Raw genomic sequence first — 72,089 nt, 5'->3', positions numbered from 1 at the left:
GAAGCAAACATTCAATGTCATAGGCCGTTTTGAGTTTTCGGTGTAAAGCGATGAAACTTGGTTAATTTTAGGACCTAGCAAATGTCAGTTGAACCCACCACAAATTATATCGATGGGTCTCCCGTTTGACTATGGAAGCAGAACAATCGAAAACCAGCAGTCGATATATTTTTACGTTACGTATTTAATTTATATATGTGAAACACTCTGCTTATTGGTTCTTTACATTGGGATACACGGGTGTAGGAAGCTATACGAAATACAAAGATGATATTTTCCGTCATATCGACAACCAGTAAATTTTGGATGTGCCAATGATTTGAGTAGTACCCATGGATAATATCGCTGTTACATAATAAATGCATGTATTGTTTACGAAAGCAATAATTTGTGATGTAACAAAATATTTTTGCATCATGATTTCGTACATTGTGCAGGATTTTAGCAATAGAATTCGGAAATTTGCATTTTAGATTCATGCTATCTAATTTCATTGACATATTATGTAGAGTACGTTACTAAGTATTAAATGCAAGCTGTAATTAAAAATAAACGTACAAAATAAACTAGCAAATAGGTGCGAAACTAGTGCCAGAAGTATGGACTAGTTAAAGTGTTGAAATTGAAACGTGCGTCAACTTCAATAGTGATTTTCCAGTACCTTGGGAAGGTTGAAAACTTATTATTTTCGTAATGAAAGGGTGCAAAACAAGTTGAGAACTTCTGATTATAAAATTATGGCGAGTTATAAAGTCTAGTCTTAATTTGACGGGCTCAGCAAGTCGTAGGTTTAATTTAATTTAACCCTCCGTCATCCGCGTCCTCATTGCAGCACAAATGTCCCGCGAGCGGCACTCAGTGCCGCCTCATCAAAACCAAGGTTATTTACGTGAATTATTGATGCAAATCGAGGTATAATTACACTATCACTTACTGGAAATCAGGCGAAATACACATGAACGAAAACATGTCAATTTTGGATAATTTTATCAGCTATTAAAAGAAAAGTAAAAAAAAATGAAAGTCTCTCATAGAATTACAAGCTTAGACTCTTGAAGCAAATGCACCAAAATATTATTCTAAAAGTAATTAAAACTTTACCATATAATAAAGGCACTAAAAAATTAACTCACCATTCACAAAACTATCAAAGCAAGAAATGTTCTACGTATTTTTTTTAAAAAATCAACGTATTTTTCAAAACTTTTCAAGGTAACTTTCAAGTCTAATTGGAATCGTACAACTTATATAGGTGCAGAAAGGAACTATTTGTTCCAAAACTCTGTCAAAATCTTACTCACTCGCAGAAAAAACAATCAAATGTAGAAAACAAAACTCGAAGAAACTTACAAAATATATTTAAAATGTTCAAATCTCAAATTGTTTCTTGTACTCTTACGAGACGCAAGAAAGGACATACTGACTCAAATATAAAAAAACCGAATGCTGTCACTTTTCAATATCATTATTTTGACAACTTCAACATTTTGTATGGGTACTACAATGGTTTCTGCATTCAAATAATTTGCATTCCGAACAACGTATCGTGGTTTAATTCTTCTTATTTCCCCCAAATTCATGGCTGGCGTTCTGTGATTTAAGATAGAAACGTTCCCGCGCGCGGTACTGAGTGCCGCCAAAGGGAGACCGGTCACTTCAGAGGCTTGTAAGCAACTGAAAGAACGACAGAAGAAAGGCGCCAACGCCTCTATGTTTTCGGGGGAATAGTGAAGATAAGTTACATAGTTATTGCGCTTGTAAGGAAAATATATTTTTTAAAAAAGGCGGGTTAAATATAAAGTACTTGAAATGATGGTTATGTGTATACACACTTCATTTCTATTTCAACCTCAAGTTTCAAAATTTCATGTGCACCAGCACAAGAAAATATTAGATTAGCATTCGGCACAAGTCTGTCGCACAAAGCTTGTAACGTTCAATATTTTGCAAATAAATCCTACAATGTACGGTGTTTCTTTGTTTGCACCATTCTCGAGGCTGTACGAACATGTCAACACAGTTTAAATGACACGCACGTGCTCAACAACCGCACATAACGTGCCACCTAAGTAAAAAACCACAACAATGTAAACAGTGATACTTACAGAAATACCTTTGGCATATGTCGATCCTTTTCTTCAGCATTTAGCACATGGCAAAGAAGAGTTAAAGAAACAAAACACATGGCTGTATTTTGATAGCCCAAACAGAGAATTCTTCTGTTAAACTGACAATGTGACGCACGTTGATTCGGTTTTGATTTGAAAAGGAAGGACAGATTTTTCACATATATATACGGTTTAGCACCAAGCAGTATCATTCCAAAACCTGGCTACTGTTCTTTCTGGTAAAACTTGGAGTCGACACAACATGGGGTACAAGATCATCGTAACAGCCTTGTGCATTGCCTTGGTATGTAATACTTAATCGTTATTACTAATTTTGTTTATGGTGGATAAGTAATTCCATAATTTTCGTAGCTGAAAATTGAGTATGCAATTTTGAGCAACTTTCAGTGAAGTGCTTAATCTTTAAACAGCCAATGGGTCATATATGACCCATAGAAAGTATAGGCGAAAACAGCCAATGGGTCATATATGACCCATGCTGCCGATTACAACATTCACGTGATTTTAGGACATTCATACTTGTATGTGAGGTTGTAAACGCTGACAGATGTTGATATGAGACTTTGAAATATCATGTGGAAGAAACCCCCCCTTCCCCCTTTCTCTAATATGCAAATTAGCTATTTTTAGCCAAAATGCAGGATTGTACATACTGCGTCATATTTCAGCCTGTATGAGAACTAGGTACTTGAAACAAGTTTCACTTTGTTGTAAAACGTATCCTATACTCTTTGAAAAGAATGCAAAAGTTTGCGCCCTTTTTCCAAAATAACGGGAAGAAGAGGGGGCGAACGCCAGAATTTTTTCATTGAAATTTGAGGACCAGGCTCCTCCCAACCCCGTTTTACTCACTTGGGCTTTCTGAATTGTACACGGTCGAGTGCTCCGATGTTTTTGCTTTCAAACAAAAGTTTTCCGAAGTAGATTGCTCAAATAGTCTCAGAGATATGACGTTTTTCTGAAATAAGTGTGAACATTTAAAAATCACGCGCAAAGGCCGCCGCGAGAGAGGGGTGACTTTCGAAAACCGGCTCGGTTGTTTAACACTCCGCAATACTTGTTCAAAGTTCTTGTACTGAAGCTAAAAGTTCGACTTAATTTGATTATTTTCATTTGATTTATTTTATTTTACTTCGCGTTTTGTGCTTCTTGGCTAATTTGCGAAGATGGGGATGAGTGATGAAATGATGAAATTGATGAATGGAGTGGGATTCGAACCCGGGACCCATGGCGTCGCAGTTGGACTTACATGTAGGAGAAATATATCAATATAGATTCCAAACTAGTATTTTATACGAGTATTAAGAGAAAATGAACTCAAGTTCTCCAAAAATATCAGAACAAAACATTTAGTAATTTCAAGTATAGTTTTGAAGATAAATATTCTTGAAGTTGAATATTTTAATAATTTAGTGCAGATGAATAATGAAAAAGTGTAGTTTCAGAACAATGAAATAAAAAATAGAGAAATTTATTGCTCAAAGTAGTTATTTTTAACAAGTTAAATTTCCAAATCCAGTAAAAAAACAAAAGAACATCATTGCTGTATCACTCACAACGTAATCTATTGTTATATCTGGAAAGGGAATTTCAATTTATTGTCATAGGTGGAAGTAGAGTATGAAAATGTGGGCGCTTATTGGAAATCATTTAGATAGAAAGTAGAACATGCAGACACATAACTAATACATACGTTGTTATATGTACACATGCATATAAGTGGCATATAAGGATACGTGCACATGTAATTTATGGATACTACGTAGAGAAATATTTGAGAAACCATAAATAAGCATCAGTGCATTTTCATAGTATAACATATTTTTAGTAGAAACAACAACCAAAGAATTTGTAAAAACATCGATCTGGTCAATGGAATAATTGCTTTAAATGAAAGATCATGAAATTCCCTGAGTTACAGAGCTACTTCCCACACTTGAAAGTACGTGATATAATGTTTTTAAAAGCTGTAACATGAATTTTTAAAAATTGATTAATCCGCCTGAAGGAAACAGTACTTTGGGTACATCTATTTAATACTATTACAATAATAAATAGTTCTTCGGTATATGTCAATTCTTCATGTTCACATTGAATTATCTTTGTATTTTGTTTTATTATTTAACACCGATTTACTAGCTATGCTGGAAAAGAATTGTAATTTGTTCTATAATGACTAAATTAGAGAGTAACCGCATATTCTTGCCGGGACTTGAAACTAAAACTTTCAATTGATTGATTGATTGATTTGTTGTTTTAAGTCCACTTTATGCACAGTAAGGCTAATCGGGACTGGACATACAGTTTAAAGTGGGATCCGAACCACTTGTACCTCCACCGGGTATCGAACCCAGGATCCCTTGATTACAAGGCGACTTTCAATCAAATGCCCAACCCCATTTATCAGTTGAAACGAAAACACACTAAAATCCTTGTGTTAATAATTTGATTAATTTTAATTAATAAATAATTCACACAAATACAAGGAATTTAGAATGCTAGTTGATTGAAGATTAATTTTTCTTGAAATTAAAGAGGTTTCCTACCAATCAAAACGTTAAGACATGTTCTGCTTGAAAATAGACATATTTTTACAGAGAATCTAATAAACATGTAGAAAGAAAACAATGGTTGTGTCATTGGGTTCTTATATTTTAGCATTAGTTAAAGTTCATAATATAGTTTGGATATATGAATTTTAACTTTTCTCAGTGCAGATAAACAGGGTAATTCAAAATGATTCATCCGATTATAAATTACTGCAGTGTTTGTGTTTACAGTGATTGCATGATCACAGAATAAAAAGAAAACAGTCAAGAAGTTTACCACCCGCATGATCATGGGAATGTGTTATGTGTATGTAATAGCTGCATATTTATAAACACAAAAAATGCAGTCCCGGAACTGGACAAATCATTTTCAATTACTCTGTGTTTCATTTTTAGGAATTTATAATATTTGTTGGCTGACATGGTAATTTTTCCTGCCGTTTTCGAAAACACTATACTCTGAAATTCACTTAATGTCTTGACTGTCTATGAGTAAAAACAATCATTCCGTTTGGCATTGAATAAGTGTCGAGTAAAAGTAGTAACTTAACGAACATTTTATTTATTGATTAATTTGGTTTATTTTACTTCGCTTTTCTGCCACTTCTGGCTAATTGAAATGACGAGGATGAGTGATGATATGAGGAAGTCGATGAAGGGAGACTCACAAAGAACACTCATGCCCACCCCGGGATTCGAACCTGACACCACTGGGGTTGTAGCAAGCTGTGATAACCATCACGCCCCGGAGGTCGGCGAGAAAATTTTAGAAATGAGTTCATCTCTTTCAAGGAGTGGATTCTTCGAATGAGTTTAATGTAAAATATTATCTCAATGCCATGGATTCTAGTTATGATATTGTCTATAATATCTTGTCGTACTCTTGTTTCTATACATGTATTAATATATCTTTACAGGCGACCTGTGGAAATGCCAGGGTCCTGACAAACAATGAAGATCTCCGAGATGCAAGAGCGTTCGGAGGATTTCTTTCTGGAATCTCTTCTGGAATTAATTCAGCACTCAACGCCGGAACGTCAATGGCCCAAAACGGAATGCAAATTGGTCAAAACGCAGCGCAAACTGCCCAAAATGTAGCTCAGAACGCTGTAAGCAATATTCAAAACGCAGCGCAAACTGCCCAAAGCACAGCTCAGAGCGCTGCAAGCAATTTACAAAGCAGCATTTCCAACGTGTTTGATCCAAGCAAAATTACCGATGCCATCGGCCAAGTGGCAGATGCAGGCCAGCAAATTAGCCAAACCATCCAGAACATGACCCAGCAGATCCAGCAATCCGTGTCGAACTCGGTCACCCAAATGATAAACACCGCTGTCCAAAATCGCCCAGATTTGAGCGGCATCTTCCAAAACTTCACTCAGAATATGCCGAACTTAACTTTGAGCCAAATTACCGATGGGCTCACCAACATCAGCAACAGTTTCAATCTAACAGCGCAAGATCTACCTGGTCTTAATAATCTTCAGAACATTACAAATTCTATCCAGAACATGACTCAAAACAGAACTGCGAGAGCGTTCCCCATTTTCTCTGGATTTCTATCTGGAATCTCTTCTGGAATTAATTCAGCACTCAGCGCAGGAACGTCAATGGCCCAAAACGCAATGCAACTTGGCCAAAACGTAGCGCAAACTGCCCAAAACACGGCTCAGAACCTTGCAAGCAATTTTCAAAACGCAGCGCAAACTGCCCAAAACGCGACTCAGAACCTTGTAAGCAATTTTCAAGCCGCAGCGCAAAATGCCCAAAACATAGCTCAGAACGCTACAAGCAATTTTCAAAACAGCATTTCCAACGCGGTTGATCCAAGCAAAATTACCGATGCCTTCAATCAAATGGTAAATGCAGGCCAGCAAATTGGCCAAACCATCCAGAACATGAGCCAGCAGTTCCAGCAATCCGTGTCGAACTCGGTCACCCAAATGATAAACACCGCTGTCCAAAATCGACCAGATTTGAGCGGCATCTTCCAAAACTTAACTCAGAATATGCCGAACTTAACTTTGAGTCAAATTACCGATGGGCTCACCAACATCAGCAACAGTTTCAATCTAACAGCGCAAGATCTACCTGACCTTAGTAATCTTCAGAACGTTACAAATTCTATCCAGAACATGACTCAAAACAGAACTGCGAGAGCGTTCGGATTGCCCAGTTTCTCTGGCATTTCTTCTGGGATCTCTTCAGCTATCAGCAACGGAATATCAACTGCCCAAAACTCAGCTCAGAACATGGCCAGCAACGTCCAAGGCAGCATAGCAAATGGTGCAAGTAATATTGCAGGTAATATTCCAAACGTACCGAGCGCGGATATTATGGTCAATTCCGGTATAAGCCAAATTACCGATGGCATCACCAGAATGATACAAGCAGCCCAGAACATAGCCCAATCCTTCCAGAACGTTGCTCAGCAGATTCAGCAAACCGTGGCCAACATGGTTAGCCAAATGTTGAACAATGCTATGCAAAATCGCCCAGATATAAGTGGCATGCTTCAGAGCATTTCTCAAAATGCGCAAAACAATTTCAACTTGAATCAAATTAGCAACCAGCTCTCCAACCTGCGCGACCAGTCCAATCTGACCGAGCAAGATATACCTGGTCTTGGTGCCGTTCAGAACTTCATCCAGAATCTCCCCAATTTGGATGCTATCCAGAACATGACTCAGAACATCCCTGGTCTTTCTCAGTTTCAGAACATAGCTCAGAACATTTCTAGCGTTCAGGATCTTCAGAACTTGTCTCAGAACATCCCCGGCATCGACGCCTTCCAGAACTTCACCCAAGGCTTGCAAGACAGGTTCAATGTATCCCAGATCGGTGAGCAGATTTCCGACTTGGGGCAACAGTTCAACCTATCCAACATTGCAAATCAATTCAACACCAGCCAAATCACCGAAGGCATCTCGAATTTGCAAAACCAGTTCACCTCGGCCGTGCAAAATGTTCAAAATAGGTTCAGTGCGGCTGCTCAGAGGATAATGGCAGCAGGACAACAAGCGATGCAACAATTTCAATCTGCGCTTTCTCAATCGATGCAAGGGTTTGCAAACATCTTCACACCTTGGATGCAATTACCTGGTAATATTATCAGTTCAGTTGGCATTCAGTCATCTTAAAAAGTTGTCTCTGAATGAAGAAAAATACATCATGTGTACTTCTTTTTCCATGTTTAAATGTTAATAAAGTGCTTGCAGAAGATAAATTTGTTAACATTTCTATTACTATGTATTTTCTTTGTAATTACGCACTTGATACAATATTTGATTTTTATGTATTATTATTATTAATGATAATAATAAGTGTCTAATCTATCTCAATTCTCATTATTTATTTATGCTTTGCACTTCTACAGAGGATTGAACCTCCAATTACAGAAGGCGTACACTGTGTTTGATTAATACAATAGAAATTACATCGAAATATACAAACTCATATTCATTCATTCACGTACAATACATATAACATACAACATACGTAACACATGAGATATATATATATACACACTTATCTACATACATTTAGGCAAGAGGTTTATACGTAATTCACAAGTATTGGACACTGTAAATGGTAACATTTATATTAAACAATCTATATTCTATCAGAGTTTCGTTTTTTATGACATTTTAGTACTGCATATTTTTAAACACATATTACAAACTTCACTACCACTTTCATGGATGAAAGTGAATTTAATGAGATACAGTGGCGTGTTAACCATCTCGTGAGGGAACTAACATTTTGTTCGTAGTGATCTTTTGCATCTTCTAAGAGAACCTATCGCTGAGGAAATGAAATGCGACAAATTTCGGGACTTACCTATAAGATGATTATATTAATTGAACTGCAGACAGATATAAAGAACGCTGCACTGTAACGGTCATCTTCTTTGAAGGGATCCTGTTTTTCAAACCAAAATAACTTTATGTGGATAATTCTTACATAGATCATAAGAAAATCTTCAATGCAATAGTTGTAAACACTGTAGCTAGCAAAACTCTTGATTTAATAGTAATTGTTAACTTTTCTGTTTGTAAAAGAGTGGCACATGCCTTATAATTATAAAGAGGTCTACGAAAAACTGAAATTGTTCATATTTTGCAATTTTTAGCACATACGAATATACATTTAATGAATAAAAGTGTTGGAGCTGTGTTTACTATGTAGTAATCGAGATATGCACTATGGGCACTAATCCGAACATTAACATATTCCAAGATTAGGCCTATAGTTTTTTAACGGACTGTCAATAATTTATATAATAATATAATATATTATAAATTAATCAGATTTCATTACATAAAATTTTGTTTCTTACGTTAGTGGTTTTCTAAAGACCCAAATAGATATAATTACTTTTTAATTATCTCGTCAGTATTGGAAGTGGGGGAAATATGACCACATTAAGGAAAAATTGCTAATAATTAAGAGATTTATTGAAATAGAAATAAGTTTCATATTGCAAAATGAGGACCAGTCTTTGCATTGCATCTGGTATTACACGTGAGTAAAATTCTCTTTCTGTAAAGGGACAAGAAATGCACAAAGAAAAGTATGCAAAACCCATATTACCCCCATTGATAGGGGTAATATGAGCACACTGGTAGGGAATGTGGGCGTGTATGTTTAATGGATACATTTAAGGACATATACATGTAAAAATTAGTCACAGGTCAGCACTGAATGAATGCATATCATAACACTGGGGAACAAAAAAAGGATTTTATTTTGCGGCATAAAGTTTAATAACAGTTTCAGCACACAAAACAGCTGTGATTGCCAATTCTATGATTGGTTCAATTGAATTGACTCCAGTTATAAAAATAAACACACCATGGAAAATGTAGGAGGTAAAATTACTCTACGCTTTTCTCGGTAATATCAAAATTTGATAATGGGCCGAAATTCCCATTAAGAAACTTATTTATTTATTTGTAAATTGTTGCGAGGCAACTTATGAAGCATTGCTAGGCAATATATCGGACACTCAACAAAGCTTAAGGAAGAATACCAAAACATAAAGATGGTTTTAGAAAAAATATTGAATATGCTGAACATAAGTGTTTCGTGTGTGTGGATTTGAAGATGGTGAATTTTTTACTAGGACAGCAAAGTGGGTACACAAAGTATCCCTGTATCCTATGTTTGTGGGATAGTCGTGCTAGAGAAAAGCATTGGACGATAAAAGTTTGGCCCCCAAGGGAAAATATTAGTGGAAAAAGCTAATATCATTCATGAACCGCTGATAGATAGGGACAAAATCATCCTTCTGCCACTGCATATTATACTTGGGTTGATAAAACAGTTTGTCAAGGCCTTACATACAAGTGGTGATTGTTTCAAATATATATGCCACACTTTTCCAGGACTAAGTATTGAAAAATTGAAGGCAGGAATCTTTGACGGACCACCACAAATTCGTACACTTAGAAATGATGCCAATTTTACAACTTACATGTCTTACATCGAATCTGAGGCCTGGCTGAGCTTTGTGTCCGTCGTCAAAAACTTTTTGGGGAATCACAGAGCAGAAAAGTACCCCGATATAGTTGGAAATATGTTGAAATATTTTGAGAAATTGGGAGCTAATATGAGTTTGAAGATACATTTTCTACATAGCTTCATAGCTGAGAACCTTGGTGATTTTAGTGAAGAACGGGGAGAAATGTTCCATCAGGATATAAGGATAATGGAAGAAAGGTACCAGGGACGGTGGGATCGCCACATGATGGCCGACCACTGTTGGAGCTTACAGAGGGATTGTCCTAAAAAGCAATACAGCAGGAAATCGCATAGAAAACATTTCACATAGTTTGTTACTTCATTGTGTACATATTTTCTTAATTATTATGATCGTAGGCCTATATAAATTTATTTTTATAATAACGATTGTAATCACAAAAAGAAATATTAAATTGTTGTTGGAAGTTCATTTATATGTATGTCTTATGTTTCCGCCATTTTGGTTTAGTTGCATTTATTTTATAAATTAGAGCCAATTCAGGAAATATATTATTATATCATTATTCAGAAGCATGAAATTACCCTAAATTAGCTCTCAAACACTGTGCCGCAATTTCACTGTTCCCCAGTGTAATCAATGGCCTGCGCATGGGGAGAGAGGGGTCAATTGCCCCATCCATAATACTATCACTTAGAAATTGAGTGTAGAGAAATCTTATTACCGTTATTAAACAATAGTATTTTCAGGACGACGAAAGTTCCCACAAACTACCGCGGGTTTCATCAAGGCTTTTTGCCCCCTTAATCAGAGGGTCTCAAGGGGGCCCATGATCATGAACATGTCCTGAAGTCCTCCAATTTCCTCATCCTCCTTACAAGTAGGGCAGATGAAATGTAATTCTTCCTGTATACCAACACAATGTTTATGATACCGCAAGGAACAAAGGTGACAACAAATCCACTCTTCACCACGACACCAACGTTTGCATAGCGCACTGACTGTGTCGTTAGATACATCCGTTAATGAAACACGATGTGAGTAATACACTTCCTTTTTGGCAAGTTATGAGGTTTGAAAACGATTACATGGGATAGAAGCTTATCTTTCTGAAGTGCTCATATTACACCGAATTGCAAACTTTTATGTAAGTTGGTACTACAGTGTGAGGAGAAACATTGCTCTAGCTTTGGTGTTACTACATACACAGATCATTATCTCATTCTGCTCAGATCTTAACTTCTAGTAGTCAAAAATAACATCAGCTGTATTTTTAGCACAATTTCTAGAAGTACTGTCAAAAATGTACCGGGAATTTGTAATTTAAAAGGCCCACGCAAATGATTTTTTAAAAATATTTTTTTCGTAAGTTGGTAGCTCTGTACTTAATTACTATGCCAAACATGAGCGCGATCTGTCAACCAGTTTGTTTACAGCAGCAGGTTGTATCAGTCCACTTCAGTAGTGCATCACAATTCTTACAATGAACGAAATTATTGAACAAAAGTTTGCCTTAAATTTTGTGTTGCGAACGAAATTTCATGTGCTGACTCGCTAAAATGTTAGAAAAGACTTATGGTGAATCAGTTTTATCAGAAACACGGGCTTAAGAGTGGTACAAAGCGTTCAAGGAGGGCCGAGAGATCGTCGAAGACATGACTCGTTCTAGACGACCTTCGACCTCTTCAACCTATGAAATCATCTAGAAAGTGAAGGAAATTGTGCTCGTCATTCCAGCTTAAGAGAGATAGCTATGACCTTAACATCTCTCACAAGTCTGTTCGTTCGATTTTGGTGGATATTTTGGGCATTAGACGCTTCGCCGCAAGGCTTGTTCCAAAAGAGCTGAATTTTCTTCAAAAACAGTACCGTGAGCAGGACTCTTTAGACATGCTGGATCGCGCCAATTCTAATCCCACATTCATGGAACGCATCATAACTGGTGATAAAACATGGGTCTACGAGTTTGACATGCACACAAGTCAACAGTCATCAGAATGGAGGACAAAAGACGAGCTGAAACCGAAAAAACCACGTCAAAGTCGCTCAAAAGTCAAGGTGATGCTCATTGTTTTCTTCGATTTTCGTGGTTTGGTGCATCATGAATTCATTCCAGAGGGACAGACGGTCAATAAAGAATACTATTTGGCCGTATTGAAGCGTTTGCGTGAGAAAATCCGTCAGAAACGGCCAGATTTGTGGAAGATCAATTCGTGAATTTTACACGACGATAATACGCCATCGCATAGAGCGACAGTTGTGACCGAATTTAAGGCCAAAAACACAATAAATAACATCGAACAACACCGTATTCACCAGATCTGGCCCCGTGTGACTTCTTTATGTTTCCAAAACTAAAATTGCCGCTCCGGGGTACCCGTTTTGACTCGATTGAAGCCATGAAGCAAAATTCGTAGAAGGAACTGAAGGCCATACCGGAAAGCTCCTATAAAAAGTGTTTCCAAGACTGGAAAAAACGCTGGCATATGTGTGTTGCATCAAATGGGGCCTACTATGAAGGCGACAAAATAAATAGTGATGAATAAATGAAAATTGTGCGTTTTATTTAACAATTCCCGGTACTTTTTTAACAGAATATACTTCTCTTTCAACCTTGAACGCTTATTCTCGCTAATTTTTTTTTCACCTCACACAGCATATGCTGTGACGCAATAACCATAAGTGTATCCATATTCCCCAAGTGCCCATTTTCTTCCTAGTTCCCCTATACTGCCAACAAAATATATTTTTTCATTCATTTGGAGTCATAGACAGACAGATGGGCCAAATGAAATAATTTATAAATTAATGGCATAGATAATATTAAAAATTCTTCATCTTTTATTTATTAATATTTCCCATGCAATTGACACGAGAAACTCAGCCCTCTTTTCATCCACGTCTCCCGCTAAAAATGAAACATCCTACGTACACACACGCTGAAAAATCTCTCTTGTAACATAAACAAGAATGAAAAACATTTTAAAACTTACTAGTGGTGTAAATAGGATGATAGGTATGTTTATTTTGTACATAATATGTGCACCTTTTCATGAGTACATTACCTTAAGACATGTAAAAATCTTCTTTATATCCAAGCTGGTTTACCTGTAATGTAGTTCTAAAAATTAAAAATTAAATCTCGACCGTACCTTTGGCGGACACTAGTGAAGCAGTTTTTGAAATTTCCATATTTTCGAAAAACCTCTGTGAAATTCCAAAATTTAAAAATTACATGTGCTTAGAATTCCTTCTAGAGCAGTAGTGTTCAACCTTTTTTTCAGTCCGGGACCCACCTTGAAGGATATTGCACTTCATGGGACCCATAATCATTAGGCGCCGGCAGAATTACTTGTAGGGGTATGAACCCAGTTTATTTCATCGTAGTTTTGTTAACATCGAGTACTTTAAGAAGCCCCCTTTTATGATTGCGCAAACAAATTACGCATACTTCATTCTAGAAAAATGCCTCCCCTATGACGTAGTTGTAGCGACGTCGCCTTGTAATCAAGGGATCCCGGGTTCGATACCCGGTGGAGGCACATAGTGGATCAGATCCCACTTTAAACTGTAGGTCTAGTCCCGATTAACCTTTCTGTGCATAAAGTGGACTTAAAACAAGAATCCAATACAAATCAATCAATTCATTCTAGAAAAGTAAATGTGTAATTTGAAGGACTAACTTATTCTAGACTACTATGCAATGGTAGAACGAGATTAAAATAAATGTAGGGTTTAGACTACGTACAACACGGGTAAAATTCAATTGTTAAAACAATATTACTTAGTAATGTAATAGGTTTTTAAGACACAGTAAATACATTTTGGAACCAGACTTCTCGACCCACCAAACGCCTTATCAGGACCCAGCAGTGGGTTGCGCCCCATATGTTGAGAAACGATGTTTTAGAGCCATTTGCGAGAATCTTCGCTTGCTTTGCTTTTTCAATTGTCTAGATATTCAAATGGTTTAGTAGACATAACATAGCCACGAAACTATTTCGAATATCTAGACAACAGCGAAAGCATACCACACATGAAACTTTACAGAATTTGAAATATCAGCGATTTTTCCAAAAAAGAGGAAATTTCGAAAATTACTTCTCTGGCGTTCGTCAAAAGTCCAGCTGAGTCATAATAGTCCAGGGACATATGTCAATATTTCTATAGACCGTGGGTTTTTGAATGAAGGGAATATATGACTACCGGTAATACGTTGCTAGTGTGGTACACAATAAAGTACTACCAGGTGTTTTGCCCGCAATTGTGCCAGAAGGTCTGCGTGACGTCATAAATCCAAGATGACTACCGCCTCATGCACTAACTAAGAAAATTCATCATAACTCATTTAATAATGTTTTTTTAACTTTCTTTATACATACATATTTTGTTTAGAATTGAAGAAGGAACAAAATTGATGCTTACACTTGTTTCATATTTCGAACTGTTATGGATATATATCTAGTGAAACTATTTCGTGCCCTTTTTTGCAAGGATGCTATTCATATTTTACACTTTACTTGACATTCTGGCATATAAAGGGGGAAAAGTACTGCCTTTGTTTTTTGATGCCTACTATTGTGGCGTATTCCTGTGTGACATCATACATCCAAGATGGCTGCCTCTGCAGACATTAACAAACAAAAACGACCATATCTTCTTAACTCCTTTAGGAGTAATTTTTACCATTTGTAAGTTTATTGGTTTTTTTCACGAAGGGACGACATGTGTATAGAGGATGCTTTCATTTGGAGGCATACAATCATGTATTACAATGTGTCAGAAACCATAGGCTACATGACGTACCAATCAAAGATGGCCACCTTGGAGGTTCTGCAAATGATATACAGTCCATGTCCTGATTTAGAGTTCGTTTATCAGAGTTTTCCAGAGGCATTTTCTGTTAATAATTAGAAATTGAAAAATATTATTATAATTTTTATAACTACAGTAGTGTCCAAAAGTTAAGCATAGCTAAGATATGAGATTTTTTTTATTAATAAAGTGACAGAACTGCTTAAAACATAGTGAAAATTAATCAAAACGTTATATGGTATACAATAGAGTAGAATGCAAAGACACACATGCAAAAAATAAGAAAATAGACGATATTTCCTTGACGAAAAAAGATGCTTGTATGGGGTGAAGTTATCACTAACAACTACAACCGTTCAACAACGTAGTGGTTCAAGGTGGTTCAAGAGTTCTACGAAGCAGCTGGTTCCATTTCCCATGAAGAGGAGTGCGGAGCTCTGGAAATGTATTTGGTGGATGATCGCTAGCAATTTCGTTTCCTTAAGACACTACAGGATTTATGTCTGGGGACCTTGGTGGCCAGTCCATGACGTAAATTTATTCAACTTCAAGAAAGTCATCCACCAATTTGGTTCAATGCTCATATGTATTATAATCTTCTCATCCTTGAAGTTGAAGTCTGAGCCGACTGCGCCTCTGAAAAGTCACACATGTTGTTGGAGTACTTCGTTTCTGTGCCTCTGGGCAGTAGGAGTACCTCCAGCAGAGACGTGCAGCACTGTACGTCCATTGAGCATGATGTCTTTACATACGAGCATTCCATCTCGACCAAACTGATCCTTTCCACGATATTCCTTGGATTAAATCGTGATCGAGGTTCTCTCCAGATGAATCTGTGACGGGAATCATTTTGCAAACTGAATCTGAACTGATCTGTGGAAGAACACCTTCCTCAGTTCGTTCAGGGTCCAATTTCGTTTATGGTGACTCCACTGTAAGCGGGCCCTTCTGTGCACTGGATGAAGCGGGACACACATAGAGACCAGCTGTCCTGAGTTTCCGGTACACAGTTTGGCGAGATAAACTCTAACCCCTGAGGTGGCTGCAAGCTTTGAGGACAGTTGTCTTGTAGGCATCGTCTAGTTTCAGTGTAAAATACTATATTATAAACCCGAGAAAGTATGAGCCCCCCTCAGGCAGATTTGGCTACACTTAAAACTAGCTCAAGATATGCATATGAGCTTATTGCTCAAGTGTGGTACTCTGTCTAACCCAAGACTTTTGTAAAAATGCCCTCGGGAATTTCCCGTGAAAGTATGACCCCCCCTCAGATTGATTTGCCTACACTTACAAAAGCTGCATCTGCCAGATTGTTGTCCATAAGCTTGTTAAAAATATGCCCCTCTTGATATTGTTTTGGCTACACTTAAAACTAAGCCAAGATGCTCATAAGAGCTTATTGCCTCTAGTGTAATACTTGACAGTCAGTTCAGAGTATTAATATGTTAACCCGAATATTTTAATTGAACACCAGGCTCAACTTGCATATCTAGTACTAAGACAATGTAATATGCAGAGGCCTTCTAGAATTGCTCTGTGACTCTCTCATTTTTTACATCATAAATATATGATTTTTCACCTATAAGAATAACACTACATATGGTGTCATCAGGGAGTGTATCATGGAATTGACATATAATTTTAATGTTTGTCCTGTCATTAACCACAACTTGTTTCCTTTTTGAGGTGTTGATGACAAACATGGGTCTCTGTGCTTTGAATTCATCTGGTGTGTAATACATGTCTGTATTCCCGGTTGTAACCCTTTTGTATGCTGTAAATGCCTCATATAATTTAAGAAAATCATCCTTGGACATGTTTAAATTATAATTTTCTCTAGGAAACACCTCATTTCTGCAATTTTTAAGACATATGTTCTTGATGTTGCAGTTATCAAATGTACTTGAATTTTTTTCCTGATTATTGTGTCTTCCAGTTTCAAACAGTACCACCACAAAATCTGGCATGTCATATTGTATACTGGAGAATGAATTTGTAGCATCAAATTCATAATAGCTACCAGTGGCAGGCTTCTGCACACATTGATATGTATAAAACTGTAAAGGCACCTGTGGATTTTTTAGGATATCTGCTTTGTATTTAAGAGCATAACTGGCCTCATATTCAACAACCGGGATTCTTAGCTCCATAGTCTGAATAATGCATTTGCCTTCATCAGGTAGGGTATTAAGCAGTGCTTCCCCTTTAGAGTTTAATGAACTGTACCTCATCAAAGCATTATTATCATTGGCAGCTCTTCTAAATGTTATTCTTAAACCACCCTTCCACATAATATCTTTGTAATCTGAGAAGAATCCTGGCAACAGGCGCATGGGGAACAGCACTGTGTGGCTTTTAGATATAATTTTATCACCAGCCTCAAATCCACCTATTTTGTAGTATGATGCCTCGGTTTTGGATAATTTTAGTGTGGCTAAAGCTGTAGAGGTAATGCCAGGGTAATCTACTCTGTTTATAACAACACCATGTTTTCTGATCTCAATTTCAGAGAACAGATGTGGCACAAAATTATCTACCAATCTTATATTTGAATTTGCAGGATAATCTGTACCATCGAACTTTACAACATCAAACTTGATATATAGATCTGCTCTGTGGGGGTGTATAAAGCCATCTCCTACATCAAGATCAACCTCAATCTCTGTGTTGGGTTGATTTAAATTTGCAAAGGTCCTCCTGTTTGGGGGGAATGATTGTAGCTCATAACTCTCAATATTTTCCATTTTTCTTCTTGTATGTATTTTTATTTAAATATTAATTTCTATGATTGCAGTTGTTGTGGCTCCAGCAAATCAACTAATTCTTCTTTTTCATTAGTGACCATCAACTCAACGTAATCTATTCTATTATGGCACACAGGAAAATATAATGTTGTTGATGGAGCGTAGATGATCGGTTCCATAAATTCAGAGTTAGGTTTGAATGTTGCAATAATGCCAGTTTGTTTGTGAGTGCCTATGCCATTTGATTTGGTGATCATACCCTCGGCCACATTACAGTGAATATTTAGAGTCTCTATGGCTAAGAATTTAGGTATATTAATAGCAGTGTGTTTAATGGCTGGTTCAAGTTTTGTGTTGTTCTCAAAGCCTAACAGCTCTCCTATAGTACCCAGATCCACTGTTTCTGTAGCAGACACAATCTCTACTCTGTGAGTGACAGAATTTTAAGTTAACACTATACCTCTGGGTAACTGAGCATTTATAGTAGATAGATTATATTGACCTGGAGTGATAACAATTTTTTGATCACCAACTGCAATTGTGTTGTTGTGATGTGTAATATTGGGTATCAAGTACATGCCATAAAATGCTCTGAGAGCTATTGTTTTGGGATACACTATATCATCATGTAATCTAAGTTTCAATATTGAATTTTGGCTGTTGAGATGGAATACTCCCATGATGTTTCAGATACCACAAGGCCTTTGAAAATCTTCAATTGATGGTTTATTTATTTGAGACAGATATCTAAGAACAGATAAACACAGATGTCCACAATTAACATCTTTGAAATTTTGAACACGGCATTATTGTAATAAAGATTAGTTGATTTTAGATATTTTACTAAATTTTCAGGTGGAACACCTCCAAATGAATCAAAAACAAATGCCTCATCTTTTAAATATATAAGATAAGAGATCCAGTGAGTACCCTGATTTTTGTACTTATCCAAATTAATTATGCCACACTCTTTGTTGAGTGGTTGTTCTGGTAAAGAATCAGACATGTACACACCTCTAAAATTTTTGATGCCCAGTGGTTTGATTAAAGCTTCAATATCTTGGTTTGTAAGCGGCTCTTGTTTTTTTAAAACTTATTCATGGCTCTCTTAACACCTTTGCCTTGTTTCTCCATGGCCAGATTATGGCGCTTCAATTCATCTAATTCTGCCTTATTCTTCTTGGCATCTATTACTGTTTTTGCTATAGCAGCTGATCCCCCAGCCAAGCTCCCCACAGCCCCCAAAGCTGCTAAGATGGCCGGGATACTAAATATGAAGCCCCCTACATGTGATTTTTTCTAGATTGCTGTATTTTTTTAATTGAGGGGTACTAAGTAATAATTTCATACCATGGCCCTTGGCAAGACAAGAATTTTTTTTCTTGCGCTGCTTTTTGGTTAGAAGGCTATCAATAGTTTTAAGAGATATAAGACGTGCATAAGGTATCTGATACATAACACCCTTGGCCTTCATCCTAGGTTTACTATATATATATATTCTGGGATTACATAGTTTAATTAAGTGGCTTAAATTTATTTAATTTATCACAACGCCCACCCCAGTTTTTGTTTGGTGTTCATAGCTATGGTGGTCCCCAATGCTGCTGCTATTCTCTCACTTAAAGAAGCATCTTTGCTTACAAATCTACCAAATGCAGCCTCTTCTAATTTCTTGTCTGCAACATGTCGCCTATCAAGATCAGAATGTGTGTTGTACGCTATGTCATGGTCTCTACAAGCAGCATCTAGAGGATTAACACCAGGGTCACCTCTGTTTAATCTATGGTCCAATTTTGTACCGGGACCACAATACTGATAGCCTGGTATGTGTAGTTCAAATGGCAGCTTGTTTATGATGTCATTAACCAGCCCCCGACCCTCAGAGATATTCCAATATTTAGGTGGTAGAGTATTAATAATTTTTATAAGATATCCAATCCCCTTAGTGTCATTCACTATAAAATTAGACAATTTGGTGCTTATCATGTCCATAATTCCAACCTTTTCATTGTAAAAATTATGGTTGCCAGCATTTTCCTCCCCAGCTATCACCAGCAACCTATCTACAAGTTTCCTGACATCATCAACCCACACAAATTCTTTAGGCAGGGTGTTGTAATGTTTGATTCCACTACCTGTCTTGATCTGTGACCATATGGGCTTGATTAAGTTGTTGTATTTTGCTCCACTGCTAGACTTGACTCTTTTTTGTGTGGGATCATTGTTCTGGTATAGAGCATCTGATTTTATTAATATTTCTTTGTAATACTCATAATCTTGATCTGTATAGCTGCCAGGCCTTTTCCTAGTCATCAGTTCCCACAATCCAGGTGTTCCAGGATATTTAACAAAACCACCTCTTTCTCCAAGATGAGATTCAGAATATACAATTAGATCATCTCCCATAAATGTTACTCTAAAATTGCCAATTCTATGTATGATGCTACCATCACGCTCTGTGTCAGCATATAAGCCAAAGACCTCATCTTTGTTGTCTTTAGGTCTGCTTAAATATTTTTGAGCAAGAAGACCCAATTCAATAGGATCCTGACTAGCCTCAATTCTTCGAGGAGGAACAGGACTAGGTGCATGAATACTAGAAAGTGGGGTGATTGGATAACCTGATTTGGAAACAAAGGACATGTGATTTTGAATTGATCATCAGATAATTGACTGGCCAGTGTAGCCAGGCTAGCCGACAGAATTCTGTAGGAATCAAGAAATCTTAAGTGAATGGAAACACCATTAACTTTAATTATCTTGCTAATAGCAATATATTTCTCATCATTTTCTGCTAAAATATTTAAATTCTGCTTGTCAAACCCCTCATAATTAATCAAATGATGAAAATCATAATTAGATGCACCATGGCAAAATATTGGGATAAATTTTGGTCTCTGGATCTTAATATTACAGCTATTACACAGGGCCATTTTGAATTTACCATCTGTATGAGAATGGTGATGCACCTTGATATTTGTATCTGAAAATTCAGAATCACATACCGGGCATTTTTCTGCATTGTTGAAATCTTCAATCTGATCCTCTGTTAAAGGCATCATGGGTTTTGATTTTAATAAGACATTAGATGCTATGTCATGGTACTCATTTTCTATTCTATGTGCAAATTCTTTGATGGCATCTGGTCCCATGTATAAATATTCTTCACTAACAACACCATCCTGTACAACAACATAATAAAAACTAGAAGGCTCATGTAACTGGTATGATGTAATTGAAGATTCATCAGGATCTGGGCTGCATAATGCAAGGGGTTTGAGGTTTGATTCAAAATCACAGATTATATATGCTGGGTGTTCCAACAAGGCTTCAAATTTTTTGAATTTGGCATTTTCATTTGGCTTAGGCATCACCATATGAACAGGTTTATGATTACCACAGTATTTTAAATGTTCAATTAACTTGTTTTTAGCAATTTCTGCATTTTGTTCCCGAACCCCATTTATTATTTTTTGACCATCAAATACAGTCAAACATCTTCTGCACAACTTGAATATTGTATTGGATTTGCCTTGTTGTTTTCTGACTAAAGCTTCAAGACTGTGTATCAGAGTGTAATGGTGTGTGCCATCCTCTTCAATTAAGAGCACATCAATCGGGACAGCAGAATCATCATCAAGTGTACTGATTCTGAGAGATGCTATCAAGCAATTGTCAAGGCCAGTAGAACAAATAAATACATTAATAGATAATTGTTTACCATTGATATCCCTGGCCTTTTTTTCAAATTTATCAATATTCTGAACAGACATTGGATATTCTAAGCCCTCCATAGCATCATCAAAATTGTGTTCATATTGTTTATAATAAGTTTTTCTCTCAGGATGCCTTAAAACTGGATACAAAGCAGCTAAAATACACCACAAAAAGCATTTCTCATCATTATTTTCTATGTTAACCACGGCTCTTTTGTTTTTAATATTGGCAGGTAATGGCAGATATGTAGAACCTTGTAATGGGCTGAATTCAGAAATATTAACATAGAGCTTGTGTGGAGTTCCGCATAGGCTCCATCCTGGTTCTTTTGCAGCAAATTCAGAGTGTTTAATATTCAATTGATCTATCAAACTGCTTATTATTTTGTCTGAATTTGTATTTGAATATATAGCTACAGTTTCTGTTGTGTGGGGCTGTGTAAATTTTGTGCCATTTGGTTTCTTATATTGTGTAAACAATTTGAGGGACAGCTTATAAGAGCCATTTTGTGCATTTACAGTACTGTGCAAATTAATGCGGACAAAGAGAAAAATATACATTTTTTTTAGTTTTTACACTCTTTATGTGAGATAATCGAATAAATATGTAACAGATTTATACTAGTAGTATCAGCTAACTTTTTGATGCGTACTTGAGAATGTTTACAACAATTGCAAAGTTTGAAGCATTGTTGTTGGTGTTTCATTGTTGTCGTTGTGCAATGCCAATATTATTAACCAACAGACTTCTGTGAGAGCTTGGCTGTAGTAAACACGCTTTTGTTGGGCTCCGTGTTCCTACGAGTTTTCATTATGGATATAACACCCAGAAAACGTTCTAGAATTATTACACTGAGTGACAACACATCCATGACTGGGCGGCAAATCGCTGAAGAGGCTGGTGTTGGGAAATCAGCGGTGTCAAAAATTATCAGAAACTACAGGGCAACTGGTAGTTTTTCTCCCAAGCGAAAAGGAAAGTGTGGTAGAAAACGCAAAACAACACCTAGAAGTGACACGTTACTGCTAAGAAACAGTAAAATTCACCCATACAAAACAAGTGTGGACCTGCAACGTGATTTGCTTTCTGCTGGGATCAGTATTGATGCATAAACTGTTCGACGTCGCTTACTTGAAGTTGGAAGAAAATCCAGGAAACCGGTTAAAAAGCAATTGTTGACAGTTAAAATGAAGACGAAACGCCTAAAATGGGCTAAGAAATACCAGAAATGGACAGTCGCTGATTGGAGGAAGGTAATATTCTCAGATGAGTCTCACTTTGAAGTGCATGGCTACAAAGCATCTGTTGTGCGACGAAGTCCAGGTGAACCTTTACGACTTGAACATTGCATTCAGACAGTCAAACACCCACCCAAGCAAATGTTTTGGGGATTCTTTACTTGCAGGACCTGGAGGGCTCGTACCAGTGGATGGAATGATGAATTCCGCAAAATACATTGACATATTGAGGCGCAGAATTGTCCCACTCATTCAAAATCCCACTAACGACGGACAAGACATTTTTCAGCATGACCTTGCTCCTTGTCACACATCAAAGTCTGTACGTAAATTTGCTTCTGACAACAATTTAACGATTCTAGATTGGCCAGGGAATTCACCGGATATGAACCCCATAGAAAACTTATGGGGTATTGTGAAGAAACGTGTTGCAAAAATGGACTGTTCAACGAAGCAAAAGGTTATTACCAATGTGATTCATGTGTGGTTTCATGACAGTGATATCAAAGTTATGTGTTCAAATTTGGTTTAATCAATGCCAAACCTCATCAAGCAGCTAATAGCAGCCAAAGGAGCACATATTTCATATTAGTGTAAGTGTACGTTATGTACATCTCCAAGAAAGAGTAAAAAATGGAAAAAATGTATATTTTTTCTCTTTGTCCGCATTAATTTGCACAGTACTGTAGAATTGCCTGCACATCAGGATTTATACTGTTCAAAAAATTCTTAATGTCACATCTTGGCTCTGATTCAAAACAGTGATCCCTAAGTTGGCCATTAAAACTGCTATGGATGGGTTCATAGCGTGGCTGCTTTGCCGGTCTAGCATTAACAGGTGTTTCAAGCTTCCTTTTCAGACCAGATGTAGATGGTTGTGGGGGCAATGTTGATGACTGTGCAGAACAAGTACCCATATGTTTATATGTGAAGTATTCCATGCTATATTTTCTATGGCATTTTGGGCATATTTTTGTGGGAGTTCTGCATTTGTCTGGATTACAATTCCTTTGGTGCTTAGCCCAATTGGGGCTGGATATATTCTCATTGCATTGATTACAATATTTTTGATTTGGCATTTTTGTTGTTGGTTTATTATATAAAATTTCTTGGGGTTCAAATCAAAATTCTATACTTAATAAAAAATATCAGTTGGGTTCAGCAGTGTGCTTTGTATACCTAGTGTGTGTATATGTGTGTGTGTGTGTGTTAATATTTTTGGCTTTGGTATTTTTGTTGTTGGTTTATTATATAAAATTTCTTGGGGTTCAAATCAAAACTCTATACTTAATAAAACTATGACAGGTTGTATAAAGCTGATAGCCTACATGCACAAAAGTAGAATAAGTATTAATCTACAGAAGCACTAAGCCACCACAACTACATATCTACACAGGCATGTCCTAGAAAGGCAATGACCTAATACCATGTGTCATGTATAACAAACTGGGGTAGATATAAATCCTTTGTTCAATATATTAGAAATATATTTGATATGAATAATAAAAAATTCTGTATGTTAAATAAAACAAACCTATAATTCAATTTATACAAATCTGCTATATTTTTGTGTTTTTTAAAAAATATGAGGAGCACTGCAACAACATACCCTTACTCCTCAGCCACTCTCACAATACTAGCTGATATGTAATGCAAAATATCTTTATATAGCCCAAGCACGGACCGCATTGAAAACATCTGAAACAATAAGCCAATCAGAATATACCACATCATCACATTATGTCATAACCAACCAATCAGAAAACAATAATTTATTGCATAATATTGGATAATAATTTGTTGCACAACATGATGCAATAGAAATAAACCAGAAGTAGGCCACAAGTAGGCCACAAGTGGACCGGAAGTGCACCGGAAGTGCACCGGAAGTGATCGGAAGTGACCGGAAGTGGACCGGAAGTGGACCGGAAGTGACCGGAAGTGGACCGGAAGTGACCGGAAGTAAATATGTGTGGGTGGGTGTGGGTGTAGATTTAGCTAATAAAATTACACTTTACAGAGTGTTACTCTAAAAGCAAAAACAATATCAAGAAGGCCATATTTTTAACAAGCTTATGGACAACAATCTGGCACATGCAGCTTTGTAAGTGTAGGCAAATCAATCTGAGGGGGGTCATACTTTCACGGGAAATTCCCGAAGGCCTTTTTACAAAAATCTTGGGTTAGACAGAGTACCACACTTGAGCAATAAGCTCATATGCATATCTTGAGCTAGTTTTAAGTGTAGCCAAATCTGCCTGAGGGGGGCTATTGAAGTTAAAGCCAGATACCGGCTCTGGAAATGACTGTGGCACAGTCAACGTTGCTGTGACTTCAGTCTGTGATTGACCTGCTTACGTCTTTGTGCCATGTTCTTACTGTACAGTCTTGGACACAGCTGGCTTGTAACGACCCTATTGAAGAAGCAGTGAAGCAAGCCATCCATGTCTGGCCACCAAGCGCCTTGTGACTAGACAACCCAAACAACATTGCAATTTCGCGGCTTGTATACCAGTCACGGGTATACATCTCTGTAAATTGAGTAGTGATGCCAAAGAGAAATACGAGATGAAGATTGTCGATCGTAATGTCTCGTGTTCTCGACATGGAATAATACTCGGTCCACGTTACGTTCCATTATTTAATGTTGTTTGGGAATGAACCTGACGGACTAGGTTTATATTTTCAATCCTTGCATTACAGTAAATTCCATATTTTACAATTATATTAATGCTTTGAACGAAAATAATGCCCATAAAAACATCGAACACACGTTTACACCATTCTTCTCACGCACATGCACGTGAAAACAAACACACAAAGCTAAGTTTTAACTTCCAAGTGAATGTCCAAATAACAGTAAATGGAGAAGCACGATGTGCGAAACATGGGATTTTTCACAGAAAGAATGCGTCTATTTGTGACATACGTGGTTTCTATTAATAGACAATGAAACGATTATGAGAGAAATTAACATGCATTTTCGTCTTCAGGTGCTGAGGAAGGAAACAGACTGACTGGAAAAAAGAAAGCATGGTGCTATTGATAGGCTGTTGGTTAGCGTACAGAGCTTTCATCAGTGAGGTCTAGGTTCGATCCCCACCAAGGACATTTATTTTTATTCTTTTCTATTAGTGAAGAAGTATGTAATATTGTTTTCTAGGCATTTTGACGAAAGGATACGCATCAAATTTGTTCGTTTAATCTGTATTTTCATTCTTCTAATAAGTTCTTTATCGCAATGGGATAAAGAGATTCTCTATCTAGGCGATGGATATCTTCTCAATGGTTACGTAGCTGCGATTCTCCAGTCCCTTACACCCACTTGTCTTATTTATTTACTTCATTTCATATCTAACGAAAACACACACTTTATAGTTAGAACAAGAAACACACCTCGCGTCGAAGGTTCCAGACTCGAATTCTGGCTTTTTTTTGCGAGGGTGATTTTTCCTGTGTGTGTGTTTATCATCTTTGTCAAAAAAATATTCCTCATTATTGTCGTGATTAACCTAGGGAGAGACCAAAGCGACTGAAATAACAAAAGTACAGAAAATGCAAGACACATCTGCCTAGGCATGTTATACCTTGGGAATTAGAAATCTGAAAATTAACTTGCGTTTCAGTCAACTACTTGCGAAAGAGTTTCGTGTTGTCTCGTTTGGAGTGTTGGTTATCGTGTCGGACTAGCATGCGGGCAACCCGAGTTCGAGCCCAGTACAAAGCAAGTTTTTTTTTTTTTTTGTCTAATTTCATCCAACCTTATTTATAAAACTGAGGTTTCTGCAAAACCTTTTGAATTGCATGCCACTTCGTATGTTGGTAATCTGAAAGCATCAAAGATGAAAATTTGATGTTTCGAAGCGACGATGTATTTGTGTATGTGTTGAAAAAACGCAGTTATTTATTAACGAAAAACATGCAGCCACGTGATCATTGAGAACGCTTCCTACTTGTCAGTGCTAATATGGCAGTAACTACAGTCTGTCAACACACACCAACTTTCACGTTTCCCGTAAAATAATTACCTTTCCACGTTTGAAAATCATGAGTGCTGTCTAAAGCAATACTTTGATACTTGCGTTTGCATGTTCGAATCTAAAGTAAAACGAAACTTTTTTCCCAACAAATGACATTCAAACCATTAATAACTGTTTGAAATGTGATACTGATATCATATATAGAAAGAATAAAAATGGAGAATTTCGCTTAATACAACTTATAAATAGGGAGCGGAAGTTGATGAAATGTCATCTTTTTTCTGACATCTCGGACACGATGCCCATTAAATATACACAATATTACACTTCATCTAGAACCCAAAAAAGGTAATTTTAAAGTGCATTTTTTTTAATTTGTTGCCATTTGTCAGGTTTTAGGTCATTTTCACGGATTTTCGGCATTTACCCGTCATTTTTCGCAATATTCAGTATATTGTTTCATCATATTTTGTCACTTCTTTAATTTTGGTAATATTCTTGAAACTTTTCACCAAGGTATATATATCTTGCAGGATTGCAATTTACGAGCAAAAGAAATGCTGAACTGGTGACAGCCTTTGTTGTGCCGGGAGAAACCACCAGGTGCCCGTCTGGGGCAAACTCAGATTTAAGATCAGATAAGGAGAGGCTTGAAATACCATAGCTAGACCGCGTTTGCACTGAAAATCCTCGTTGCATATTTTAATTGAATGTGCATGTGCTATCATTTGGTGCCCTTTTTTTTAAAGAAAGATTGCATTTTGTTTAATTTCATTTTCATTTCAATTTTTAAACTGAAACTAACAAATTTGATGGTCATTTCTCGCATTTTACGTCATTGTTTCCCATTTTTTAGGATATTCTATAGGTCATATACCTATATTTTTTAGGTCATCAACTTCCGCTCCCTACTTATAAATATATTAAATTATGTGGATACCTGATGTGAAACGTACGATGCACGATCAGAGAGCCTGAATGTTGCATTGAAAACTGCAGAGAACAATGACTGACTTATGAACAGTGAAAGGTTTTTCCATGCTCCAATGGGATTTTATTTATAACTATAAATAAACAAGGGAGAAGGACACAGGTGGGTATGATGAACTAAATTGTAATCTAAAAGTTTTAATTGAAGAAACAAAATACGTTCGCGGTTAAAAATAGGGCATTCAATTTCAGGCACATTACACTAACTGAAATACTATTTTCAAAATTAATAATATTTGGATAACCGGCAAATCCAAACTTGATGTTAACCACGTAATGCACTTGATAATCAAAGAAACATAATTTTTCTTGAGCATGCCTTTTATTTTGTGTCTTGATTGTTGAAATAATACGTTGAAACGAACAGTAGTATGTTTTAGAGTGTGTTTAGAATCTCTTGTGTACTGCATGTAAATACTGAAGTCATTTTAGTATCCTAATCAAATAACAATTATTCAGTGTAATCCTTTAAAAGGAAAGCCTTTGTTTCTTTGCAGCTGTTCATGACAGAAATTCAATTGCAAGACAAGTCACCAAATTAGCAATAGTTCTCTTACATATTTGTGGTATGTGCTTGTCTGCCTTATACCGGATGATGAAGGAAGCAGATATAAAAGATAGACAATTACTGTTCTTGGGTAGCTCGTCCTGCTTTTGTCAGAAAACCTGATCAGCATTCTGAACCAAGCCATCACACGAGATACGACTTCAATAATATAATCCCGTTTCTGTGGCCAAATACCTCCAAAAAAAGGCAATAAAATTGTCAGTGTGAGGAGACGGAGAAATAATTTCCTTTTATCTTGCATTATACTCTGTCTGTATGCCTAGTGTGGTTTGTCTGTCCCAAAGCTGAAGACAAACCTCTGTCTGTTGTAACGCGTGGCATGTTTTCTTCCAGTTTACAAATCACGTAAAATACCTTCGTTCACTTCAGTGTGCTGGTTCTGCAGGCTCAAGGTCATGTCGACTGATAACGAGATAGACCACGTGACTCCGGGGCCAACTGTCAGCACCGAAGACAAGCTTCAGTAACTTTTGCGAGGTTCCTTTAGTCCTTGACAGAGCGCATGCTCCGTAATTATGTGTATAAAACCCATGTTTTCTGTGTATAAAATTTACGTATGTTTGGATTGGGTGCTCAAATGTTGCAGTAAACATAACTCCGTGACACACAACAACAATTACAAGCGCTTCAAAAATTAGAAACTTAGCAAGCGTTACTCATAAGACGATTAGATTGTCCGACTGACAGAAGACCAGGTGGTGGGTTGGTAGCGTGTAAGTTTAGCACGCAGGAGGTACTGGGTTCGATTCCCCTTTGATTGCCTCCAATTTTTTTTCTTAACTCGAGCGACTATATATTTGAATTTATTTATTGCGAACATTCTTATTTTATTTGCTGTGCGAATTGTTGAATTTTGTTTTCCAAACGATTACGATAATTTCTTGTGAATAGTATTATATGTATTTCTGGATCATTTTCTCGAAATAAATGTATACTTTTCGCCAGGCATAACATTTTTTTGAGTATGTTTGTAAAATGATGAGATATGTGGAAAAAACTATCGTAAAAAATAATTTTCACAAATAAAATTTAAAACTGTAAAGATTTCCACCCAAAAATAAAGTAAAAATGTATTTAACTTTTACTCCAATAAATTATTAAATAAAATGAAATAATTAGTTGCTCGAGTTATTTAAAAAAAATAGGGCAATAGAACGGAAAGCGAACTCAAAACCTTCTTTACGTGAAACTTATCCGCTACCACGGGGCCACTTGACCACTTAAAAATCATGTAATAGCTTCGCCTCATCAAGGCACTTGGAACTAATCGAAACCTTCAAGCACTTTACGCACAGTAAGAAAACTGGATCTATAGTTTAAAGTGGGATTCCAACCATTTGTGCCTAAACCGCGTATCAAACTTTTCCTCGGGAATTGTTGGCTAGCGTGCGATATTACCAATACTCGGTTCGGGCATGGATGTGGGTGTTTGTCACAATGAGAATACAAAGAATATAGAGGAAATTGACATGTGTCACAACTGAGAAAAAGGTGAAGAACGAGGATACTATTAATTATGAAATTACTCTTTCAGTTAGTGCAATGTGCCTGAAATTGAATGCCCTATTTTTAACCGCGAACGTGTTTTGTTTCTTCAATTAAAACTTTTAGATTACAATTTAGTTCATCATACCCACCTGTGTCCTTCTCCCTTGTTTATTTATAGTTATAAATAAAATCCCATTGGAGCATGGAAAAACCTTTCACTGTTCATAAGTCAGTCATTGTTCTCTGCAGTTTTCAATGCAACATTCAGGCTCTCTGATCGTGCATCGTACGTTTCACATCAGGTATCCACATAATTTAATATATTTATAAGTAGGGAGCGGAAGTTGATGACCTAAAAAATATAGGTATATGACCTATAGAATATCCTAAAAAATGGGAAACAATGACGTAAAATGCAAGAAATGACCATCAAATTTGTTAGTTTCAGTTTAAAAATTGAAATGAAAATGAAATTAAACAAAATGCAATCTTTCTTTAAAAAAAAAAGGGCACCAAATGATAGCACATGCACATTCAATTAAAATATGCAACAAGGATTTTCAGTGCAAACGCGGTCTACCTATGGTATTTCAAGCCTCTCCTTATCTGATCTTAAATCTGAGTTTGCCCCAGACGGGCACCTGGTGGTTTCTCCCGGCACAACAAAGGCTGTCACCAGTTCAGCATTTCTTTTGCTCGTAAATTGCAATCCTGCAAGATATATATACCTTGGTGAAAAGATTCAAGAATATTACCAAAATTAAAGAAGTGACAAAATATGATGAAACAATATACCGAATATTGCGAAAAATGATGGGTAAATGCCGAAAATCCGTGAAAATGACCTAAAACCTGACAAATGGCAACAAATTAAAAAAAATGCACTTTAAAATTACCTTTTTTGGGTTCTAGATGAAGTTTAATATTGTGTATATTTAATGGGCATCGTGTCCGAGATGTCAGAAAAAAGATGACATTTCATCAACTTCCGCTCCCTATTTATAAGTTGTATTAAGCGAAATTCTCCATTTATATTCTTTCCATATATGATATCAGTATCACACTTCAAACAATTATTAATGGTTTGAATGTCATTTGTTGGGAAAAAAGTTTCGTTTTAATTTAGATTCGAACATGCAAACGCAAGTATCAAAGTATTGCTTTAGACAGCACTCATGATTTTGAAACGTGGAAAGGTAATCATTTTACGGGAAACGTGAAAGTTGGTGTGTGTTGACAGACTGTAGTTACTGCCATATTAGCACTGACAACTAGGAAGCGTTCTCAATGATTACGTGGCTGCATGTTTTTCGTTAATAAATAACTGCGTTTTTTCAACACATACACAAATACATCGTCGCTTCGAAACATCAAATTTTCATCTTTGATGCTTTCAGATTACCAACATACGAAGTGGCATGCAATTCAAAAGGTTTTGCAGAAACTTCAGTTTTATAAATAAGGTTGGATGAAATTAGACAAAAAAAAAAACTTGCTTTTCACTGGGCTCGAACTCGGGTTGCCCGCATGCTAGTCCGACACGATAACCAACACTCCAAACGAGACAACACGAAACTCTTTCGCATGTAGTTGACTGAAACGCAAGTTAATTTTCAGATTGCTAATTCCCAAGGTATAACATGCCTAGGCAGATGTGTCTTGCATTTTCTGTACTTTTGTTATTTCAGTCGCTTTGGTCTCTCCCTAGGTTAATCACGACAATAATGAGGAATATTTTTTTGACAAAGATGATAAACACACACACAAGAATAATCACCCTCGCAAAAAAAAGCCAGAACTCGAGTCTGGAACCTTCCACGCGAGGTGTTTGATTGATTGATTGATTTAATTTATTTTACTTCGCGTTTTGTGCCTCTAGGCTAATTTGCGAAGATGGGGATGAGTGATGAAATGATGAAATTCATGAATGGACATTCACAAACAACCAAGCCCGACCGGGATTCGAACCTGGGACCCTTCGACGCGAGGTGTGTTTCTTGTTCTAACTATATCTGTGTGTTTTCGTTAGATATGAAATGAAGTAAATAAATATCCCATTGCGATAAAGAACTTATTAGAAGAATGAAAATACAGATTAAACGAACAAATTTGATGCGTATCCTTTCGTCAAAATGCCTAGAAAACAATATTACATACTTCTTCACTAATAGAAAAGAATAAAAATAAATGTCCTTGGTGGGGATCGAACCTAGACCTCACTGATGAAAGCTCTGTATGCTAACCAACAGCCTATCAATAGCACCATGCTTTCTTTTTTCCAGTCAGTCTGTTTCCTTCCTCAGCACCTGAAGACGAAAATGCATGTTAATTTCTCTCATAATTGTTTCATTGTCTATTAATAGAAACCACGTATGTCACAAATAGACGCATTCTTTCTGTGAAAAATCCCATGTTTCGCACATCGTGCTTCTCCATTTACTGTTATTTGGACATTCACTTGGAAGTTAAAACTTAGCTTTGTGTGTTTGTTTTCACGTGCATGTGCGTGAGAAGAATGGTGTGAACGTGTGTTCGATGTTTTTATGGGCATTATTTTCGTTCAAAGCATTAATATAATTGTAAAATATGGAATTTACTGTAATGCAAGGATTGAAAATATAAACCTAGTCCGTCAGGTTCATTCCCAAACAACATTAAATAATGGAACGTAACGTGGACCGAGTATTATTCCATGTCGAGAACACGAGACATTACGATCGACAATCTTCATCTCGTATTTCTCTTTGGCATCACTACTCAATTTACAGAGATGTATACCCGTGACTGGTATACAAGCCGCAAAATTGCAATGTTGTTTGGGTTGTCTAGTCACAAGGCGCTTGGTGGCCAGACATGGATGGCTTGCTTCACTGCTTCTTCAATAGGGTCGTTACAAGCCAGCTGTGTCCAAGACTGTACAATTAACAATTTACCAAGAGATTGTCCTTAGTGTCCTTTGGCCTGTCTCGTCTCGTGGAGTCTCGTGGAAATGCTGTCTCGTCTCGAAAATATTCGTTTGTCTTATGACACATGGTCAATCTCGTCTCGTCTCGAATTTTTAAAAGCCTGTCCCGTCTCGTCCCGTGGGCAACACTAATTGTCCTCCGATCACAATGAGCTTTCGATACAGAATGAGGCACTCTTGTTCTGATATGTCGTGTTTTGTTTACCTTTCAATCACGGGCCTATTTGACACTAGCAGTATTGTTGCCTATGCGCGTAAGGTGAGTTACACTCCTTGACTATTATTTATGGTGATCGTGCAGGTCTCCCCCTTCCATTTTCTACTTTTTGGACACTACCGTATTATGGTAACATTCTCTGGAGCTCTAGGCTGTGTCAATATGACAGGAATAATCTTCTTGTCATCCTCATTTTCTCTTTTCCCATCAAAAGCCTCCTGAGATGGGTAGATTTGGATGATCCTTTTCTGCTTTTATTTGACCCCAATACTTGGAAATAACTCCTTTTGATAAGAAGTGTGAGGGGAACTTTGGTTGGAGCAAGATGTGAGCCTTGAACATCCCTTTTCGCGAACAGATACCATCGTAATTTGCCGAAATATTTGATTTTGGTGTCATGCAAAATCCTGTCATCTTAAAAATCCTGTCATCATATTCGGGGTGTAAGACACGCCCAAATATCAATCTTACTTCCACGAAGTACACCTTGAACTGCATTTTGCAGACTGACATTGCTCTGACGTGTAGGGGCTCCCCGATTGCACAGTGGTATCGTCGTCGCCTTGTAATCAAGGGGTCTCGAGTTCGTTACCCGGTGGAGGCACATATAGCGGTTCGGATCCCACTTCAAATTGTAGGTCCAGTCCCAATTATCCTTACTGTGCATAAAGTGGACTTAAATAAAACACGAACTCATTCAATCAATAAATGCTCTGGTGTCTGGACCCATGGGACTTGAGTTGTGTGCTGCCCATATGTGTTTGTGATTTTCCTTCCATCTATTTCATCTTATAATTCATTTTCATCTTTGAAATAAGCCAAAAGTAGCAGAAACGAGAAGTAAAATAAATCAATTCATTCTTTCATTCTGTCATTTTGTTCATCTAATCCAGAAGAACCAAGATTTGAAAGAGATTCAAGCACATCATCTCCTGCGCCATCAAATGCGTTCAATAATCACTTTCTTGCCTTCTTTGCAAGTACAAACACAAACTGGGATACCAATAATAGATACGCGTAGTGTGAACGCTGCCGCCAAAGTGACCCTCACACCTTTCACCAGGAGGAGTTACTTTAAGTATTGAATGGAGATAGAAGAAAATGAGGATTACAAAAAAGATCATTGTTTTCATATTCACACTATCTAGAACTTCAGAGAAGATTACAGTTTTCATATGGTTGTGGAAAGAGAAAATGTTCATGCATATACCGTGATCAATCACTGCGACGTACTGAACTGTGTCTTTTTAGTGCAGATGAAAAAAGTGTTAAAACAATGACTTACAGGACAGAGACTCAGATCAGAGTGACGAGGAATTTGAATAAAGTGACTATATTGATGACATGATATTTCCCAAATGATTACAACCACTCTGAATCTTGATGGCAGGTGAGCTGCTTATATTTCAAAAGACAATGCGGAATTCACAGGCGATATGATTACTCCTTTACTGTAATATTTATAAAAATAGTAATGATAATAAAAATAATTAATATTTTTTACTTGTTTTTTTTAATAACAGAAAATGCCTCTGAAAAAATCTGATAAACAAACTCAATATCAGGTTATGGAAAGGATTTCATGTGCTTAACCTCCAAGGCGGCCATCTTGTATTTGGGAAGTTATGTATAGTCTCTGGCACATTATCCAGCAAAACACCTGTAGTAATACATGATTGCATGCCTCCAAATGAAAGCATCCTCCATACGTATGTCTTCCCTTCGTGTAAAAACACGAATGGGCAAAATTACTTCCAAAGGAGTTAAGAAGATATGGTGGTTTTTGTTTGTTAATGTCTGGAGAGGCAGCCATCTTGGATGTATGATGTCACACAGGAAATACGCCAGACATCAACAAAATATCACAGGCAGTACTTTTCCCCCTTTATATGCCAAAATGTCAAGTAAAGTGCAAAATATGCATAGAATCCTTGCAGAAAAGGGCACGAAATAGTTTCACTAGATACATGTACATAACAGTGTGAGATATGAAAGATCTGCAAGCATCAATTTTGTTCCTTTTTCAATTCTGAACAAAACATGTATCTATAAAAAAAAAGTTCAAAAACCATTATTAAAGGAGTTATGATGGATTTTCTTAGTTAGTGCATGAAGCGGTAATCATCTTGGATTTATGACGTCACACAAACCTTCTGCCACAATTGCGGGTAAAAAACCTGGTAGTACGTTATTGTGTACCACAGTAGCAACGTATTACCGGTAGTCATATATTCCCTTCATTCAAAAACCCACGGGATTACAAATGCCCCTGGGCTATAAGGCTTACCATCACCAAAGATGAAAAATAAGGTAGGTAATCCAACTCATCACGCTAATAAATTTAGAGTTGAGTTGGTGTTTTAAGTCCATTTTATGTACAGTAAGGCTAATAAAATTAGAGAATTACGAACAATAATTGCATAGCAGATATCAATTGCATGTAATTTCTGATTAAAAGTGGAAAGTAATATATAAAATCGCCTCCATTATTTTTCCAAATAAATAAATCCCAATCAAGAGGGTTCCTATTGTGGGGGTCAATAGGCATTTATTTTTTGGGGGGGAGTTGTGAGCATTAGAAAGGGAAGGATTGATTATACAACCTTCATATGTGGGATATGAGCTCTCTAGATTAATTAGGTAATAAAATTAAAAAAAAAATATCCAGTTCTTATAGACGACGAACTATACCAATCCTGCTGAAGAATATGAAAAAACTTTCAATATGCATCCGCCAGTCGAAGTACAATCTGGAAATCATGCCAGGGCACTCACAATAGAGGACTTTAAAATATACACATTATCCAAGCATCATTTATCATTGAGATGGACCTAAAGGAAATCGGTAGGGATGGTATAGAGTATATAGATCTTGTTCAGGATAGGGACAGATGGAAGGCCTGTCTTGCTGCAGCCATGAAGGCTAGAGGGTTAGAGTAAATTATCCAAACTCAGTGACGTGCACTGAGGAGTAGCTAGTCTAGCAGAGATAGATTAATCAATCTGACATCTATAATTATTTTCAAATCACAATATTTATTGTCTTGTTAAAGCCACAGTTCATATGCAACACTTTCTTTTTTCACGCGCTTCTCGTCCCTCGGTGTGATCCGCGGGCAAAACTGGCCTAGCTCGCTCTTCTTCCGCATTAGCAGTTCCAGGTAGAAACAGGTTTCCGAAGGAAAAGGGAAGATTTCTGCCTCTACCTCCCTTGTTCCCTCGTCCCCACTGCAATGATTGAAAGCCCGTGGTTTCAGGTCCCCCAGTCTATCTCCTATAGGACAGATAGGGGATTGGTTTCCCTTGATTCTTTGTAAATCCTCTAAAGAACTCAGTAGTACTTACGTATGTTCTCTGTATTTACAGAACCTCATGGGATGTAGTTTTATTATTTATGAAATGGGAACGCGTTATGTGCAAACAATAATGTTATGCTTTCTTTATTTTTTTTCAAATATGGAATATATAATGATTAAATAACAAATATTTGCTCATGCTCTCTCTCGCTGTCGTTTTAGTAGTGTTTTATTTAAATATACTAATCTCTTGGCCTCCAACGGATGTATTTATTTGGGCAAGAGAACGTACGTTCATATTGTTGTTGGTTTGGTTTATTTTACTTCGCTTTTCTGCCACATTTGGTTATCGCGAAAATAAGGATGAGTGATGCTATGATGAAATTGATGAAGAGACCTCGAACAATCCAGGCCGGGATTCGAACCTGTGATGAGCGCGCATTCTTGTTCCTGTGTTGTACTCTGCAGTGAATAATGAAACATATTGAAATGAAAAATGTATCTCAGAACTCAAGAAGCCAAATGAATATTATTGAAGAAACTACAAAAAAGTGTATTTTGTTATCTGTTTTGTTTCTGTGTATAAAGTGGACTTAAAACACCAAATCAACCAACCGTGGGGGAGTGGTTATCACACCGCGCTACGACACCAGGAATTCCTGGTTCGAAACCCTACCTGGACATGGGTGTTCTTTGTGTTTGTCCCTTCATTAATTTATCGTATCATCTTCGTTATTAACCAAATATGAGAAAAAGTCAAATCATTGATTGATTGATTGATTGATTTAGTTTATTTTACTTCGCTCCTCCGCCACTTTTGGCTAATCGCGAAGATGATACAATATAATTGATGAAGTGACACACTTAAAGAATACCCATGGCCAAGCCGAGATTCGAACCCAAGATCTCTGGCTTAGTAGTGAAATCAATTTTTTTTTTTTATTTTCGAATGGGGGTGGAGGTTACGTGTACTTTTTTAGTAGTCATTCATCATTTTGCAATCTTTTCCTGTTACTGACGTTCTATTTTTAGGAATACTGTGTCCTAAAGGGGGGAGGGGTATGACCCACACCAACCCCACCACCTTGAGCACGCCACTGATTGCTACCCCAAGTGTCAACGACACCGCACGTCACTGTCCAAACTAACACTATGAGCTAAGTTGAGGATGCTGTCAAGAAGCTCAAGCCAAATATGTTCTATGCAGTATCCCGATAGCTGGAAAGTAACGACTGCATTCTCAGTCAAGTCTTTACAAGAACAGAAATATATAAAATTATCGTCCTATAGCTCTTTTATCTGCCTATGATCAAATTTTATATTGCCATATGTATAGTCATGTCAAAGAAACTTCCTCTATTCTAGAATGCGTTTCTGCCCAACAGCACAACAGTAACTATATTACTTATTATAAAATGTTCGTATTATTAAATGAACAATTTAATTGGGTACCAGTATGTTAAGTTAATAATATTAAATATAATAAATTTATTAATTCGAAGCAATTCTCATTCATAAATCCCAGTAACATGAAATGTCTCCTCTAGCCTTCTTCCGATAGGTTATAGAACACAAATCAAGGTCTTAGCCAGTGTCTATGTGTGTTGAACACGAGTCTAGCAGTCAAGCCAGTAATCTATATATCCGGAAGCACTACTACTACTACTGATAGAGGAAATGTCTATAAGGGGTCTTCAAGCATGGAATAAATTCCGCAAAATACACTACCACACAGAGCATAAACAAGGATCACATAAATCAAAACAAAGGAGAGGTCTTCATTTCCCTAATTCAAAATTTATGTAGCGAGAAATACAGTATATATTTATGGGGCAGAGCAGTGGTTTACTAACCAGACAGGGTAATATTAGTTGCTAGAGATTTTTACACCAGAGCTAGGAATAAAATTGGCTTCCCATAATTTTTGTACCAAAGCCTGCGCACTCACCGTGCTTATTGTAAATGTTGTTATTCTCCTAGTTTACACTCCTTTATAACATTTGTAGATAAACAAGAACTCCCACGACCAGTGGTGAATCCATCATAACATCAACTTTGTCTCAAGTGCTCAACAACAAATATATTGTCTTTGAACTGAAGTAAATCTTATCCTCGTATTAGTAAATTTATCATGAGAAAAAAAAGTTATTATATTTCACTGTTATAGAGGGAGATTTTAAATAAAGTAAAATAATTATTGCATTCACAGATTTTTCATACAATAGTATTCTAATGCAAAACATTGTAAAATTTGGGCATGTGCCATAAAGATAAAAGTTGGGACTAGAAGCCCTGAAGATGAATTTCCCAGTATATTACAACTTATGCAAGATGTTTAACTTAGCATTTAGTAAAAAAAAATGAAAGTAGACATAGACAATAATTTATTAGTACAAACTTGACATATAAAAAGGCATATTATATCTTGATTTTGTAATAATCTGAAGTCCCCCCCCCCATCGAAATTCTACAAATTTCTAATTTAAATAGTGTATTGTGGTAATTAATTTTGCTTCCTTACATGGGCGTATATATAGTTCACGTAAGGGGGATAGGGTTCAACTTTTGGTATGATGTGGGTTTCTATATTTCATAAATGAAAATCCGGCACACTGCTGACCGGAAGCTTGTTGGGGAGCGGGAGGGTGGTGCTGGACCCGACAAAGTTGTGTGCATGTACATATTCATTATCATATTCTTTACACTTCTTGAAAAGAAACAGAAATCCACTTCGAAGTATATCATTAACCTTGAAATTCCTTTTCCGTGCCATAATGAACTAAGCTGCTATCTCACAATGTCGAAACTTTATTTGAAAACTGCGGACTGAGCAGTGCGGGCACCCAAGCACTGACTGTTACAGTAAGCAGCTTCCTATGCAATGGAAGAGGTTTGCAACTGAAATTCAGTGTTGCTAGCAGACGGCGGCACTATCGTGAAGTGAAATATCTTTGCAGCATCTTCTTGTAACTCGATAACTCTTGTATTATCGAGAGGGAGCGGTTCAATGTACAGTTAGATTGTTTAGTAAAATGAGCATTTAAATATTACGCATTTAAATATAAATAAAATTCAGGAAAGTATAGTTTTAATAATTGCTTCTTTCCCACCCGACTCCAGGACATTCGGGACACCAGGACAAATTATATCATTCCGGGATTGTCCCGGAAAATCCGAGACGTATAGCAGGCCTAATAATGATCAGGCTATCAAAATCTAATCTATCAACCAGGCTATCCAACATTTTCACAAACTGTTCCAATGAATGAGGGATAGCCATTTCACATTTTTGGAATAAGTTGTTGCAATTTTGCAATGAATTGACTGTGTTCAGAGAAACGTGAGTTCAATTCTACTACAAAATGGTCCAAACATAGACAACGAAGGTTTGCCTTGTAATATTCTTTTGTGCTCTCAGCAGGTGCATTGTTCCCTCAGATTTGACGGCTGGGTGTTCTAGATCTCTTCATTCTTCATCATAGTCTCTAAGTAGTTTATCTGCTTTGGAAAAAATTCATTGAAGTTCTCAGAACTCTCTCTCTCTCTCTCTCTCTCTCTCTCTTAACTTTCTTTCGATAAATATATCTATTAGTATTAGAATACTGACAACTTTACAGTACTGAACAGTCCACCTTTTGAGTTGCCCAACATAATCTTGCGCTGCATGAAATCAATAATTTGGTTAGAACAAGTGGAAATATTTCAAACTCCCAACAGGTTACAAAGTGAAGATACTGATGAGTTTGCTGTAATAGTTCTTAGTAAATTGTAAAGTCTGTAAAGGTTCTACAATTAGTGAATACAATTCCACAAGTCATGGTACTTAGTAGGCCTATTGATACTTTTCTGTTCATCTTGTATCAAACAACTTGAGAATGTTATGGTATTTCCCCTGTTTACCTGCACTGGTTCCTCAAAAACCAAATTACTTTAAGAAAACTTGATGGAAAAAAATTTATATCTGATTTTACAGTTCCAATGCAATTTCTTACCGCAGAATTTCAGAAACTATCAGCAAATTGCAGACATTTGGTCTGCAGTCTCATCTGGTGTGTGGAATTCGTAACGAACCTTAATAGGGATTGTTACGAATTACATAATTTCCTTCCCATCCGTATCCCGTCCTATACGTCTGGAATTTAGGTGAATAAGTCCGAAGAAATTTTTATGAGCAAGTGGATAGAACAGGGAATCTGGCAATTTTAATGAACCAAAAGAGTGGGGTTTGGACCCGTTGAACCCTCCCCCCACCCTTATATACGCCCACCCTTCCTTAGCAGGATACAAATCACCATTTTAGCATTCATCATATAGTATGCAACATCATGAATTCAAACACGTATGATATTAAGATACATAAATGAAATTTGCGATGAACTATTTGTGCATCGCATTCATTCATGAATGAAAATTCAACGAATTATCATATTAAATTTGTTAAGAAATAACTAGCTATTGAAAAAAGAAACCTGCTGTTCTTTTACTGCAACTGATTTGAAATACGAGTAAGAATAATACGTGGAACATTAACATTTCTCTACTCCAGTGAACATTTTGTCTTTAGTGTATGTTGAACACTATGCACAACAGTTATAGCATTTTTCTTTCTCATAATGTCTGTCTAATTGTATTGGCTATAAAGATTATTTCCCAATGGTAAAGGTGAAAGTTAATAGAAAATTTCACAGTTTAAGAACACAGCATTTTTATGGTGCACTACATCACACCAAACTTGTAATGGCAGTTTGAAGCATCAACAACACAGAGAACGAGGTTGAGTCAACATGGCAGACGTCACCACATCTGGTGAAACACCTGTTAGAGTGCGTCGAAGGCAGAAACAGAATTACACATGACATATGGAAGAATGCCTTTATGTTCCTCGCATTGTGGTAACACGTTAGAAATGTGGGCCTGACAAATTGGCATACTGAATCGATCAGTTGATTAACGATGCACATGTGGGTTATCGAATGCAACCACCACAGTGCATTCATGCTCTGTGAAGATATTCGGGGCGAAAGCTCAGGTATTACCGAAAGACATGGTGACACCAAAATGCATATTATTTGGATATGTCGTAGTGGTGAGTTTACGCCTGTACATTTTATAATTTAGGCCTAATCTATAGTTCGTTATTGCAGTAGATGTCAGTTAGTGTCTGTTAACATATAAACTGTGTGGATATTTATAACTTAATTTATAAGAAAATAATACTTATATATATCCTTGAAAAAAGTTCCAGTATTTTGCATAGTGTAGTAATGATGTTTTTGATTGATTGATTTGGTGTTGTAAGTTCACTTTGTACACATTAAGGTTAATCAGAACTGGATCTACAGTTTAAAGTGCGATCCGAAAGTGGATATCGAACCCTGGACCCCTTGATTACAAGGCGACGAAACTACCGCTGCGCCATCGGGGAGACCGAGTAAAATTATGTATTTCGACTTTTGGTTGTAGCATAACTCACGAGTCCAAACTTTAGGCGTTTGAGTTTTAGGCTAAGCGTGACTGGCCGAACCACTATGTGCCTTCAAACTTGAGATTCATTTAAAATACGCCTATGTGTAAAGGAAATCAATGTTACTTAACTACCATTTAATGAAGAACGATGTAAACATGTTCTTGCTAATATATTGATTTCTACCATTAAAGTGAGCCGCCCCCCGTGGCGCAGTGGTTAGCACAGTGTGCTACGACGCCAGGGATCCCGGGTTCGAATCCTGGCATGGGCATGTATGTTTGTGAGTGTCCATTCATCAATTTCATCATGTTTCCACTCCTCCCCACCTTCGCAAATTAGCTAAAAGTGGCACATAAAGCGAAGTAAAAAAGGCAAATCAAACTACCATTAATATGACAAGTAGGCTGCACAATGTAAGGACATTAGATAACGAAATGCACACTATTTTGTATAAGAAATTTGTTCTATGTAACATGCTTTGCTACTTGTCATGACATCCACTGAACTCAAACAAAATAATAATGTGATATCAAAATATAAGATATCATTGTATGATTACAATGTTTGATGTTAACGAAATTCTATAATCTTGAAAAATAAATAATCTGAAAACGAGTGTTAGGCAAGAAATTACATTTCCTGCTGCGTACGTTTAAAGCAATTTTGTTTCTTCTGGGTGAATTTAGAGAACTTCTGAACTTAATCTTCTAAGGCCCATAAATAATTTTGATGTTCATTTATTACTTTTCTGATTTTATACATATGCATTGTAAGTAAAATATAAATATATTTATAGTAAAAAATACACATTTGTTTTCCATTAAGATGAACACAGCAGAATGATATGCTACAAAATTGTCACTTTGTACATTTATGTAGCTACAGAAATTCATCTGGTTTTAAAGTAAAGGCATCTTTGAACAGTTTACGTCTAGAATACGTTCTGCTATACCAATGTGGTGTACAAAGATCGTCGATGCACTGTAGTATGCCACAAAAGGCACTGCATAGGATTGCACTCGGTACCATATTAATCTCACATTGGAAAATTGACAATATTTAATATGTCTCAATTGCTGATGCGGAGGCGTTGTGGTAACAACCTTGCCTTGTAATAAATTAATCTCAGGTTCGATCCGCGGTGAAGGTACATTTCATAATGGTTCGTATCCCACTTTAAAGTGTGTGTAGGTCCAGTACCAATTAACCTTTCTGCACACAAACTGAACTTCAAAACAAAAGATATGTAAGCAAAGATAATGAATCTAATTCTGCAGTTTACAAACTAGATCAAAACATGTTTGTTTAATTCCGCTATTTGCACATACAGTCTAATCGTGATAGGATAAGAAGCTAAGTTTTATTTAAACCCTTGAAATGTTTCTATGCATGAATACAAGTCAGTAACGCTGGATTAAAACAGGGTTAACCAATCATTTATCGGATAGAACCAATCCTTAACCTTACTACCTTACTATATTTATTAAACAAATCATAAATGTTAGTGTATTCTTAAGATTAAAATTCAGTGGCGGCGATTGGGTACCAAAACTGGTGATGCAAGGACAGTTTACTTTCTCTTGGTAGATAAGGTTTAGAATTGTGCGGAAGCGAAAGTGCAAGAAAGGTGTTTGGGGGGAAACTGCTCCCCTAATCGCCACCACTGAATAAATTCAAGAAAATCCATAAAAAATGTGCATAGATTTGTTTTAATCCGGCTGTGTTAAGCTTGGGATAACGTGAGATCAAAATACAAGGTGTTCTCTTTAGAAGTACCTGGGTTCCTTGATTGCAAGGACACAGCGCTTGTTCTGCCACTATCGGAGAAAGAAACCTTATTGCATGCAATATAATACAATTAGTTTGCTCGTTCATGTTTAATAGTTGGTAGCATAACTTCAAGTATGTCCCATGTATACATTTTGAGTTGGCACTCTAGCCTCATATATTTCTTTATTAAAATTTCAGATGATTGTCCAATCGACTCCTGTTTATACACAGGAGCTAGAATCGTCGTTAGACCAAATTCCTGAATATGAAGATTACAACGATGTTCCTTCATATGAGGACAGTATACAATATGATGCACCAGATGTCAAAATTGCAGTTTCTTTAAAAGATATAGTGGATGAATTTTCGTCACCATCAGTGAGTCCATGGACAGAAATATTCTCTACTTCAGCATCAACTGTCTCACAAGAAACTGACACCAGCCTGCAGACTTCACCGTCAGACGACCCAACACAAGAAGAGATGGTGACGGAATCGGTATCTTCTTCTAGTGAAACTTCAACTGTCGGTGGTTCACAAAGCCATGTATCAGAAGGAACGGGGATAACAGAGGAAACGGCAGGAAGCGAACCAGAAGTTTCTTCCAAAGATAGTGGGGATAGTACCACAACTTCTAGTGTTTATGAAGAGACTGTAACACAAGAATCAGAGTCAACGAGCCTGAAAACATCAGATTTTACTTCAATGACACCCAGTTTCTCTCAAACCGAGCAATTAACCATCGGGACTTCTGACGAATTTGATGCAACAACTTCTGCCCCAACCTCTGATTCTACATTCGACAGTCCAGAACCAAGCAATGAAAATTCAGACTACGAACACACCGAGCAAGAATCAGAACCCTCCGAAGCGAGTGATGAACATGCTACTCCTAGTCCAGTTCGTGGATTTGTTACTAGAAACGAATGCTCACTCCCAACGACACTGTTACTTTCAGTTGTATTCTATTACTTGTAGAGACAATACGGAACTAAACTGTTAATAGTACCTGAACTGAGTGACCCTGTTGAAATGTTAAAACATCCATTGAAGTTCATTGTTAACCTAACACTCAATTAAATGAAACTTCGTGTAACTGAAAAATTGTATAAAATCGTAACTTATACCTAATAAATCTTTGACAAGTAACAACAGTTAATGATGCCATGGAATACATACACAATATATCTTTCCAGGCGTATCTAGACTAAAAATTGGTGAGTTCTGACACACACACACACACACACATACAAACCCTAACACACACACGAACACTCAACACATATACACACGATGACTTAAATATCGTTCACTTTTACGCTTTATTATTAGTTTAACTTTTTCGAGGTTATTTCTGGTGGGTGTGAATTCCAAAACCCCCTTCAGCACGCCAGTAATATCTTGCAACTAGTATTATGGCTATTATGAAATACAGGTATTCATCTTGTGGGAGCTTCGGAATGTTCATCCTACGTTCAAAACTGTAGGGCCAATCCTGATAGTTCTGTGTGTGCATAAGTGTATAGTTAAAAGAGAGTCTAATTGTTTATTTACAGTGAAATTATTATTCTGAATGCATTATAAATTGATACTCTTTATCTCATGAGTACTTTCAATTAATAATAATTGAATATTGTAAACATTTTTATGTGAAATGTAATCACATTGTTATTCAACTAAATGGCACTTGGTCCATTATTAACATGGTTATTATGATAATGTGAGAAAATATGCCTTGTAAATGCAATGCTTTCTGAACTTCTAAATTCAATGTTTTATGCGTGAGAATAGAAAATTTGGATCAAGGAAATTTGCCTCTGCTATTCGTTTCATGCGAAGTAAACCAACAGACAGCTATATGCAAAATTATAGACAAAAATTCATTCCAATTCTGTTTTATATTTTATCAGGTGAGAGTGAAAATAGTGTTTAATGTTATTCGTTTATGTATGATTTTACTGACATTTTATGCACAATATGGAACAGAATGTCAACGTTGCAGCATGCTCCAAACCTTAAATTAATGTTTTGCATATTACCTGAAGTTTTGTGAAATAAGAAAAATCGTACATATTGCCCGATCTTAAGCAATTCCAGAATTATGTAGTCAACTAATGAGATAAATTCGTTTTTAAAAACTTTTTTGTGTTGTGTTATTATTCATCCTTCATTCTAGAACCAGAAAAAATGGTTTGACGTTGACATACAGCTGCTGTCTTCAAGTTCATTCGATTAGTTTTTTCTCAAACCATCAATTTTGCACGTGCCATAACGTCTTCACCACAAGGGCGAAGATATTTTCGCTTACCATCTACAAAGTACTAAACCGAGTGGAATTATGATTGTATATATGTATTTTTTGTATTTAGCATATTAAACGGTACGTTTGTCATCACTTGGGCGAGCCCTGAAAACAATGCTAGAACTGATATCAGCTAGTTTCCCTTCAGTTAGAACCAGAAAAACATGATTATTTTTGGGTAATTTTTGGCATTTTTTCGGCCTCTTTTAGCTTTTTGGTTATTTTACAGTATTTGTTTGCCCTGCTTATTGCATTTTTTATTCATTTTTAAGGCTTTTCCCTCCTACCTTGTTGTTTAGTGATTTTTAAATGAATTTTTTATCATTACCTAGGATATATATTTAAATATTTTGACATGATTCCTTTAGCAAGTTCGCCATTAATGGAAAATATGGTAAATTGATTTTTCCTACAGCAATTGCTTGATGCCTATATTATCGCTTTATTAAAATTAGTCACAACATTTAATATATATATATATATATATATATATATATATATATATGATGTACGCGAAACACAATCATATTTTCAAATGCTGGCCTACTACTGGATCGTGAAAGATCCACTCTGAGAGAAGATGAAAGATTTTTACAGATAAACCTGCGGTGTATTTTAAGTAACCTTGAAGAAAAATAAAGAAAACTACATTAGCACTTAATTGAATTTATCCCTTTGCTACAACTCGTTTTATCGATTATTCAAATACTTTCTTATAATTTATGAAAAATCAAGCTTTCATTTTCAGAGCAAAAATAGTTTTTAGGTCATTTTCTAAGAATTTCAAGGTCATTTTACAGGTCATTCTTTGACATTTTTTAGGTCATCAAGATCAACTTTCGAACCCTATTTATCACCAATTTTCTCAGTATTTCTCGTGGTTCCATAAAGGGAAAACTTACTGAGATATAGGCACCTAATATACGGGGCAATACACTTCATATTCCTCCCCAAACTCTCCAAGAGAAGGAGATATTCGTACAGTAAGTTCTCTTATAAACGGGGTGTAGTGTAACTGATGCACTAACACTGGTGTGAGTTATGTTCTTAAAATATTGTCCTAACTGAGAGTTGAAAAATATAAGTAGAATTGAGAGGGATTTCGAACTACCGTCTTCAAATGTGTTGACCGATTTCACTCAAATGCGCGCTCACGTTTATGAATTGTTTTAAAGTTCGCTCTGTGCACAGATAAGGTAATCGGGACTGGATCTAAAGTTTAAAGTTTGAATAGAACCACTGTGCCTCCACCGTGTATTGAACCCATGATGCTTTGATTACAAGGAGACGGTATTAGCACTACGCCATCGAGGAGACTCCAAATGCACACTCATACGTCAGCTCATGGATATGGACGGCAGCTTTCGTGGCAAGAAGTTTAGTGCCTTGTCCCAGTCTACCGCCCTAAATACACTGAAGACAAATGCCATGCCACAGTTGCACATGTTCCCTGTATGCTCAACGACATGCGATTTCGCCTACAGACCTGCATAGAAATGAACGGAGAACTTACTGCAATAAGGAAAAAAAATAATTTAAAATATACTGTTGTGTAATTATGAAAGGAAACTCAGAAACAGACTGTACGGCAACATATTGTTAGCTAAATCTTGCTATATACAGTGCCTCTCACGGTCGAGTTGCTCGCCGGTCAGGTGGGAGCGCGTCTGTCGGCATTTAGATCCACAGCTGTACTCTGACCTTGTCACTGGACGCGTCAGTGCTTCTGTATCCAGGTAGCTGGTGTCCAGTTTGCGCGTGTTTGTGAAGTGTTAAGGTGTTTACAAGTGTTTTAGATTGTTTTTTGTTTCTTTTTTACTTTTCGTATACTGGTGCTTTTCTGCTGTCCAATAATGTCACGTACAATTTAAAACAACGCATTTTTATGTACGACTCTTATGTCATTACGAATCCTTGTAAGGAAGTCAGAAGGCGTTTGACAGCAGAATCCCCAGATGTTCTTGTTCCACACAGAGACAATGTTCGAGAACTTATGACCAAATTTATGGAAACAGGGTTTGTCGTCCTTGATAAGAAGCTAAGTGTGAAACGACGTGTGTTTACTGAAGAGAGAGAAGACAACGTTAGAGCATGATTGGTACACAATCCTAAGAAATCCTCTCGGCGCTTTGCACAAGAAACATACATTTTTAAGTCGTCTGCGCGACGAGCTACCAAGCATTTAAACCTGAAGCTATACATTAGAAGAGTTCAAAGAAAATATTGTGAATATTCGTCTGAAGAAGACCCTGTTATAGGGTGGAAACGTTAGGTTTTAATGTATATTTTATATACTATAAAAGTTTGCCTTGATTAGCATTTTAATGTATTATTAACATGAAAACAAGGCTTAACTGTGTTGCAATAAATAGTGTTGTATATTCAGTTTGATTTATTTTGCTCTCACGTGTTTATACATATGTGGCCATTAGGCAGATAAAATTGGAGTCTGAAAATGACAGTTTTATTCCAAAGTAAGGCATATTCACAATGCCAAAACCATTTTGGCGGCGAGGCCTGTTAGGAATCAACGAAAACGGCCTTCGAATGAGATTTTGCAGCCATGGAGGAAGGGAGCCTCTGTTGTCGTTGGTGGAGTCAATGTCGCTGGTACTGAAGGTTCAGGTGGTGATGTACCTGATGCAATTGTTGTAATCCATATTGGAATCTCAGTTGGAATCTCTGCTGTTATGGAATCTTCTTGACCAAAAGCTCCCCACTTTTCACCAAAGCTCACCTGACAAATATAAGTTACAATGAGACAGAAACATGCTGATAAAGTGAAGAGTATTTTCATTTTTCTATTTGACGTAGCTTTATGCCACTTTTGAGGCATTGAGCTGACGAGGATGAATGACGAAGAGACGCTGTTACAGAAACTCGCATGAAGAGGCCAGGACTTTGTTCTCGTTGTGCTTTTCCTACATTCTTTTGTCCCAAGAACAAAATACTTCATGATCTCAGGTAAATGTTAAAATTAGTTATAATACATGGTAGTGTCTTGCATTTAAATACCATAAATAGTAATAATTTTTATTTGCTAGTGTTATAAAAAGTAGTGTTTTTGAGCTATTTATGTTTCTGTACCTTTGAGTAACTAATCTGTTAACATATATTTCTGTAGTACGTTCTATATATACCTAGATGGTAGTTGCTTCCAAATATGTTACTGATTTGCAGGTATGTCTTACTAGCAATTCAGAGAGTTAAGCTAGCAGCGTAGGTGTATGAAGGTTTACTGTGCATATATGTCCTCGTTATTCTTATACAAGAGTTTCTTTTTATTTACAGGGTAGTGCAGAAAAACCTGATGATTTTTAAAATGATGTAACACTAAATAAAAATAGTTCGTCTTTATTCATGTTCTAGTCTTACAGCCTTATGTATGCCAATATATTTGAAAAAAAAAATGATTTACACGAATATTAAGTGCGGATAATAACATCTTGCAAATGACGCCCATTTTGTCGTTTCATGAGTGAGTTCAGTGAAAAGGCCTGATGAGAGGGGTGCCTTCCCCCACATATGTTACTTCTCAATACAAGCTGCTCCCCCCCTCATACTGTACTCCTTATTTGCCTTGAGGTACAGTGTACAAGAGGGATTCTCGCTCCGGAAGAATCTGGCCTCCACAAGTGCCAGACCTCTGTTAATGTTCCCAGAACCCTGATATGGACCCCATTAATAAATTCATAATAAATTATACTCGTCAGTTTAGAGCAATTCAAATTTCATATTCATTTCACTTTTTATTAGTTTGCAAAATTAAAGTTTGGTCCATTATTTTACAAAAAAAATACTAAAAATAAAATTTTCTACTTAATTATTCTTACCACAATGAGCATAAGGAATAACGTTGTTAACTTTGACACCATTTTTACCCAGTTGCGTTGTAAGTACTTACAACTATGAATGCAAAAGCTGATTCACAGTTACCAGTATATATATTGTAGCTCATGAACGAAAGTCATTTCTGAATTATAAGAAAGCAGATGTTTCTCATGAGATCAGTTATATTTTGGCTGTCATTTTGTTTACACTAAAGAGAGTGGATTTGAGCATATTTTAGTAGGAGACGAAGCACAGTTGCGTCAAAATTTTCTGAAAGAAACGCATCTCTGTGTTCAATCCTCTTCTCGATTCTCTTATTGACTCACTGTCAACCATGTGACCTTCGCATGTGTAGCGTGTTTTTTGAGTGGCGTATCGATAGAACCTTTGTATTTCTGCTGATTGATGCCGGGGTAGAATGCCACGAATATCTCCGATAAAGTCAAATAAGGTCGACAGCAAAGAGATGAGAAGAAGGTACAATTTCTATCTAAACCTCCTTTAAAGATCCAATCCCCCAACCGAAATGCTGAATATGGACAGAATACTTCTGTGGACTTAAATCTCGTGTAAGTACTATAATCAAAGTCAACCAACAAGTACACTCTGTCCAGGAAATATCTGGAGCAAGTTGGGAAAGCAAGTCTCTGCACAAGTCGTGACTCGAGAGGGCTTGGACAGTGAACCCTAGAGAGGATAAATGTGTGGATGGATGGGAAAACACGGATGGAGGCTACAGCTGTTTGCACCAGCGCGCACTCGCTTTCTCCCCTTCTGTACCGTTATGTGCGGCCTTGAGGTACAGATTTCCGAGACAGAGTGTAGTGTTACTAAACTCAAGTGTGAGATCTGGTAGAGAAATATACTTTTGGGTTTGGTGGTAGTTATAGGCTCCTTTTAAAATTGGTCCGTATGTGTGTATAGAAATATCCCTACCACAGACATACACTACATGTGTGAATACACACACACACTAACACACGCATGGTAAAACAATAACAACACTCTCCCTTATATAGTCATGTAAGATAGAATAAGATGGTGCTTCATTTATGGATATCTAATGATGATTATAATAATAATAATACCGTCCTCCGTGACGGAGTGGCTGGGTTCTCGGTATGATAAAACATAGTTAACAAAATCTTGCTATATTATGCACTATAAAATGATTGTTGACACTAAAAATATCCTACATGTAAACTAACCTTCATATTTACATATTTAGTTAACATACATGCATAGTGATAACAATGGTACAGGCTTAGATCACCGGGGAAAGTATATTACACTTAATACTAAGGCCCAGTCGCGATTAGCCTATCCGAGCACAAAGTGAATTTAGGTAACATGTCACTCACTCAAAAGCAAATTCAAATCACCTAAACACACACACCCACACACATAAAATTGACTGCAAGAAATAGTATTGCACATTCAATTTGATTTATTTTGGTCTCAAGTGTTTATACATAATATAGTCATTAGGCCAGATATAACTGGAGTCTTAAAATTGCAACTTTTTTCCAAAGTATAGCCAACTGACAATGCCAAATCCATTACCCTGGTTTTGGGGGCGAAGCCTGTTAGAAAAAAATGGAACAGGCCTTGGAATTAGATTCTGCAGGCATGAAGGAAGAACAATGAGTGGTCGCTGAGGAACTGGTACGGCAGTTGTTGGTTGAGGACCTTCTGAACCACTTCCTTCGGTAGTGCCCGCAACCGTTGTTGCCAGTCGCGCCAGTCACGCCACCAGTTGGAGGCGTTATAGTGTCTGGTGTATGTGCTGGTGTGGGGTGTGATGGGCGTGTATGATGTGTGTGTGTTGAGTGGGTATAATGCGTGTGTGTTGAGTGGGTAGGATATGTGAGAGTTGGGTGGGTAGGATGAGTAGGATGTGTTGGATGGGTATGGATGGTATGCGTGCATGTTGTTGCGTCTGTTGGTCCACTATCTATTGGACTCTCTGTCGTTGTTGATGGGGCTTCAGTTCCTGTTGCTGGAGCCTCTGTTGTTATTCTTGTTGGAGCACCTGTCGTTACTGTTGTTGCAGCCATTGTTATGATTGAAACGTCCAGACCAAATGCTACCAACTTTTCACCATAGCTCACCTAATAAATATAAGTTACAATGAGAGGTAGAACCATATTGATAAAGTAAATTTTGAGGGTATTTGTATGTTTCTTATTTGACGTCACTTTTCTATCTGTTTTGGCTAATCGCGACAACGAGATGAATGATGAAGAGGTACTCACACAGGAACACCCATGTAGAGGCCAGAACTTAAATCTGGAACCGCCGGTGTTGAGATTGTGAGTGAAAGGCTCAATGCTTTTGGCCAGAATATCAAAAGACTGCAACATGTAAATGCTCTCCTTATGTTTTTCCTATGCCTCAGTTGCTCCAGTCTACACATTGCAACGTACTCCAGTTGGACACCAGTCGTCAGAAAGTTAGTCCGCTACTCCTTTAGTCGGGAATATGAGAATCTTTGCAAATCATCAGGGCTGGCTGGGTAGAAAAGAAACACAACACAGTAATCTAAGTTAAACGCAAGTTTATAATCACTTATATTTCCTATCGTATGTGGACTTGCAAGGAAGGCACAGATTTGCTTACGTTTCTGCCTGAAGAGGAACAATTCTATAGCATATTAAATCACATCACAATCACTAAACACACTTGCATATAGAATTAACGCTGGACAAGACAAACGTAAATACACGAAAGTTTCTGTACTTAATTATTATTTCCTAGTATAGTCAGAATGAAACGAAAATAATTACCAATTACACTATTCGGGCCTTCCATTAACCGTTATCACGTTTCTGTTGATTTCTCACCTTCACCTGTTTGCTAACTGAGTCTGTCGTCAGGTGAAAAACATTCAGGTGGGTTCACTTCCTCTGCTGAGATGAGAAAGTGACGTCAACACGAACAGATTATGACGTATTTCTAAACATATACACAAGTTCAAACCACAACTGTATCAATCTAACTATAGTTGTCTGTGACAACTTGCACATTATTTGAAGTAACAAACATTTTAAAAATCTTAACTTCTTACAAATATAAAACCTTAAACTCTCAGGTTCGTTACAATTGCCCCTCGTCTGGGGAAAATTTTTGAAGAAATTGTAATTTACAAGTTCTGAAAGAACATTGAAATATAGAGTTTATCTTGACAATTGAATGACTCAATCTTGGCTTTTCTTCATTTGACAACAGCTCAGAAGGAACGTAGTTTACAGTATCCAAAACAGAATGTAATCGATGGTAGTCAAACAACCAATAAACAGTGAATTCAGGCTTCTAGAATAATGCTTTTTAAATTCCACACCAGCAATATAATAACTCCTGCTAATAGGAATCAATCCAAATATTTACTATATGGACCTTCTCTGAGAGGTCTGCGGCTTTATATATTCATTCTCTATCCTCATTCTGGACCTTTCGGATGTACCGCACTAATATATATATATATATATATATATATATATATAGAGAGAGAGAGAGAGAGAGAGAGTACCTTTTTATTTGATCAGGAGTGGTAACAAATAACACACTAACTGCATTCTTCCTAAAACTTATTACTGCCTGGTGCAGTTTTTAGAAAAGGTACAGTCAAAGAAAGTCAGAATCACAACCTTCTAAAATGGAAAACATCGAAGCTAAAATTCATGCCACTAATATCATGTTCTACTTGTCTACCACCTCGCACTATCTTCTTGAGTCTTCCGGAAAATATACCAGTTTTACATTCGGAATTTTTTTGCACTTGACTGCCTGAAGATACATTTTCGGTCAGAAAAAAAAAAAATACATATTATTCTTGTATTTTACGTCCCTTCGAGTTCACTTGCCTAAAAGAAGAGGAGACTCTTAGAAAAGGTCGACGTTTGTTTGACATGATTGGGATCGCTGGTTGTGCAGAAACTCTCTAGTAGTCTCCACTGCTTCTTCTTGCTCTGAGGTAACGTCATATCTTGGAGAGAAAGAACCACAATTGTTGCCTCTACGTCGTGGAGAGTACAGTCTAAGCGGACTAGGACTACGTCGTTCTTGGTAACGCCATCTGTCTGGAGAGTTCCGCTCTTGTTCTGGACGAGGCCTGTAGAAATTTCTCTGTCTTTGGTTTTGATCTCGGTTGAAACCTCTCCTGCCTAATCCTCTATTGAATCTTTGAGGTCGTGAGAAATTTCCTCCTCGACTCCCTGAATCCGTCTGGATATTCCGGATCTTAAAACTTTTATTGCCTGCAGCCTCTTTATTCTTAGGGTCTTCTTTATTCTTCCAGGAATCAGGGTCATCATAAATATCGAAGTCTTTAAGAATTGTGTCAATTCATCCACACTTCTTGGAGCGTGCTCCAGACAAAGTTTTCGAATGCGATACCGCAACTGTCCAATAATCAAATTAAGAACTTCACTCTCATTAAAATTGTCAGCTAGGTTTCTATACGCTGCGTAGACACTCCAGGCAAAACTCTCTAAATTGTCGTGGACCAGGCGAGAATACCTTCGATTCCTCACAGCCGCTAGTTGTCCTTGTTTGGCCTTTTCTGATGCAAATTTATCCTTAAAGCGTGCGCAGAAATCAGCATAATTCACAAAGTTATCCATATTACCAGCTAACCAATGCTCAGCCTTGCCGGTGAAAACCCTAGGTAATAATTCCAATCTATAGTGCTCAGGCACTTGCACTAAGTCGAAAGTGACATTTAATTCACGCAGATATCTTTCGGCAGATTGAGCTTCGATATCGCCTTTAAACTTCGGAATGTCCGCGATATCAGCCATTTTGGACATCTTAAACTCTGTTCTGCGTCGAGGAGAAAAACCGCCATTACTATCCTTTCCTCTAGGCCTCTTGCATCTATCAGAAGTTGTGGCATTACCGGGGAAGACTGGGTTTGGAAGTACAACAGGAGGTTCATAGGCAGTAGCTTCTGGATGCAGTCCTCGGATTGGATCAGGTAGTATATCGGAAGAGGTTTCTGGTCGAATCTGTAAATTATGGACTTCCAGGCTGGACAATTTCAAGACAGGTATCCATAATCTTCTTCAATTGCTCCTGTTCCTTCTCTATCCGTCCTTGTCGAACTGTTAAGAACTCCAGCTGTTCTTCTACAATTTCCTTTAAACTTCGTCCACCTTTTCAGTGACTTTAATACAAAGCTTTTCTATCTCTCCTCTCATGCTATTTACCTGTTCAAGTTTGTGTAGAGAGAATAGAGCCTGCAACTCTGACCTTAGTTTTATATCTTCCTGTATCCTCCTTTCTTCCTGGTTTTCAATCTATGCACGGAAAATATCTTAAGTCTTCTTTTCTCTTTATCTTTTCCTCATCTTTCTCTTTCTGTCTCTTTTCTTCTTCTTTCTATTTCTGTCTCTTTTCTTCTTCCTCTTCTATTTCCTTCTTTCTCTTTTCCTCTTCCTCCTCTTCTCTTTCTGTCTCTTTTCTTCTTCCTCCTCTTTCTCTTTCCTTCTCTTTTCTTTTTCTTCCTCTTTCTCTTTCCGTCTCTTTTCTTCTTCTTCCTTTTCCCTTTCTTTCTCTTTTCTTCTATAGACTCAACTATGAGTTTAAACTCCATCATCTCCTTTTTCGAACTTTCTCTATTTGAGCCATATCTTTCTTACGCTGTTTCTCCTCCTCTATCCTTTCCTTCTGTCTACGCTCCTCATCCTCCTTTTCTTTCAGGTTTCGTTCTGCTTTATCTTTCATCAACTAATCAAGTAACCAGTGATCTGATGAGGGTTTGGTAGGAACGCTCGGTTCTGGTTCTGGTTTTGGTGCTGACAAGCATGATGTGCATCTTGCAACGTCCAACCATGTAATCGCCACACTTCAAACACTTCAATTAGGAGGACGGCAAAAGTCTACCCATAAGTGCTAACTTGTTCCAGTCGTTGAACATAGATTAAAGTATCTCAGGGCTTGCTGGGTAAAACGTGAACAACAGCTTTATATACAGGGTGCCTGGTAATTAGATGTATTCCCTGAAAGGGGTTAAAGTAGAGACAATTTGCAATAAATTTGACCATATGATACCCCGTCCGAAAATTAGTAGTTTTCGAGATAATCTAATTTCTATTGTTTTTTTAAAAAAATAACAAAATGACATAAAAAGATGAATTGAGAAAAAACTGCTCATTCTATGGAACTTATTTCAGCGTTTTCTGATAGCTAACAAATAAGTGGTTCGTTGAAAAAAGTTTTTCCCAAATAACAATCACATGTAAGTACCGGGTGGGTCTAAACTTACAAGTCATGATAAAAAATGCACTCTTAGTTTACTTGGCAACGTATTAATAACAAAAATGGTATGACACGAAGCGTACAAATTACTTTAATTACTTCCTTGTGTCATCTGGGATCCAACAAGGTACAAATGTTACTAACATTCACATTTGTGTACAAGAAATAATACTTCATTCATCTTCATGTGAATGGAATCAATGAACAATACAATTAAAGAACATTACACGTCTTGCTCAAAGTGAGCACCTCGTTACGAATGCAGGCACGCAGGTTTTTACGGACATTTGTTCTCTTAACTCGTGATGTGATGGTGTCCTTGATGTGTTGGCCAGCTGTTAATCCTCTCCCTGAGCTCTTTTTGCGAGTTTACCGGTGTCTTGTAAACTAAGTCTTTCATGCGGCTCCAAATGTAAAAGTCGCAAGGCGTCAAATCGATCGGGGGATAGAGCTGGGCATTCATCATGCTGATAAATCATGTCACATCTTGTAGCTAGAGGCACATCCTCCAACAACATTGCCATCCCATTCCTCAAAAAATGTTCATAAGTGATGCCATTTAAGATTTGGGGCAGGAAAAATGGCTCGATCAAATGATTGTTGATGACGCCCATCCATACTTCTGCCTGGGCGTGCGACAGTGGCTGGATGAAAATTACCCAAAGAAATGGATTGGCCGAGGCTGCCCGATTCCGTGGCCGGCTCGATCCCCAGAATTGACGCTTTGCGACTTCTACATTTGGAGCCACATGAAAGAATTAGTTTACAAGACACCGGTAAACTCGCAAGAAGAACTCAGGGAGAGGATCTTAACAGCTGGTCAACACATCAAGGACACCATCACATCACGAGTTAAGAGACCAAATGTCCGTAAAAACCTGCGTGCCTGCATTCGTAACGGAGGTGCTCACTTTGAGCAAGACGTGTAATGTTCTTTAATTGTATTGTTCATTGATTCCATTTGGATAGCAGATGACACAAGGAAGTAATTAAAGATATTTGTACGCTTCGTGTCATACCAGCTTTGTTATTAATACGTTGCCAAGAGTGCATTTTTTTTATCATGACTTGTAAGTTTAGACCCACCCGTTACTTACATGTGATTGTTATTTGGGAAAAACTTTTTTTCAACGAATCACTTATTTGTTAGCTATCAGAAAACGCTGAAATAAGTTCCATGGAATGAGCAGTTTTCTCTCAATTCATCTTTTTATGTGGAAAATTGTCATTTTTTTTTAAAAAAAAATAGAAATTCGATTATCTCGAAAACTACTAATTTTTTATGGACGAGGTATCATATGGTCAAATTTATTGCAAATTGTCTTTACTTTAACCCCTTTCAGGGAATACGTCTAATTACCAGTCACCCTGTATTTATGTTTATTATAAACTTATCATAAGAAAGTCTGTTAGCACACTAGTCTATAACCTTTATCACTTACGTGCATTTACATTTACCCTACACGTGCATTCACCACTTCTGGTCTCAAAGGGGGCCAAGGACCATTCAATTTATTCCTCGCAGTGAGGCGCCAGGGGGAGTATAGGGACCTAATTTTATTTAGGGCGCTGTTCGCGGCCGACGTCGCGGGCTCCCCTGTAAGAGAAAATCTCAATATGCTGACCAAGGCAGAAATTTATTTTATTATAAAACATAAACCAAACGTAACGTTTCAACCTTCTAGCAAGGTCTTCTTCAGACTCTGCACCAAGTACAAATGTTACAAGATACAAAAACAGGACGATATATATATATACAAACATTACTCCCCTCCATACTATTAGAAAGTTATTGTGGAACATTCTAGCAGGTGGCTTTCCCTTGCCAACTGTGGAGAATATGGAGGACAGAATCAAGAAAATATGCACGAAAGAATGTGAAAAAGAAGGCAAAATAAATAGCCTATGGAAACAGCTGGAAAAGAATGGCTACGAGAAGGAGCATAGAATGGACATAAACAGAAGAAGGAAGAAAATTGGCAGGGGAGAATTGGAAGAGAAAGGAAAAGAGGAAGAGAACGAAAAAGAGAGGAGGTTTGGAATAAGGAGTATGGGGAAGACCACAGAAAATATATTCAAAGTGCTTAGGAAAGCGGGCATTAAAACTTACAGGAAGGGAGGGAGAAGCATCTTAAGAATAGCAAATAATGCAAACAAGAAAAAGGAAAACAGAGAAGAGGAAGAGGCAGGGATTATCTACGAAGTGAAATGTAAAGAAGGTCAGAGTGTGTACATAGAAGAAACGAAAAAGATGCTGAAAGACAGGTTGAAACAACATAGGGATGATGTACGACTTAAGAGAGAGAGAAATGCGATATTTAAACACACGAGAGAAACAGGACATGACATAGAGTGGGATGAGGCTAAGCAGATAAGAAGGGAGAAGAGAATACTAGTGAGAAAATGGAAAGAGGCCAAGGAAATAGAGAAGAAAGGTGAAGAAGACACAATGAACTGGAATGGGGGACAGAAATTTAAACAAAGAATGGAAGAAGGTGTTAGAAAGAGTGGAAAGGACAAGAGAGAAAGGCTAGAGAAGAAGGAAGAAGAATGAAGGAAATAGGTGGAGAGATAAAGAGTCCAACCACATTCTAGATGGAAGTAAATATGTTTAGCCTTTTAGGTGAAAGTGCAGTTGACAAGGGAAAGCCACCTGCTAGAATGTTCCAGAACAACTGTCTAATAGTCTGGAGGGGAGTAAAGTTTGTGTATATATATCGTCCTGTTTTTGTATTTTTTTACATTTGTACTTGGTGCAGAGTCTGAAGAAGACCTTGCTAGAAGGTTGAAACGTTACGTTTAGTTTATGTTTAATAATAAAATAAATTTCTGTCTTGGTCAGCATATTGAGATTTTCATATCATGGGAACAAGGTTTAATGGTGTTATGTAAGAGAAAGTAGTATGTGCGTGGTACTCCCAACCACAGCTGGGAACTGGCCGTAGCCAGGCGGCACCTCCGACAAGCTGATGCTGGGTAAAGGATTAAAGGATGCCGCGACACCCTCGGCGCTAGCTAGGAATCGGCAAGCCGACCGAGGTCTCCTGTACAGGTTAGGAAGGAGGTCCTGGTGCTCCCAGACAAGCCAGGCAGCTAGAACCTGCAACCTATCAGTCGAAGCGATTAGACCAGGTAGTTAGGTTGCTGCTAGACTCTTCTTCTTCTTTCTTCCTCCCTCCTTGCTTCTGGGATGGCTGCTAGGCTTCTGGCTGGATGGCCGATTTTTCCCAGGATGTTTGCCAGTTGATATCCGGGAGCCAACTGAGTTCCTGTCTCGCTGCGCTGGGTTTTATACACACGGTGGCGCATGGGCGGTAAAAATTCTAACTAAAAGTACGCGTTGCTAACTCATTTTTTACATATTGCAAACTCCGTACTGAGAATTATCGTGATTTGACATTGAGAAAACACTAGTGGAAAAATCACTAGATGCACGTGCTACCATAACTAAAACTGTGCATTCAGACAATACAATTAATAAATGAGTCACGCAGGACTCTGCCATACTAAACCAAGGGTTGAACAGTGTAAATGACAATAACGTTTACAGAATACAGCGACCACGCAGGGTCTAATAATAAGTGAAGCTAATAAACTTAGAGGTGGATCCGTTAATGATTACAGAATACATTTAAACTGAAAGCGTACGCCTCGCAGGGACATTCCGCTTAACTCTTTCATCCGAAATTAAAAAGAATATAGCGACCACGCAGGGTCGTTACAATCGCAACTTTTTATTTGATGCCGAGGTTACTTCCTGACCATCAAAACTACTATGAAACCTCTGCAAACATTGGCAACACTGGAAGAATTCCCTGTCATTGGTACGTTCATCACAGCATCCAAACTTCGTTTCTGCATCCATTTTGGTTCTTCGTCTGCTTCGCAGATTCATTCCTGTCGCGTCTTTCTCCATTCTACAACACCGTCTATGGCTCTTCCAAGTTAATACCTTCACTTCACTATCACACTTTTACCTTCGTAAATTCCAAGGACTTTCACTGTCACCTTCGTGAATGCTATGCACTAAATCGGGCATCACGTTTGAATTGCTAAAATAATTTTGCACTCGAGCCCCCAATATTGTACCAGAATAACTTAGCACTCGGGCCCCACGTTGGTGTGCCAAAATAACTATGCAACATACTCCACTTGGACACCAGTCGTCAGAAAGTTAGTCCGCTACTCCTTTAGTCGGGAACATGAGAATCTTTGCAAATCATCAGGGCTGGCTGGGTAGAAAAGAAACACAACACAGTATTCAAAGTTAAACGCAAGTTTATAATCACTTATGTTTCCTATCGTATGTGGACTTGCAAGCAAGGCACAGATTTGCTTACGTTTCTGCCTGAAGAGGAACAATTCTATAGCATATTAAATCACATCACAATCACTAAACACACTTGCATATAGAATTAACGCTGGACAAGACAAACGTAAATACACGAAAGTTTCTGTACTTAATTATTATTTCCGAGTATAGCCAGAATGAAACGAAAATAATTACCAATTACACTATTCGGGCATTCCATTAACCGTTACCACGTTTCTGATGATTTCTCACATTCACCTGTTTTCTAACTGAGTCTGTCGTCAGGTGAAAAACATTCAGGTGGGTTCACTTCCTCTGCTGAGATGAGAAAGTGACGTCAACACGAACAGATTATGACGTATTTCTAAACATATACACAAGTTCAAACCACAACTGTATCAATCTAACTATAGTTGTCTGTGACAACTTGCACATTATTTGAAGTAACAAACATTTTAAAAATCTTAACCTCTTACAAATATAAAACCTTAAACTCTCAGGTTCGTTACAACATAATAGTAAGGCATCATAATTTCTCATGTAAATATTAAAATTACTTATAATGCATGGAAACGTCTTGGATTTAAATATTATAAAAAGTAATAATAATTTTGATTAGCCAGTGTTACAAAAGTAAAATAATTTTAAACAGCTATTAAAGTTTCTGAACTTTTGAGTAACTAAACTAATGATGTATCTTCATGTGTGTCTTCTTTATATAACTAGATGGTAGTTGTTTTCAAGTATCTGACTGATTTGCTGATCACTTTCCTTCAATTTTAGGCCAATCAAGACGATCAGGTTTGATGCACTGGTGAAGCTGATTAGAAAACAACAACAAGGAAATTTGCATACCTTACCAGCGATCCTCCGGTGGAGGCACATAGTGGTTTGGATCCCACTTTAAACTGTAGGTCCAGTCCCAATTACTGTGCATAAAGTGGACTTAAAACACCACTTCAATCAATCATTACCAGCGATCCAGATCGTTAAGCTAGTAACTTGGGTAACTAGTAACCTCTTCTTCTTTTTTCATATTTTTTCGCTATAATTAGAACTTCATGTGAGGTTACTTTGATATTATTGTAAGTTTGGTCAACCCGTCGTATTGTGAAAGAGTTCTCTCACATGCACATGTGGACTAGAGGGAGGAGGGGTACTATAGAGTTGTAAGAAAACCGGAAAGGAGTGAGTGAGCGATAAACACTTCAATACAAAATTGGAATTATTATGTAATGTTATTGAAAGGTACATCAAGATCAAGAAAGCGTAAGGGCATATTAATGCACTTATAACTAATAGATGCAACTAAAGGTACAATTTGTAAAATCATTTGCACACGTTTTCTCATGCTGCGGACCAATTTCTGGCATTCTTGGGGCGTAATCTTATTCCATACTTCGGTCGGTTCTTGTAAACATATGGAATTCAAGCGGGCGGACGGGAGATTGGAACCTTATTTACGATTGTAGTACATACATTGTGCAGTATTCGGTAGTTTAACGGAAACTCACCTTTATCCTCGAATTTTCCGAGAAAGAACAGAAGGTGCTCTTCACGGCACGGAACTCGATAATTGTTGGTCACAAGATACGCGTCGTCTGTTTTTCGAAAGTAAATCGTGCCAACATTAATTAACAAAGCGAACATTACAAAGTGCGCAGTGAACATTTCCTCTCAGGTAAGTTCATATGCCACCTTTCTCTGTGACTTTTAGTACAAATAGATCGAACTAGAGTGTTTAATCATACTTGCAAGTAGTGTTTCCGTGTTTTTTGGTAGAAAGGCGCTGATACTTCCGATAAGTTTGACGATACGTTTGTACTTGATTATTTATTATATTTCGTTCATTAACAAAAACTGTTATTATTGTTATTCGATTCATGAGGAAAGGTGCCGGTAGTAAGCTTTGCGTACTGTCAAAAAAATAAGACATTGCTACCAAAGTATCCCAAATTGATTGATTGATTTGGTTTATTTTACTTCGCTTTTATGCCACTTTTGGCTAATCGTGAAAACGAGGCTGTGTGATGATATGTTGACACTGATAAAGCGAAACTCACAAAGAACACCCATGTTCAGGCTGGAATTCGAACCCGGGACTCCTGCCATCGTAGCGCGCTGTGTTAACCACTGTGCCACAGAGGCCGGTATATTCCAAATTGTTAAAGCAAGGAATGAAGTTGCTGTTTTCGAGCACCTCAACATTTTAAATTGCAGCGCTTCAACAAACCTTAAAAGGAAACAGACGATAATGGCGGAGCCAAGTCCGGACTATAGGGAGGCTGAGGGACGACTTCCCATCCCATTTTCATGATTTTTTGCTGTGTCATCATGGCTGTGTGAGGGCTTGGCATTGTCATGATGGAGTTTGATGACCTTGCCTTGCTGCTCCGGTCTCTTGGTTTCTAGAGCACGACGTAACTTGTCCAGTGACAAACAATAATGCTCCTTGTTGATTGTGGAGCCATGTTCCAAGAAGTCTATGAAAATGACACCGCACTGATCACAGAAAAAGGAGGCCATAATTTTCTGGCCTGATCTGGAAAGTCTAGGTTTTTTTTCCCGAGGAGAACCATCATGACGCCACTCCATTGACAGTGTTTTGCTTTCTGGATCTGAATGAAACAACCACGTTTCATCCTGTGTGATGACACCATCAAAACAATGTGCAGACACAGCCGAAAGTCCCAAGGAGATCGAGACAAACATCCAGTGCCGGATCTACAATCCGCAAAACCCCTCAGTGCCATTGACATAGTAGACATAAACGTAGTTACTCAGGGGTACAGAAACGAAAACAATATATACAGGTAATGGTAAAGTTAAAGTTCCCGTGCATATAGCACCGTCCCATTAAGGCACATTTAGGGTATGTGGGGGTAGGGCAGGGCCCCACGTATTTTCGATGTCGTACATCTTGAAGGCGATGTGATCAACACCACTCTCCGGCCGCCTTTACCCCTCACCGGGTACAATTTGATTTGATGCTGGGTGGGCCCTGGACCCGCTTTATGCGGGGACAAAGCCGGAAAAATTCCGACCTAAGATCACCCACCCCGGGTCTCCCGCGTGGCAGTAGAATCAAATAAAGCTAGAATTTCACGAGAAATGCAGTGGTGAAGGTTTCCTTACCCTATCTTTAATCAGGAAAAAGTTATGATTGCATGATTGTACCACATATATAATTTTACAGGTGTGAGAAAACAGTGTCACATACATATCACATCACCACGGGGGGCAGAGGGTCCGGGCCCCTCCGGTTCGTTTGGCCCAATGTGTAACTTTCAACATATTACATAACTTTTGCAGACAGAAACTTCGCACACAGCAGGTAGGAATTTACGCAGGATTCTGCTCTGAAATGGGCAGAATCAATAATGGTGGGACTATCACTCAGTTTGAGTGTCTTTCTTGTGCTTGTACTATTTCAGTATTTCCATTTTCAAACCGACAATGAATTAAGGAAAACGCATGGTATTTATGAATGAATATGTGCGAGAATAGAGGTTATTAATGGGAATACTGTAGTCTTTATGCTCTTGAATGAGCCAGTCCCTTACAAAATAGACACCTTTTGGAAAAGCCTTGCAGAAGTTGGAAATATTCTGTTTTCAATATGCCACTGTTTTATATAATCGCAGGATTAGTATTTTTTCACATGCAGCTGTAAACGTGTGTGATCACCAACCTCGACGGCGCCAGACCGGGGCGTCCAGATTTAGTAGATTTAAATCCTTATTTCTGATTACATAAATGCGGATATTTATTTTGTAAAGAGTTGGATTTGTGTAGAGAAAAATTCATTGAAATTACTTCTCAATGACAAACGTACATTGCAAAATCATGGAGCAATTTAAACTAAGAGACTACTGTTATTTAGATATACAACACAATACATGAGTTCTTTGACATTATGGCATTGAAAAAACATGGCTATTATTTATCGTCGTTTAAACCGTAAATACATATACAGCACAGTCATGTTTTGTATTAGCCGAAGGTGGAAAGTACTGGGATCAGGGTAGAAAGTTGAGGCGGGAGGTGACAGGGTGGACAGTTGGGGTGCCAAAAATCGACCTCCCATGGATGAAAATATTGTCTTGGGCCTTCCTTTTTTATGTAAATATGTGTGAAGATATTAAACTCCTAAAGGATTGTAGGAATACGTATTGGAAACCAAAGATGATAATCAAATTCTCTGTCAACAGTTACATGTAAAGTATTATGTTGTATAATTACATAATCACAGTACTACTAGAGTGAATTTTTTGTCCAGCTAATAAAGTTCGATATACCCTGATATACATGAAAAACTCAATATGCTGACAAAGGCAGAAATTTATTTTATTATAAAACATAAACTAAACGTAACGCCAACCTTGTAGCAAGGCCTTCTTCAGACTATGAACCAAGTACAAATGTAACAAGGTACAAGAACAGGACTATATATATTGTGGAACGATTCATTGTATATGTGGAACGATATATTGTGGAACGATTCATTGTATATGGAACGATATATTGTGGAACGATATACACAAAAATACTCCTCTCCAGACTATTAGAAAGTTGTTCTGGAACATTCTAGCAGGTGGCTTTCCCTTGTCAACTTTACTTTCACCTGAAAGTGAATGTGGTTGGACTCTTTATCTCACGCTCTATTTCCTTCATTCTTCTCTTCTCTTTCTATCTTGTTCTTGCCACTCTTTCTAACACCTTCTTCCATTCTTTGTTTATCATCAGTCCCTCATTCCAGTTCATTCTGTCTTCTTCACCTTTATTCTCTATTTCCTTTCAGAAACAATATTTTGGAACCCTTGGAAAAGAAATTAAAGAAAGTTATTGAAGTGTTAGTAACACATCAAGAAAGCAGAGCAGTTAAGAACAGTGAACAAGTAGTGGACCTCATAAAAGGACTAAAGTTGAATGAGAAGTAGATGACAATGTTTAGCTTAGACGTGAAAAGTATGTTCCTTAGCATCAAGAGGGGACACGTTTTGGACCTTATTAAGAAGAGGATGGAAAAATAAATGATAGGATAATGGGATAGTAAAAGGGTAGTGAAGCCGCTGGAAACCATTTGGAATATCGGTTACAGTATAATGGGGGATAAAATAATGTTAATGGGTGAAAGACTAAATATAGGTTCTAGCCTAAGCCCAGTATTAGCCGAATTGGTTATGAATGAATGAGAAAAGAAAGTAGTAGAAAAAGAAGGTGACAAAATGATTCTGTTTTGCAGATATGTGGACGATTGTTTTGGCATATGGAAAGGAACGAAGAGACAGCTCGACATATTTGCCAAAGAAATACAAGATGAACAAAAAGGGATATTATTGGAACTCGAAATGGAAGAAGAAGACAAGATAAGCTTCCTAGATATATTGATGGAAAGGAAGAGAGGACAATAAATTGAAACCGCTTGGCATCAGAAGAAGTGTGCAGCAGGGATACTCTGCCACAAAAGAAGTAATGTAAGTGAGGTGACAAAAATAAATTTTATAAAGAATATGGAGGACAGAATCAAGAAAATGTGCACGAAAGAATGTATAAAAGAAGGCAAATAAATAGCCTATGGAAACAGCTGGAAAAGAATGGCTATGAGAAGGAGGATAGACTGGACATAAACAGAAGAAGGAAGAAAGGAGGTAAGGGAGAATTGGAAGAGATAGAAAAAGAGTAAGAGAAAGAAAAAAGAGAGGAGGTTTGGAATAAGGAGTATGGGGAAGACCACAGAAAAGATATGCAAAGTGCTTAGAAAAGCGGGCATTAAAACTTACAGGAAGGGAGGGAGAAGCATCTTAAGAATAGCGAAGAATGCTAACAAGAAAAAGGAAAACGAAGAAGAGGAAGAGGAAGGGATTATCTACGAAGTGAAATGTAAAGAATATCAGAGTGTATACATAGGAGAAACGAAAAAGGTGCTGAAAGACAGGTTGAAACAACATAAGACGACTTAAGAGAGAGAGAGAGAAATGCGATATTTAAACACACAGAAGAAACAAGACATGACATAGAGTGGGATGAGGCTAAGCAGATAGGAAGGGAGAAGAGAATGCTAGTGAGAAAATGGAAAGAGGCCAAGGAAATAGAGAAGAAAGGTGAAGAAGACACAATGAACTGGAATGGGGGACTCATGATAAACAAAGAATGGAAGAAGGTGTTAGAAAGAGTGGAAAGGACAAGAGAGAAAGAGGAGAGAAGAAGGAAGAAGAATGAAGGAAATAGAGCGTGAGATAAAGAGTCCAACCACATTCACTTTCAGGTGAAAATAAAGTTGACAAGGGAAAGCCACCTGCTAGAATGTTCCAGAACAACTTTCTAATAGTCTGGAGGGGAGTATTTTTCTGTATATAAGTAGTCCTGTTCTTGTACCTTTTTACACTTGTACTTGGTACATAGTCTGAAGAAGACTTTGCTAGAAGGTTGAAACGTTACGTTTAGTTTATGTTTTAATAAAATAAATTTCTGCCTTGTCAGCATATTGAGTTTTTTATATCATGGAAAAAAGGCTTAATAGTGTTATACATGATATACAGGTACATATATGTTTTGTTGTAAAAGCTAGTCATTATAATTACAATTTTTCAAATGTTAACTCAATTGTATTAGGCCCAAATTACATGAAGTTTCTCCCCTACCCGCAAACAGAAAGAAATCAGTATTTATGCTTTACTTAGTTTTGCCATCTCAAATATCTGAAAAATGGACGCCTGTTCATGTCAACCCCTTCCCATTTAGACATTTTGAGTTGAATACAATATGGCGACCACCAATATGGCGGACGTCCGCTTGGAACACACATGTGTGGTTCCCCTTAAGCCTAACGTGTTCCTAACATGACCAATTTTGCCCAACCTAACTCTTTACTTAATATAGGGGGAATATGGGATTTTTGATTCACCCTGTAGGCCCTTGCATGTGACTGTCAACATGAGATTAAGAATTACACATACACACACACATACATTATACCGCGTGAGGCACCTAAAAGTACCACCTGACAAAGCGAAGAAACCAGAAACAGTAGCGATGTGAGGTTTGCGGGAAACAATAATATCAAATGAGGCTCGTAAATCGGAGGTATGGGGTGGGTCGAAAAATATCGACAAATGGGGCATCTGGAGCAAAGTCATATTTTTTTTTTAATGGAACGATTAAAATAACATGCATAATATAAAAGAGCACGCGCAGAAAAACACAACGCCGTTGGTCTCATGCATCTACTGCACATAGGAACGAAGATATGGCCATGTGAAAATATGTAAACAAACTAACAAGTGGCCCACTTGACCGTCAGTACCACGGCATGTACAAGTATGAGATGTCGGAAGCCATTGGACAAGATGAAGACAGAACGTGTTAAAGGAAGAAAAAATACAGTAGACATCGTCAGCACCATGTATTTGACAGTGTTACAGCATAATGAAAATGACCATGACAGTATGTCGAAGAACCACTGCGTAAGAAGCGAAAACCTGTCAAAGTGTGTGTTCAAAGTGGTGGCCATCAGCTGCGATACAGGCAACGAGGCGCCCACGCAAAGATCGTTGCACAGAATGTAGCATCTCGTAGGGAATGTCCCTACAGGCCGCAGTAATGCGGTGTTGCATATCCTCTGGAGTTGTTGGCACATCCCGGTAGACAATGTCCTTCAGCTTTCCCCACAGGAAAAAGTCTAACGGTGGCAAATCTGGGGATTTGCTGGCCATTTGACAGGCCCTCCACGTCCAATCCAACGATTTGGAAATGTATTTTCCACACATGCTGTAGCGCGTCTTGCACTGTGAGCTGGGCACCCGTCATGTTGGTACCACATTTCCCTCCTTGTCTGAAGTGGTATGTCCTCCAATAGTACAGGCAGTTTATGTTGTAAAAACTGTATGTATCGGTCAGCATTCAGTGTCTCTTGTATAAACAAAGGGCTAATGAGATGTTCACCCACTATACCACACCACACGTTCACACTCCATGGGTGCTGGCGTTCCACTTGGCGAAGCCAAAGTGGATTTGTCACCGACCAATAGTGCATGTTCCTTAGGTTGACATTTCCATGATTGGTAAAAGTTGCCTCGTCAGTGAAGAGGATACGTGACAAATCGGGTGTGTCGTGTCGTAACATCCATGTGAAAAACCGAACACGGTCCACAAAATCATTCCCCTGAAGTTCCTGATGGAGGGAGATATGATATGGGTGAAACTTGTGTGTGTGCAGAATGCGCAATACACTTCGCTGACTCATCCCAGCATCCCTGGCAATTTCACGGGAGCTAACGTGCGGATTCACAGCAACAGCGGCGAGAATATTTGTTGCACCTGCCTCACCTGTAGTTGGCTTGTTCCGCACATGTGCTCGTGGTGTTACACATCCGGTGTCTCTTAATTTAATAAATAACTTACCAAACAGACGTCGAGATGGCTGTCGTCTGTCCGGATATCTCTCTGCGTACACACGGTAGGCTTCTGAGGCATTCTTTCGGCATTCCCCATAAATCAGGATCATGTCCGCTTATGTAGCGAATGCTTCGTGGTGGGTATTTCCTTATTTCCTTGCAGACGACAAACAATTTGGCCGCGAACATGGCGGCGGTGCGAATCCTGACGTCACATGAAACCCACCTATTGGCTGAACGCCGGCTAGGGGCATTCACTTTATTCGATTTCTTTCTCCAGTTATTTTACCTTATCCTAAGCAAGGTATGTGTAATGTATAGACGTATTCTCCGAAATCTCATCTTTACAGTGTGATTCGATTTCTTTCTCCAGTTATTTTACCTTATCCTAAGCAAGGTATGTGTAATGTATAGACGTATTCTCCGAAATCTCATCTTTACAGTGATGTACGATAAAACATCACGATTTTGTTTCATAACTGCTGTCACATTCAATAAAGCTTCCCTTTGAGAAGGTAAAATCCAATGCTATTGAATAGAAGAACCACGTGATTGCAATGCTTGGACAAATCTTGTATCACACAAATATTGTGATTCATTCTGATGTGGACTACATGAGGGATGTTCCTGAGTAAACAAACAAAAAAAAAAAAACAAAAAAAAAAACGATCTGGCAATTCGATTGATTGTCGAAGGCGGGGATGAAACTTCCGGTTTGGCCAAGTTCTCAATGTAAACAAGTGGAATACACATTGTCTTCTAGTTTATTTTCTTACAAAAGTTCAGATACAAATTGGGCCACTTAAAATTTTTAAGTGATATAGAGAAACAAAAGTACCTCGAAGAAATTGGGAAGTTTCCGGATCTTTTGGATGCAGATATAAGGGACAATACTAACATTTTCCAAGGCAATGTTGATCTTCTACCAACAGTTTCGTTTTTGAAAAGCCTTCTGCAGGTTGAAATAAAGCTTATATTAATTATAAACATTGAAATACTTCGATTACGACAGCAAAAGAAATAATTGTAATTCCTACGGTTAAAATTATTATTTTACACTAATAATATAACCTAATTAAATACATTTTATTCGAAATTTATTATTATTGTTGATGTTTATTATTATCATGCAATTCGATCCACAATCGGAGTGAATATCAAGCAAAATTATTTTTCATTAATTCTTTTACATTTCCTAGTTACTATACTAAAATGCAAAGTTATTGTATTTTCTTATTAACTTTTGCAAGTATTATTCAAGAAAGGACTTTAGAAGTGAGAAAAAAATATTGTGTGACCTCATCTAAAATTATAATTTTTCGAATTCTGAAACCTGTGGAACCATTTATTCTTTGGATTAAATGGTGGAATATGAAAATATAACCTCGTTTCTGCAAATTTTTTTTCGATGTAATGCATATTTTACATTGATTACTCTGTTCGAATACTAACGAAGTGGCCTTTATTTCTGTTATTAACAATAAAAACGACAAACTTTCTGCTTTTCTGCAACTTGAAATGAACGATGCCAATTTAATTTCCGTTGGGGGGTGGTCGACTGACCCGTTCGACACCCCCTCCCGACGCCCATGGAGAGAGCGTTTATCAACAACTAAACTTTGATTATAAATACAGTCCCTACCAAAAGTTTAAGAGCACCAACTTTTTTCATATAAATAAATCCCGACCGGAAGTTTTTGGTAGAAATATGGAGTGAAATTGTATGGAAGTAATATAGTGCAAGAGGCATATATTGCCCTAAAAAATATTGGCATACCTCTTGTAGTTTTTGAGATACAAAAGTGGAAAATTTAATTTCTTAACTGAAAAATCCAGAATTTTGAAGTACAGATGAATGTGTATACACGTAACCTACGCGCCCGACCCTGTGGTCGCGTGGTTAGCACATCGCGCTGCGACGCCAAGGGTCTCGGGTTCGAATCCCGGTCGGGCTTGGTTGTTTGTGAATGTCCATTCATCAATTTCATCATTTCATCACTCATCCCCATCTTCGCAAATTAGCCAAGAGGCACAAAACGCGAAGTAAAATAAAAATAAATCAAATCCAAATCCAAACGTAACCTACGTCGTTATGACAGTACTGAATTTTTTCCAGTATTGTGGAACGAAAGTTTTGGGGTGTTTTATATTTTTTTCTAAAATTCTTAAAATAAAAAAATACAGCGAAAACTGAGTGGTCTTCAGATAACAATATCTTCCTCAGAGACTGTGCTGGAGTGAACAAATTTTATCAGTCATTAGTTGAAATGTGTGTCAATTGATGGCGCAGAAAGACATATCTCGAGTAGGAGCATAAACAGGCTGTTTGAATCGCAAGCTACGTGATAATGGGGAAAAAAAGTCTGTGCCCGTGGCAGTGAAATGGCAAATAATTGGTATGTACAGATGCAATAGGTCTCATAGAGAAATTGCAGTCGCACTGAATGTGAGTAAAACCTGCGTGGTGAACACAATAAACAAACCCAGCAAGGTACAGTGGTTGATAAACCACGCTGCGGCCGCCCCAGGGTAACGCCTGTACGCGAGGACCGGATTATCATGAGACTTGCCACACGTCAGCAGCAACAATGGCTTGGATTCAAGCTAGGGAAATCCCATTGTTGCCTTGACCAGCGCGAAGTCCGGACCTGAATACTATAGAAAACCTATGGAACACCATTGGTCTTCGTGTAGCCAGACGCCAGCCAAGGAATGTCCAGGAACTTCGTGAACAGATCTCCCAAGTATGGAATGAGATTACGCCCTAAAAATGCCAGAAATTGGTCCGCAGCATGAGAAAACGTGTGCAAATGTGCTTGAAACTTAAAGGTGGACCTATTGACTATTAAAATTTCACACTTCATGAATCTAATTTCAGGAGAAATGCTCGTTTCAAGTATATTTTCAAAGTTCAGATTTTATGATTTTACAAATTGTACTTTTAGTTGCATCTATTAGTTATAAGTGCATTAATATGCCCTTACACTTTCTTGATCTTGATGTACCTTTCAATAACATTACATAATAATTCCAATTTTGTATTGAACTGTTTATTTCGTGAAAAGCACTCACATATGTACTTTTCCTGTTTGTCTGAAAAAAACACATGACGAGGTGGTCTTAAACTTTTGATAGGGACTGTAGTTCCAACTTTTAAATTAGTCAATACACGTGCGTTAGACAATTATAATCTTCGAAACACGTAAAATATTTTCATTTTATTTGATGAAGTGCCGACTGCAGAGCCTACTCCCTCATGTTTGTGTCCAATCTTTTCGTTTCTCTGCCTAAATCCACTTAGTTTCCCGTATCTGATCTGTCTCAAAACGATGCATAGATATCTGAGAACAATTATTTGTTCCCTATCTCATGTTGAAACCGAAAACCACACAAATATTATCCCCTTTTCCGAAGACACAGCCTTTACCCCATTGAATTCCATGTTATTCTTTTCAAAACCGGAAGTCAAGTCCCCACTCGCGCCAAGGAAGCAGACAAATGTAAACAACAGGTGAATAGCGACCATACAAGCCAGTTCAGAACAGTTCATGTTCCTTTCAATTTATCATTACTTT

The 72,089-nt window shown here is 37.5% G+C and overlaps 2 protein-coding genes and 1 long non-coding RNA gene across 4 annotated transcripts; 2 read left to right on the top strand and 1 right to left on the bottom strand.

The window, feature by feature from the left end:
- Positions 1-2,312: 2,312 nt before the first annotated feature.
- On the top strand, positions 2,313-7,904 carry LOC145987254 (uncharacterized). Of its 2 annotated transcripts, XM_083121770.1 has the most exons (3): positions 2,313-2,412; positions 5,596-5,770; positions 5,825-7,904. In XM_083121770.1, the coding sequence occupies exons 1-3, from the start codon at positions 2,371-2,373 to the stop codon at positions 7,816-7,818; spliced, it is 2,211 nt and encodes a 736-aa protein (XP_082977896.1). In that variant the 5' UTR covers positions 2,313-2,370; the 3' UTR covers positions 7,819-7,904. The 2 variants fall into 2 exon arrangements, with proteins under 2 accessions (XP_082977896.1, XP_082977895.1); XM_083121769.1 differs by having other exon boundaries at positions 5,596-7,904.
- Positions 7,905-41,113: 33,209 nt separating this feature from the next.
- On the top strand, positions 41,114-45,557 carry LOC145986639 (uncharacterized). Its single transcript, XM_083120901.1, has 2 exons — positions 41,114-41,264; positions 43,614-45,557. Exons 1-2 carry the CDS (start codon positions 41,223-41,225, stop codon positions 44,391-44,393), a joined length of 822 nt encoding a protein of 273 aa, XP_082977027.1. The 5' UTR covers positions 41,114-41,222; the 3' UTR covers positions 44,394-45,557.
- A 2,547-nt stretch (positions 45,558-48,104) lies between these two features.
- On the bottom strand, positions 48,105-49,642 carry LOC145987253 (uncharacterized). Its single transcript, XR_014441641.1, has 2 exons — positions 49,551-49,642; positions 48,105-48,454 (listed from the first exon to the last, which is right to left on the bottom strand). It is a non-coding gene; the product is annotated as an uncharacterized LOC145987253 (long non-coding RNA).
- Between the last annotated feature and the right edge of the window lie 22,447 nt (positions 49,643-72,089).

This window comes from Lepisma saccharinum, chromosome 4 (assembly GCF_977018435.1).
Source record: "Lepisma saccharinum chromosome 4, izLepSacc3.1, whole genome shotgun sequence".
Lineage (NCBI taxonomy): Eukaryota > Metazoa > Arthropoda > Insecta > Zygentoma > Lepismatidae > Lepisma > Lepisma saccharinum.
The sequence above is the reverse complement of the archived record's forward strand: the minus strand, read 5'-3'. Positions and strand labels throughout refer to the sequence as shown.

Excerpts from the sequence above, each read along its gene's own strand:
- LOC145986639 (XM_083120901.1), top strand. The coding sequence starts at position 41,223 with ATGGTGACACCAAAATGCATATTATTTGGATATGTCGTAGTG. Across the intron at positions 41,265-43,613 it reads TATTTGGATATGTCGTAGTG|ATGATTGTCCAATCGACTCC; the intron begins GTGAGTTTACGC and ends TTAAAATTTCAG.
- LOC145987254 (XM_083121769.1), top strand. The coding sequence starts at position 2,371 with ATGGGGTACAAGATCATCGTAACAGCCTTGTGCATTGCCTTG. Across the intron at positions 2,413-5,595 it reads CAGCCTTGTGCATTGCCTTG|GCGACCTGTGGAAATGCCAG; the intron begins GTATGTAATACT and ends ATATCTTTACAG.